This window comes from Tinamus guttatus, unplaced genomic scaffold (assembly GCF_059628265.1).
Source record: "Tinamus guttatus ecotype Peru unplaced genomic scaffold, ASM5962826v1 Tinamus_guttatus_pri_ptg000433l, whole genome shotgun sequence".
Lineage (NCBI taxonomy): Eukaryota > Metazoa > Chordata > Aves > Tinamiformes > Tinamidae > Tinamus > Tinamus guttatus.
In genome coordinates, this window is record NW_028288967.1 from 302,086 (window position 1) to 363,795 (window position 61,710).

General features: G+C 67.1%; 2 protein-coding genes across 2 annotated transcripts; one reads left to right on the forward strand and one right to left on the reverse strand.

Annotated features, from left to right (window-relative positions):
* Positions 1-2,701: 2,701 nt before the first annotated feature.
* Positions 2,702-21,266, reverse strand: NCKAP1L (NCK associated protein 1 like). Its single transcript, XM_088531781.1, has 31 exons — positions 21,161-21,266; positions 20,387-20,497; positions 19,554-19,646; positions 19,420-19,476; positions 18,834-18,976; positions 18,078-18,168; positions 17,868-18,005; positions 17,750-17,798; positions 16,175-16,328; positions 15,069-15,125; positions 14,901-14,997; positions 14,118-14,227; positions 13,041-13,173; positions 12,876-12,957; positions 12,252-12,310; positions 11,461-11,606; positions 10,893-11,025; positions 10,577-10,696; positions 9,732-9,871; positions 9,255-9,386; positions 8,958-9,176; positions 7,708-7,838; positions 7,042-7,139; positions 6,716-6,809; positions 6,550-6,632; positions 6,390-6,470; positions 5,354-5,447; positions 4,733-4,849; positions 4,330-4,439; positions 3,476-3,565; positions 2,702-2,827 (listed from the first exon to the last, which is right to left on the reverse strand). The coding sequence occupies exons 1-31, from the start codon at positions 21,260-21,262 to the stop codon at positions 2,702-2,704; spliced, it is 3,390 nt and encodes a 1,129-aa protein (XP_088387907.1). The 5' UTR covers positions 21,263-21,266.
* Positions 21,267-30,719: 9,453 nt separating this feature from the next.
* Positions 30,720-57,106, forward strand: ITGA5 (integrin subunit alpha 5). The gene is made up of 30 exons (XM_088531769.1): positions 30,720-30,895; positions 32,007-32,137; positions 32,701-32,804; positions 33,565-33,688; positions 34,507-34,568; positions 35,051-35,096; positions 36,306-36,431; positions 37,184-37,228; positions 37,346-37,389; positions 37,810-37,866; positions 39,083-39,135; positions 39,215-39,426; positions 40,791-40,982; positions 42,083-42,128; positions 42,194-42,301; positions 42,900-42,955; positions 43,061-43,215; positions 43,302-43,439; positions 44,323-44,390; positions 45,098-45,248; positions 47,495-47,587; positions 47,681-47,760; positions 48,662-48,742; positions 48,825-48,915; positions 49,684-49,836; positions 50,655-50,738; positions 51,427-51,540; positions 53,439-53,540; positions 55,834-55,956; positions 57,005-57,106. The coding sequence occupies exons 1-30, from the start codon at positions 30,720-30,722 to the stop codon at positions 57,086-57,088; spliced, it is 3,099 nt and encodes a 1,032-aa protein (XP_088387895.1). The 3' UTR covers positions 57,089-57,106.
* Positions 57,107-61,710: the final 4,604 nt, after the last annotated feature.

Consider the following 61,710-nt stretch of genomic DNA (forward strand, 5'->3'; position numbering starts at 1 on the left):
CCCCAACCGGGGGGCGGGAGTGTGGGGGGGAACCCGCGAGGGTGACAGTTCTGGGGGTGACAACCTGGGGACTGACAACCCGTGGGGGTGACAGCCTGGGGGGTGACAGTCCTGGGGGAGTGGAAGCCACGGGGGTGACAATCTCGTCACCAGCTGCCCCGACCCCCTCCAGTGACTTGGTGGCAGGAGGGGACAGGTGCTTGGGACACCCATTAGGGTTATGGCGGGGGGGACAAGTGTCCCCGGGCCCCTAAGGAGCAGGGGAGGAGGCTCCAGATGCCACAGGAGCCTCTAAAGGTTGACAGGGCCTCCCGGGACCCCTAAGTGTCCCCAGCATGTGGCCTCGTGCACACCTTGCACCACCACGTGCACATGCCCCGTGCTGCCCCATGTCCCCGTCCCCAGCCTAACGTCCCAGGGGGGCACCAGTGCCTGGCAGCGCCCACGGGGCACCCACAGGCGCTCACCCAGCCCAGGGGCTGACACCCCATGGGGACGTTTCGGAGCCATCGGGGAGCGGGTGCAGCGCAGGGTGCTCAGCATGGGGCAGGGAATTGCACACGGATGGCGCAGGGGTTCCCATGAGGGCGGTGCACGGATCCGGACAAGGATGATGCAGGGATTCACACCGGGATGGTGCAAGGATTTGCACGAGAACCTTGCACCGATTTGCACAAGGATGGTGAGATTTGCACGAGGAAGCTGCACCCGCTCGCACAAGGGCCCACGGCGCTTTGCACGGGGCCACCTCACTCCCTTGCACGGGGATGGTCCGCACGTGCCAGCGCCACCGGGTTGTGGGGACACCGGCCGGGAACACTGTCCCCTCGTCACCATTTAACCCCCAATTGACCTTGCAGCCTTGGGGCTCTGGTGCCCCCCCATTCCCGCTCTCCGGCCCAGGACGCCTGGGCCCCGCGGCGGGGGGCACGTCGCGCGCGCCCGCCCCGCGGTGACTCACCGCTAGCGCGAGGAAGAGGCGGCGGCGGCTCTAATGGCATCGGATAAATCGTGCTGGCAGCAGCCGGCCCCCCCTCCCCGCGCATCCCCGTTTTCCTGCTTTTCCCCCGTTATTCCTGCAGCGCGGAGCTGCTGGGGTGGGGGGCACGCCGGGGCACCCATCAGTGCAAGGGGACAGGGTGGGTGCAACCAGGTTGGTTCAAGGGGATGGGATCAGTGCAAGGGGGGTGCATGGGTGCAAGGGGACAGCGTAGGGGCAAGGGGACAAGCTCGGTGCAAGAGGACCACGTTGGTGCAAGAGACTGCACCAGTGCAAGGGATCGGTGCAAGAGGACTGCACGGGTGCAAAGGACCACGTTGGTGCAAGAGGACCACGTCGGTGCAAGAGGACCAAGTCACTAAGAGGGTAACATCTTTATTGATGGGCACCAGGTTGATGCCAAGGGAACAGGTCAGTGCAAGGGGACAGGGTGGGTACAAGGGGACAAGGTGGGTGCAAGGGGACAGTGTGGGTGCAAGGGGACACTGTGGGTGCAAAGGGCCTGGATCAGTGCAAGGAGGCTGGATCAGTGCAAGGGGGCTCTGTGGGTGCAGAGGGACCTGGTCAATGCAAGGGGACCTGGTCCATGCAAGGTCACCAGGGTGCAGGGGACCGGCTCACCACAAAGGTGCCAGGCGGCTGCAAGGACATTGGGTGGCTGCGACGGAGCCAGGTCGGTGCGAGGAAACCAGGTGGGTGCAAATGGGACCAGGTGGGTGCAAAGGGGTCTGGGTGGGTGCAAAGGGGATTGCATGGGTGCAAAGGAAACCGTTTGGGTGCAAGGGGACCAAATGGGTGGAAGGGGATCAGATGGGTGCAAAGGGACCAGATATGATGCAAAGGGGATGATATAGGCTCAAAGGGGCCTGGATGGGTGCAAAGGGTCATGGAGGGGTGCAAAGGAGTCCAACTGGGTGCAGAGGGTCCTGGCTGGGAGCAAAGGGGACTGGAGAGATTTAACGGGACTGGGTGGTTGCAAGGAGACCGTCTGGGTGCAAAGGGTCCTGGATGAGTGCAAAGGGGTTCAGCTGGGTGCAAAACGGGTCCAGCTGGGTGCAAAGGGTCCTGGCTGGGTGCAAAGGGGACTGGAGAGATTCAAGGGGACTGGATGGTTGCAAGGAGACCGTCTGGCTGCAAAGGGTCACGGATGGGTGCAAAGGATCCTGGCTGGGTGCAAAGGGGACTGGAGAGATTCAAGGGGACTAGATGGTTGCAAGGAGACCATCTTGGTGCAAAGGGTCACGGATGGGTGCAAAGGATCCTGGCTGGGTGCAAAGGGGATTGGAGAGATTCAAGGGGACTGGATGGCTGCAAGGAGACCATCTGGGTGCAAAGGGTCCTGGATGGGTGCAAAGGGGTTCAACCGGGTGCAAAGGGTCACGGATGGGTGCAAAGGGGCCTGGCTGGGTGCAAAGGGGTCCAACTGGGTGTAAAGGGGACTGGAGAGATTCAAGGGGACTGGATGGTTGCAAGGAGACCGTCTGGGTGCAAAGGGTCCTGGATGGGTGCAAAGGGGTTCAACTGGGTGCAAAGGGTCCTGGCTGGGTGCAGAGGGGTCCGTGTGGGTGCAGATGGGTCCGTGTGGTGCAGAGGGGTCCGTGTGGGTGCAGAGGGGTCCGTGGGGTGCAGAGGGGTCCATGTGGGCGCAGAGGGGTCCGTGTGGGCGCAGAGGGGTCCGTGTGGGCGCAGGGCCCCGCGGGCTCAGTGCGCGGGCGCGCGGGCCAGCAGGCTCTCGCGGCACACCTCGCGGTACGCGTTGCGCAGCAGCACGTACGGGAAGCAGCTCTCCAGCATGTCCACGGTGAGGAAGGACGACTCGGCCACCAGCTGCGGCAGGGACGGGGACAGCGCCGTGGGCGAGCGGCCGAGACGCGTCCCCAGCCCTCCCCCCGGAGCCGCATTTGCATTTAGATTGCTTGGGAGCGCCGCGTGCATGCCGATGCGGGTGACGGGCGCGGGGACACGGACGGGTGGCACGCGGGGATGGGGGGTGACACCCCAGGGATGGCGGATGACACCCCATGGATGACGAGTGACACTCCATGGATGGCAAGTGACACCCCAGGGACAGCGGGTGGCACCCTGGGGGTGATGAGTGCCACCCTGGGGACAGCAGGTGACACCCTGGGGATGGCAGGTGACACACAGGGATGGTGGGTGACACCCCAGGGACAGCAGGTGCCTCCCTGGGGATAGCGGGTGAGACCCCCAGGACAGCAGATGCCACCCTGGGGACAGCAGGTGACACCCCAGGAACGGCAGGTGACCCCCCAGGACAGCAGGTGCCACCCTGGGGACAGCAGGTGACACCCCAGGGACAGCAGGTGACACCCTGGGGACAGCAGGTGACCTCCCAGGGACAGTGGGTGCCACTCTGGGGGTGGCAGGTGCCACTGCGGGGACAGCAGGTGACACCCCAGGGACACAGCCAAGTGCCACGTTGGGGATGGCAGGTGCCACCGCGGGGACACTCACCAGCTGCAGGAGCAGGGAGACGGAGTCGCGGTTCCGGGCGCGGATCCTGTCCGGGTCCTGGCCCAGCTGCAGGAGGCTGGCGGAGGCCACCTGGGGACATGGGGCGCTCAGCACCCTGGGGTGCCCACGGGGTGGGTGCTGGGGCACAGGGTGGCAGGGGACACGGGGCTGGCGGGGTTGGGGTGGTCCAGGGCATTGGACACACTGCAGTGGCCCTAGAGGGTGGCACCTTCCTAGGGGTGACAGGGGTGGCCGTGCCAGGGTGGTGGGTGCACGTGGTCATCCTAGGGTGGTGCCCACTCAAGGATGGTGCCCGACCCTGGGTGATGGACACCCCAGGGTGATGGACACCCCAGGGTCGTGATGACCCCAGGATGGTGCCCACCACGGCCCAATGGCCACCCCAGGATGACGGACACCCCAGAATGGTGGGCACCCCAAGACCATGCACACCCCAGGATGGTGCCAACTCAAAGATGGTGCCCACCACAACCCAAAGGCCAGGGCATGGCCACCACAGGATGGTGGCCACCGTAACCACAGGATGGTGGCCACCGTAGGATGGTGCCAACTTAGAGATTGTGCCTAGCCCGGGACGATGGCCATCCTGGCACAATGGCCACCCCAGAATGATCCCCAGAACAGCCCAAAGGCCACCCAAGGACTATGGCCACCCCAGGATGGTGGCCATCCCAACATGATGGCCACCCCAGGATGGAGCAAACTCCAGAATGGTGGCAATTCCATGACAACGGCCACCCCAGGACGGTGCCAACCCCAGGATGATGCCCAACAGCCACCTCGGGGTGACGGCCACCCCAGGCTGTCCCAACCATGGCCCCAGCTGCCCTCACCACCAGGAACTCCTTGAGGTGGGTCTCGATGTTCTTGTTGTGGATGGTGAAGAGCGCGGCCGACACCTGGATGATGGCCTTGGCCAGGCAGTGAATGTTGTTGTTGTAGCCTGGGGACACGAAGCAGGGGACATTGGGATATCACCTGCTTGAGCACCCTCCGCTGTCCCCGGCTCTGTCCCTGCTCCAAAGCAGGTGACATAAGAGCTCCTGCTGTCCCCACTGGCTCTCAGACGTGACTATGAGGTACAGCCAGCCTTGGAGGACACGGACACGTGGGGACAGCGCGACACACACGCTCTGTCCTGTCCCCCTGGAGTGGACATGTCCCCATGGGACCAGCAGGGCTCACAGCCACCCGTGGTGCCACCAGGATGGGGACCGCAGCCAGGGCCACCCTTACCGTCCATCTCGGTGTTGTAGACGGAGGCCGGGTCGGAGGCCAGCAGGGGCAGGGACACGGCCACGAAGACCAGGAGCAGACAGGCCACCTTGTAGTCCTCCTCCGGGGACGAGCCCTCTGCCAGGGACACAGGGGACACCAGGTGGGTGCCAGGGAGGTGACCCAGGAGCAGGGGCCAAAGAGGGGACTCAGGGAGGTGACACAGGGTGGGAGTCCCAGGAAGGGGACTCAGGGGTCCCAGGGAGGTGACACTGGGTCAGGGTCCAAAGAGGGGACTAAGGGGTCCCAGGGTGGGGTCTCGGGGTCCTACAGAGGTGACATGGGGTGGGGGTCCCAGGGAGGGGACTCAGGAGCCCTTGGGATGTGACACAGGGTAGAAGCCCCAGGGAAGTGACACAGAGGGTCCTCCAGAGGTGACACCAGGCAGGGATCCAGGGAGGGCTCAAGGCCGTCCGAGGGAGGTGACAATGAGCAGGGACCCAGTGAGGTGACATGAGAGGTGACAGTGTCTGGAGGGGTCCCAGAGGGACATCGCAGGGTGATCACAGGGACAGGGGTCCTAGGAGGGACCCACAGAGGGTGTCAGGGACAGTCGCCCGCGGGGACACCCGGCCCCGGTACCCGTCTTGCTGTTGGCCAGGACGGTCACCAGCGCCGGGTCGATCTCGCAGGGGATCCCCGCGGCCGACGCCAGCTCGAAGATGCTCAGGGTGACCTGTGGGGACAAGCGGTGCCAGGCTCCAGGTTGGGCACCCCGGCGTGCCAGGGCCACATCTGGAGGGACCCCAAGTGCTGCCATGCGTGGGGACACCGAGGTGCTGGTAGCCACAGGGACACCAGAGTGTCACCTCCACGAGGGCTGCCACGTTACGGTGGCCACATGGTAGCCACGAGTGGAGTGGGTGCATGGGAGTCCTGCCGTGTGCCAGGCACTGCTGGCTGTACCCCATGTCACCGTGTCACCAAGTGCCATGCAGCGCCCTGCAGGTCCACTCAGTGCCATGCAATGCTGTGCACTGCCACCTAGTGCCACCCAGTGCCACTCAGTGCTATGCAAGGACACGCGGTGCCACACAGTACCATGCAGTGCCACCCTGTGCCAAAAGTGCCATGCAATGCCAAGCAGTGACATGCAGTGCCGCAGGGATTTGCAATGCAACACAGTGCCACACTGTGCCACACAGTGCCATGCAACACCATGCAGCGCAATGCCATGTAGTGTCATGCAATGCCACCATGATATGCAATGTCACACAGTGGCCATGCAATGCCATTAAATGTCATGCAATGCTATGTCATGCTGCAGTGATTTGTGCCACACAGTGCTATAAAGTGCCATGCAATGCCTCATAGTGTCATGCTATGCCATGCGATGCCACGCAGCGATATGCCATGACACTCTGTGCCCAGAGTGCCATGAAATGCCATACAGCACCACTATGTGCCATGCAATGCCACACAGTGCCATGCAACACTATGCAATGCCACCGTGCTATGCAATGCCATGCCGTGCCATGCAATGTGCCATGCAATGCCACATGGTGCCACGCAATGCCACACAGTGTCATGCAACACTATGCAATGCCACCGTGCTATGCAATGCCATGCAGTGCCATGCAATGTGACATGATGCCACACAATGCCACGCAGCGCCCACCTGGATGTCAGTGTCGGGTGTCACCACGTCCGTCAGACACTCGATGGGGCCCATGAGGAAGGGGCAGTGGTAGGAGAAGACCTGGGGTGGGCAGGATGGGGGGTGCAGGGTGAGGACCGCGGCCACGGGCACCCACGGGGCACCCCAGCCTGGCACCCACCTCGCGCAGGCCCTGCTGTGCCAGCGCGCGGAAGCTCAGGATCTCGCCCACGATGGTCATGCGCTTGAGCACATTGTCGGCGGCTGCAGTGGGGCGCAGGGCTCAGCGGGGGCACCCATGGGTGCCGGGGCGCGTGCCCACGCGGGTGCCCCCTGCCCGCACTCACAGCTCAGCCGCGGCACCAGGGCCGCCAGCTGCTCCGGCTTGGTGGCCCCGGCGCGCAGCTGCACCAGCGTGTCCATGTTCTCCTTGACCAGCTTCTGCAGGGGACGCAGGCGGGTGACACTGGGGACAGCGCCCAGCCAGGCGGCACCCATGGGTGCTGCTCCCTCGCACCATAGCACCCAAATAGCGCCCGGGCTGAGGGGACAGTTGGGTTCCTGGCTATGGCTCCAGCACCCAACCCCAGCACCAAGCCCTGGTGACCACCGCCACCACCCACCCCTGGCACCCAGCACCCAGCCCACGACCCAGCACCCACGCCAGCCCTACCTTGAGCTCGCCGACCTGGGAGCCCACGTGCCACATGAGGTTGTCACTCAGGAACTTCATGCCATAGGGTCCGATGAGCTCGGCCAGCGCCCGCATCTCTGCCCGATGGAGGTGTCACCGGGGGGAGGACACCGCAGGGCATCCCCGCTGTGTCCCCGCAGCCTCCGCGCGCCGTCCCTGCTGTGTCCCTGCTCCATCCCCACTGTGTGACATCCTCGTCACATCCCCATGACGTCCACACAGCATCTGCTGCATCCCCGCTGTGTCCCCGTGACACCTACGTGGCATCCCCGCCGCATCGCCATGGCATCCCTGTGGCATCCTCACTGTGTCCCCATGGCACCCCCACTGGGTCCTTGCTGTGTCCCCATGACATCCCCACTGTGTCCCTGCTGTGTCCCCATGGCATCCCCGCTGCACCCACACTGTGTCCTCGGGATGTCTCCATGGTATCCCCACCATGTCCCCATGGCATCCCCAGAGTGTCCCCATGGCATCCCCGCTGCACCCACGCTGTGTCCTCAGGGATGTCTCCATGGCATCCCCAGAGTGTCCCCATGACATCTCCAGAGTGTCCCCATGGTGTCCCCACGGCGTCCCCAGAGTGTCCCCATGGCATCCCCAGAGTGTCCCCATGGTGTCCCCAGGGTGTCCGCACGCCCTCACCGGAGATGTCGGAGAACTCGGCGGCGCTGAAGCCCGGCTCGCCCTCGCGTGGCACCGTGGCGAAGGCCTGCAGGGCCGGCGCCAGGACGATGGCACCGGTGCTGGCCTGACGCAGCAGGGCCTCCAGGTACCTGCGGGCACCCACGGGCTGCCACGCGCCACCAGCACCCACGGGGCAGCACCCCGGGGTGCGTGGCACCCCCAGGCAGCAGCACCCGAGATAGCAGCACCCACGGCACCACCGGACCCGTGATGTTGGCACCCAGGGCACGGTAGGACTCGTGGCACTGGGACCCGCAGCACTGCAGGAGCCACCGCGTGAGTGCCAGCACCCCCAGCTGCAGCACCCATGGAGCTGGGACCCATGGGTCCCGTTGGGCCAGGACCAACGGTACCGAGGAGACTGCAGCACCAGGAGCCATGGCATGAGCGCCAGCACCAGCACCCACGGCACTGAGGAGCCCATGGCACCAGGACACACATCACCAGGACCAACAGCACCAGGTCCAACAGTGCCAGCACCCACGGCACTGAGGAGCCCATGGCACCAGGACACACGTCACCAGGACCAACAGCACCAGGTCCAACAGTGCCAGCACCCATGGCACCAGCATCCATGACACTAAGGAGCCTGTGGCACTGGGACACACGTCACCAGGACCAACAGCACCAGGTCCAACAGCACCGGCACCCATGGCACCAGCACCCATGGCACTGAGGAGCCCATGGCACCAGGACACACATCACCAGGACCAACAGCACCAGGTCCAACAGCGCCAGCACCCATGGCACCAGCACCCATGGCACCAGGACACACATCACCAGGACCAACAGGACCAGGTCCAACAGTGCCAGCACCCATGGCACCAGCACCCATGGCACTGAGGAGCCCATGGCACCGGGACACACATCACCAGGACCAACAGCACCAGCACCCATGGCACTGAGGAGCCCATGGCACCAGGGCACACATCACCAGGACCAACAGCACCAGGTCCAACAGCGCCAGCACCCATGGCACCAGCACCCACGGCACTGAGGAGCCCATGGCACCAGGACGCACATCACGAGGACCAACAACACCAGGTCCAACAGCACCGGCACCCACAGCACCACCCCAGGATGTGGGGACACCACCCCACGGAGCCACCCCCATGGCCTCTCGGCCCCATCCATGGTCCCGCACCCTTCCACGCCACGCCTGGAGGTCTGGGTGGCCGGGGAGGGGACGGTCACCGCGGGGCACCCACCAGTTGGTGTAGATGGTGGTGAGGGTCTGCTCGCCGGTGGCATCGCGGGGCTGCGTCTGCTGCAGGAGGACGTTGCGGATGAGGCGCCCCGTGTCCAGGCCCACCAGGTGCCCCAGAGACTGGATGAAGGTCACGTAGGCGCTCAGCCCCGCCAGCACCTCCGAGGGCCGGGCCACCTCCTGCGTGGCCTGGCTGTAACCTGCCATGGCCACGATGGCCCTGCGGGGACACCATGGGGACGCGTGAAGAGCTGAGCAGCCCCGGTGGCCCCGCCATGGCCCTGGTGGCCGGTCCTACTTGGTGAACCGCGTCTCCAGGTGGCTGCTGAGGTACTCGGCCGGCGTCACCGTGTGCTCGAAGACGCTGAAGTTGGGCACGTGGTTGAGGCTCAGGGCCAGCTCGGACAGAGTCAGGTGCAGCTTGTCCATGCTGGAGGGGACAGGGGCCATGAGGCTCCACCAGGCCATGCCATGGCCCTGTCATAGATGGGGGGACAGCATAGCGTCCCCCTATGCCACCCCAGTAGCCACAGATGTCACATCCATGTCATATCACACCATTGGCCATGCCACATCCATGAGCCATGTCCTTGCTCACGTCATGCTCATGGCCATGCCATGTCCCCATTGCATCTGTGCCCATGTCACACACGGTATCACACGATATCCCCGCCCATGGCTGTGTCACACCCGAGGACACCCCTGTCGTGCTCATGTCACACCACATCTACACCATCGCGTGCCCATGGTCTTGTGTTCCCTGCCCTGCTCTCACTTGGTGGTCAAGGTCCGGTCCTTCCTCTGGCTCTCGGTCCCTGGCTTGTCCCGCTCGGGCTCCCGGTTCTTGGACATCTGCTTGGAGGCCTTCTTGTTGCGAACCTTGCTGACGGTGGAGGCGCAGTGCTTGGGCAGCAGCTGCCAGCCATGGGCAGTACGTTAGGAAGGGCCATGGCACCAAGGCCAACCTGACCTTCGGGGTCTTCAGGAGCAGGGGCCACAGTCCCCAAGGTGGGATCAGGGCTGTACCTGGGTCTTCTCCTCACCATGGCCTTCCCCATGCCAAGGCCATGGAGCCCATGGAGGCCACAGAGGTCATGGAGACTCTGGAAGTCGTGGAGGCCACAAAGACTCCAGAGGCCACAGAAACCATGGACACCATCGAAACCCAAAGGCCATAGAGACCCCAAAGGCCATGGAGACCCCAAAGGTCATAGAGACCCCAAAGGCCATGGACATCCTGGAGACCATGGAGATCGCCAAGACCCCAAAGGCCACAGAGACTCTGTAGGCTATGGAGACTCCAAAGGGCATGGAGACCATAGAGACCATCGAGACCCAAAGGCTATGGAGACCCTGGAGACTGTAAAGGTCACCGAGACCCCAGAGGCCATAGAGACCCTGTAGGCTATGGAGAACCAGAAGCCATGGAGACCATGGAGAACCAAAGACCGTGGAGACCCTGGAGAGTGTGAAGATCACCAAGACCCCAAAGGCCATAGAGACTCTGTAGGCTATGGAGAACCAAAAGCCATAGAGATCATGGAGAACCAAAGGCCATGGAGACCCTGGAGAGCATGGAGGTCACCAAGACCCCAAAGGCCACGGAGACCCGGCCCTCACCTGCTCGCTGAGGTTGTGCTGCTCGGCGCAGGCGTCCATGACGCAGGCGCTGGCCTGCCGGGCCATCTCCTCCAGGAACTTGTTGCACAGCCCCAGCGCCGTCGCCTTCAGCTGCGGATACTGCAGCGGGAGTCACCGTCACCGCGGTCACCATGCGGGACACGGGGCACCGCATGCCCCAGGGCTGCCACCACGAGCCCCAGGGCCATGCGCGTCATTCTCCTTCCATCGTGTGCCACCACATGGGGCCACCACGGCCATTTCTGCCACCTCCCCTGGGGTCCCCGTGTCCCCTCCTCGTCCCGGCAGGACCCACCTCCTCGGGACACATGGGGTGGAGGCAGTGGGAGAAGTGGCTGCAGAGCAGGGGGAAGGCGATGCTGTAGCGCAGCATGGAGGGCTCCTCCAGCGTGGCCGTGAACATCTTCTCCACGGAGCGAGGGTAGAAACTGCGTGTGAGGGGACATGAGAGGTGGGGTGGCTCTGTCCGGTCACCTGTGTGTTGTTCTTGTCCCCGTATCTGTGTGGCTGACTCCCAGTCCGGTGTGTCCCCATGTTCCTGGGTCCCTGTTCCCACACTTGTCTCCATATGCACAGGAAGGTCTCCAGTTCCATGTGACTGTCCCCGTGTCCACATTCCCACCAGCATGTCCCCATCGGTGTCCCCACACCTGCACGTGTCCCCACACCTGCATGTGTCCCCACACCTGCATGTGTCCCCACGCCTGTGTCTATCCACGCCCCTACCCCATCTCCATGTCCTCGTGTTATCCTACCCGCTCCCATAGGTGACACGTCCCACCACGGCCACCTCCATCCCTCCCTATCGCCATCGCTCCAGCCCAAGGAGGTCCTGGGGGGAGGTCCATGGTGCCAGCGCTCACCAGAGCTCCGAGAGGTCCGAGGTCTCGGCCAGCAGCTCCTCGAGGGAGTCGAGGAGCTTGGTGTGGAACACGATGAGGTTCATGACGCGGCCCACGTCGGGGTTGGTGCTCAGCGGCAGGGCGGCCTTGGCCACGCTGGTGTAGGCCTTGGGGACAAGGGGACAGAGCCGGGGTGGGACAGGAGGACTGAGGGACCCATGGGGTGGGAAAGGGGATGGGGGTAGGAAGAGGGACAAGGGGAGGGGGCAATAATGGGGTGGGGATGGAGAAGGGGAAGGGAATGGGGACAGGGGTGGGGGCAAGGATGCGGATGGGGACAAGGATGGGGATGGGGACAGGGATGGGGATGGGGCAGGGATGGGGACAAGGATGGGGATGGGGACAGGGATGGGGATGGGGACAAGGATGGGGATGAGGGCAAGGATAGGGGTGGGGACAGGGATAGGGATGCAGCAAGGATGGGGATGGGGACAAGGATAGGGATAGGGACAGGGATGGGGATAAGGAGGGGGAGAGGTCCGGGGACTAGGGAGGGTTGGGGACAAGGACAGGGACAAGGATGGGGAAGACTATGGAGAAGAGGAAAGGAATGGGGACAGGGACAAGGATGAGGACAGGGACAAGGATTGGTATGGGGACAAGGACAGGAACAAGGATGGGGAAGGCCATGGAGAAGCAGAAGGAAATGAGGACTTGGACAGGGCTGGGGACAGGAAGAGGGAAGGGAGCAAGGATGGGGACAGGGACAAGGATGGGGACAGGACAGGGATGAGGACGAGGGCGGGGGGCACCTGCAGGCGGAACCAGTCCAGGCGCAGAGGCGCAAAGTCCAACGGCTCCTTGTCATCCCCTGCGGGGACACGGAGCCACATGAGGGCCAGTCACAGGGGGACATGGAGGGGACACGGCAGAGGGGACCGGTGTGGACAGGGGAGGCCAAGAAGGGACCAGGGTGGAGGGCACCAAACTGGGGGAGGCTGTTCCAGGGATGCTGACCTGGACGGGCAGCTCTGGAGGGAGCAGTTTTGGGGGGTGCCAGTTTGGGAATGCCAAGATGAGGGGTGCCAATGTGGGGGGTGCCAGTTTGGGGGTATCCGTCTGGGGGTGCCAATGTCAAGATGCCAATGTCAGGGTGTCAGTCTGGGGGTCCCAAATTGGGGGTGTCAGTCGGGGGATATCAATCTGGGGGTGCCAAGATGAGGGGTGCCAATGTGTGGGGTGCCAATTTGGGGGTGTAAATGTGAGGGTCCAGCGTGCCAAAGTCAGGGGGACGTCACCATGGGAGTGCCAGCCTTGGAGTGACAAAATGAAGGGTGCCACCATGGGGATGTCACTCAGGGGCTGTGGCACCCAACGGGTGCCAGTGTCACCCCACGGGTGCCAGTGTCACCCCAGGCCAGGGGACACCCCCCCACCTTCCTTGAGGGAGAGCGCGGAGAGTGAGCGGACGAAGGCCGACAGGATGACGGACTCCTCCTCGGGGCACACAGAGAGGTTCTGCGGGCGGCAGCGGTGGTCGGGGCGGCCGGGGGCACCCATGGGTGTCCCCCCGCACCCTGCGCCCGCGCCCCGGCGGGTACCTGGATGACGTCGCTGAGCACGAGCGCGTCGAAGCGCGCCAGGAAGCTCAGGTGGTAGCGCCGCAGCAGCGCCGCGCCGCGCCGCGCCAGCGCCCGCAGCCGCTCCAGCAGGAACAGCAGCTCGGCCACGTGGCTGCGGGACCGGCGGCGGGGACAGCGGGGACACCGGGGACACCGGGGACAGCAGGGACACCGGGGACACCAGGGACAGTGGGGACACCGGGGCGTGGACACCTCGCGGTGGCCACTGGCATCCCGTCCCCAGGGCCACCGGGGCTTCGTGCACCGCCCTCAGCCCCGCTGAGCATTCCCGTGCCGCCAGGGCCACCAACCAGCCCAGGTGACACCAGTGTCTACCGTGCCCTGCTGGTACCACCCAGGGCCACCAAGTCCCCTAGGTGCCACCCAGGGCCCAACAACCACCCCAAGTGCCGCTAGTGTCCAATGAACCTCCCCAGGCCACCAACCAACCCAGGTGACACTGCTGCCTACCATGCGCTGCTGGGACCACCCAGGGCCACCAAGTCCCCTAAGTGCCACCCAGGGCCCACCAAGGCTCTAAGTGCCACCCAGGGCCCACCAAGGTCCTAAGTGCCACCCAGGGCCCAACAACCACCCCAGGTGCCACTAGTGTCCAATGAACCTCCCAGGGCCACCAACGGGCCCAGGTGACACTGGTGCCCACCATGCCCTGCCAGGACCACCCAGGGCCACCAAGTCCCCTAAGTGCCACCCAGGGCCCACCAAGGTCCTAAGTGCCACCCAGGGCCCAACAACCACCCCCGGTGCCGCTAGTGTCCAATGAACCTCCCAGGGCCACCAACCGACCCAGGTGACACTGCTGCCCACCATGGCCTGCCAGTGCCACCCATGCCCACCATATCCCTAGGTGTCACCCAAGACCCAACAGCTGTCCCAGGTGCCACCAGTGCCCAATGAACCTCCTAGTGCCACCAGTGCCCACCAAACCCCTAAGTGTCACCGGTCCCCAGTGACTGCCACCCCCCACACCAGATGTGCCCACCCAGCGTGGCCCACATGGCCAGGACACCCCAGGGCCACCCGGGTCCCCACCACCTGTCAGCGAAGTCCTCGGGCGCCTTGGTCTTGGTGACATGCTCGGCGTGCCGTGCCAGCCAGCGCAGCTCGTCACGCGCCAGCGAGAGCGCCACGAACACGAGCAGCGCCTGGGAGCGCGGCGGTGGGACGGGGTGCTGAGCCAGATGTGCACCCAGATGTGCACCCAGTCCTGCACCCAGGTGTGCACCCAGATGTGCACCCAGCCCTGCACCCAGTCTGCACCCGAACCCGCACCCAGCCCTGCACCCAGCCGTGCACCCAGATGTGCCAGCAGATGTGCAACGTGTCTGCACCCAAACCTGCACCCGGCTGTGCAGCCAGCCCTGCACCCAGATGTGCACCATCTGGGCACCCAGATGTGCACCTAGCCCTACTCCCACCCTGCACCCAGATGTGCACCCAATCTGCACCCAGCTGTGCACCCAGAGGTGCACCCAGCCCTGGATCCATCCTGCACCCAGCTGTGCAGCCAACCTGCAAACAGATGTGCACCCAGCCTGCAAACAGATGTGCACCCAGATGTGCACCCATCCTTGCACCCAGCTGTGCACCCAGCCGGGCAACCAGATGTGCACCCGTCCCTGCACCCGGCTGTGCACCCAGCCTGCACCCAGCTGTGCAACCAGATGTGCCCCCAACCCTGTACCATCCTGCACCCAGATGTGGAGCCATCCTGCACCCAGCTGCGCACCCATCCTGCACCCAGCTGTGCACCCGTCCTGCTCCATCCCGCACCCAACCCCTGCACCCCCCTGTCCCCTCGTTGTCCCCCCGGGTCACCTTGGGCCCCAGCAGGCCGGGCTGGTCGGCCAGCAGCGCCTCGAGCTCGCGCAGGGCGCCGCGCAGGTACCCGCGCCGGCCGCGGTGCAGGGCGCCGCTGCGGGGCACAGGGACGGGGTGAGACGCCGGGTCCCCGCGGTGCCACCCCGTCCCCCTGCCCGCACCCACCTGTGGGCCACCGCCTGCTCCTTGCACTCCTTGACGTCGGCCACGCGCTTCCCGAACCTGCCGAGAGCCCGCGGGTGGCACCGGGACAACAGCACCCGGGGCTGGCGGCCGTGCACCGTGGCACCCGTGCACCATGGCACCCATGCATTGCACCCATGCATGGCACCCATGGCCCCAGTGCCTCTGTGTGGCACCCATGCACCACAGCACCCATGCATTGCACCCATGCATGGCGCCCAGGACCCCAGTGCCTCTGCGTGGCACCCATGCACCATGGCACTCATGCATGGCACCCATGCGCCATGGCACCCATGCATGGCACCCAGCACCCAGCGCCCAGACCTAGCAGCCAACGCGCAGCACCCAGGAGAGCCCCAGCACCCACCATGCAGACCCAGCACCCAGAACCAGCACCTGGGATGCAGACCCAGCACCCAGAAACAGCACCCAGAAACAGCACCAAGCCTCAGCACCCAGCATGAGCACCCAGTACCCAGCACCCAGTACCCAGCACCCAGCACCCAGACCCGGTGCCCAGTACCCAGCACCTGGACCCAGCACCCAGCGCCCAGACCCAGACCCAGTGCCCAGTACCCAGCACCCAGCACCCAGACCCAGTGCCCAGACCTAGCACCCAGCACCCAGTACCCAGCACCCACACCCAGCGCCCAGCACCCACACCCAGACCCAGCACCCAGACCCAGCACCCAGTGCCCAGCACCCAGCACCCAGACCCAGCACTCAGACCCAGCACCCAGCGCCCAGACCCAGCACCCAGCACTCAGCACCCACACCCAGACCCAGCACCCATCCCCAGCACCCAGACCCAGCGCCCAGCACCCAGACCCAGCACCAGCACCCAGTGCCCAGCGCCCAGACCCAGCACCCAGTGCCCAGACCCAGCACCCAGACCCAGCACCCAGCGCCCACACCCAGACCCAGCACTCAGCACCCAGCGCCCATCCCCAGCACCCAGACCCAGCACCCAGCACCCAGACCTAGCACCCAGCGCCCAGACCCAGCACCTAGACCCAGCACCCAGACCCAGCACCCAGCCCCAGCACCCATACGCAGCACCCATCCCCAGCCCCAGCGCCCGCGCTCACCCCTTGATGCCGCCCAGCAGCTCCTCGGTGGCCCGGTGCACGGGCAGGGCCTCGTCGCGCAGCAGGGTGACGTGCAGGGACCCCTGCAGCGCCAGGCGCCACAGCTCCTGGCAGCGCGCGGCCGCCAGCGCCCCGGGGCACGCCAGGAAGCCCACTGTGCGGGGCAGGGCCACTGTCATTGTCACTGTCACTGCCACCACCACCCGTGTCACCACCACTGCCACCCGTGCCACCGCCACTGCCACCACCACCCGTGCCACCGCCGCTGTCACCGCCACTGCCACCGCCACTGCTGCCACCGCCACTGTCACTGCCACTGCCACCGCCACTGCCACCCATGTCACCACCACTGCCACCACCACTGCCACTGCCACCCCTGTCACCACCACTGGCACCACCACTGGCACCCGTGCCACCGCCACCACCACTGCCACCACCACTGGCACCATCACTGCCACCAGCACCACCACTGGCACCCGTGCCACCGCCACTGCCACCACCACTGCCAGTGCCACACGTGCCACTGCCACTGCCACTGTCATCACCACTGCCACCACTGCTGTCACCACCACTGCCACCGCCACCCGTGCCACCGCCACTGCCACCACCACTGTCACCACCACTATCACCGCCACTGCCACCCGTGCCACCACCACGGCCACTGCCACCACCACTGCCACTGCCACCACCACTGCCACTGCCACCCGTGCCACCGCCACTGCCACTGTCACCGCTACTGCCACCACTGCTGTCACTGCCACCACCACCACCACCACCCGTGCCACCATCACTGCCACCAGCACCTGCGCCACCACCACCACCGTCACTGCACCACCACTGTCATTGTCATTGGCATCACCATGGACACAACCACCACCAGCACCACCACTGTCACCACCACCAGCACCAACATTGTCACTGCCACCACCACCAGCACCACCACTGTCACCAACGCCAGTGCCACCACCACCACTGCCATCGCCACTGCATCATCACTGGCACCACATTGGGTACCACCATGGGCACCACCACCGTCACTGTCACCACCACCACCACTGACACTGCCACCGTCACCATCACCCCCATGAGCACCAGCACCACCACTGCCACCAACAGTGTCACCCACAGCATGAGGGGACACCTGCCCACAAGGCATTGGGGACACATGGCCATGGCATGTGAGAAGACATCTGCCCATGTGGCACTGGGGACACATGTTGGGGACACATTGAGAAAAAAATGGCCATGGGGTGCTGGGGACATCTGCCTGTGTGGCATCGGGGACACATGTCCAGCCCTGAGGACGTGTGGCCATGTGACACTGGGGACATGTGGCCATGTGACACTGGAGATCACATGACTTGCATGGTTGGGGACACACGCCTATGTCACGCTGAGACATCGGGTGCCCTGTAGGGTTAAGGACACATAGCCATGGGGCGCTGGGGACATCTGCCTGTGTGGCACTGAGGACCATGGGGCCAAGGGGGCTGGGACCACACGCCGACGTGGCCTTGGGGACACTCTTGGTGCAGCCCATCCCCACGTCCCCACGTGGTCCCAGGGGACACTCACGGATGATCCAGCGCTCCATGACCTCCAGGGACAGGTACTCGCAGGCCGCCTGGGGACAGAGGCGCCGTCACCGCCCCGCGCGCGCGGGGAGGTGGCACGGGGGGACGGTGGCACTCACGGTGTCGGAGCTGGCTGGGCTCAGCATGGAGCCCGCGGCGCCCAGCAGGCTCAGGAGCTGGTCGCTCCGCCACTGCTCGGCCCCCTGGTTCCTCCGCGCGAAGAGGAAGTGCAGGGACAGGAGGGCGCTGGTGACAGCCTAGGGGACAAGGGGACGCGTGAGGGTGTCCTCCGGGCACGGCGGTGGCAGCGGCGCCAGGCCCCGGCCCACCTTGGTGTGCGGCCCGAACTCCTCCGCCAGCTTCTTGAGCGGGTGGTCGTACTCCAGCACCATCTGGCCCAGGCGGGCGAAGTTGGGGTCACTGTGGGGACAGTGGCATCCGCGTTGGGGACAGTCCTCGGGGACCGGCCCGGAGGGGACGGGTGGTAGGGATGGGCCATGGGGGTGGACAGTGGGGTCATTCCCATTGGGATGGGCCATGGGGATGGATGCTGAGGTCAATCCCATTGGGATGGGCCATGGGGATGGACGTTGGGATCAATTTTGATGGGGTTGAGCCAAAGGGATGGACGTTGGGGTCAATCCCATTGGGATGGGCCATGGGGATGGACAGTGGGGTCAATCCCATTGGGATGGGCTATGGGGAGGGACATTGGGATCAACCTTGATGGGGTTGAGCCAAAGGGATGGGCGTTGGGGTCAATCCCATTGGGATGGGACATGCGGATGGACAGTGGGGTCAATCCCATTGGGATGGGCCATGGGGATGGATGCTGGGATCAACCTTGATGGGGTTGAGCCAAAGGGATGGACTTTGGGCTCAATCCCACTGGGGACAATCCATGGGGATGTATCTGGGGGCCGATCTTTGTGGAGACGGTCCTTGGTGATGGGCCTTGGGGACCATGTCCCCGTGGGGATGGTGCTTAGAGATGGACCCCAGGGCCAGGGGATGGACCGTGGGGCCTGCTCAGGTGGGGACGAGCCATGGGGCCACCCCGGCGGGACCAGGCCCCGGGTGCCCACCTGGTGCCGTGGATCATCTCATGGGCGCAGTGGTACAGGCCAATGAGCACCCGGCGCTCCTCGGTGCGGGCCAGCAGCAGCACGAGGGACACGTAGGTGACAACCAGGTCCAGGTAGCCCTTGGTGAAGTCGTAGTTGACGTTCTGGGGACGGGGCAGCCGTGAGCGCCAGGGCATGTGGGCACCTCCCGAACGCCCCGAGCACCCTCAGGGCACCTCGGGCACCTCCTGAGTGCCCTGAACATCATGGGGGCACCTCCAGCACCCCAGGACACCCTATGGGTGCCCTGATCACCTCCTTGGGCACCTTCTTGGCACCTGGTCACTTCCAGGGCACCCTCTGAGCACACCAAGCCCCTCCAAGTACCCTCTGAACACCCTTGTCACCCACTTGAGGACCATCCTGCCACCATGGTCACCACCTTGGGACCTTCCTGGCACCCTATGGGCACCCTGAGCACCTCCTGGGCGCCTTCTGAGCATCCCTGAGTCTCCTCAGGCACCTTCCAAGCAGCTTGAGACCCTTCTTGGGGACCATCCTGCCACCCTGGTCACCCCCTGGGTGGCACCCACGGGTCCCCACTCACGATGTCGAAGAAGCAGTCGCTGGCGTCGATGGTGTTCAGGAGCTCGTAGACGTGGTCCTGGCCGGGACGGGGGATGCGTCACCCCGTGTCACCCCAGCCGCATGTCCCCTGTCCCCGCGCGGTCCCCGGCTCACCCTGAACTCCAGCACGTCCACGAAGGAGTGGTAGAAGGGGGCCAGCGCCCGCGCGATGTCCCCCCTGTCCTTGTGCACCGGGCCCAGGTGTTGCTGTGGGGACACCCGGGGGGTGACATGGGCTGGGGGACACCCAGGATGGGGCGGGGGGGACCCAGGCTAGGGCACACGAGGGACACCGCAGGGTGTGAATGATGGGGACACCCGGGACAAGGTGACATGGGCTGGGGGACAGCCAGGATGGGGCGGGGGGGACCCACGTTAGGGACACGAGGGACACCGCAGGGTGTGGATGATGGGGACACTCGGGACAAGGTGACATGGGCTGGGGGACAGCCAGGTGACATGGGCTTGGGGACAGTGGGGATACGAGGAAGGGGGTGACCTGGTGTAGGGGATACCGGGGACAGCTGGGGTGGGCCCAGGACAGGGGACATTGGGATGACACAGGACAGGGGACATTGGGGTGACGCAGGGCGGGGGACACTGGGGTGACCCAGGACAGGGGACATTGGGATGATCTGGGGCGGGGGACACTGGGGTGACCCAGGACAGGAGACATTGGGATGACACAGGACAGGGGACATTGGGGTGACGCAGGGTGGGGGACACTGGGGTGACCCAGGACAGGGGACATTGGCGTGATCTAGGGCAGGGGAGATGTTGGGGACATCTGCGGTGCAATGATGTGGCTCGGGGGACACTGGGGCAACCCAGAGTGGAGGAGGACACTGAGGCCACCAGGAGCAGGGGGGACAGCAGAGACCCCCGTGGTGAGGGTGACACCGCGCGGGGGACACAGAGGTGACACGGGGACGCCGGGGCCACCTCACCGTGCAGCTGCGCACGTCCAGCTGCGGGAACTTCTTGTGCACGAAGCGGGCGCAGGGCTCCAGCGCTTTGTCCCCCAGCGGCGGTGGCCGCGTCCGCGGGTCCCCGCAGCTCTGGGGCCACCACCTCAGCACCCGCTGCCACCCGGGGCCACCCCTGCCGCCCCCGGGGACCCCAGCGGGCCCAGGCGTCCGGGCTCGGCCCCTTCCCCATCCCAGGGGCCCAGGCATCCGGGTCCCCCCGCCTGCCCCAGGGGGGGATTGAGGTCCCCAACCCCTTCTGCTACCCCAGGGGACCCAGGCGTCCGTGTCCCCAATCCCTTCCCTTACCCGAAGGGCCCATCCGTGTCCCCAACCTCTTCCGCCACGCCAGGGGACCCAGGTGTCCGTGTCCCCAACCCCTTCTGCCACCCCAGGGGCCCATGCGTCCGTGTCCCCAACCCCTTCTCTCACCCTATGGGCCCAGGCGTCCATGTCCCCAACCCCTTCCCTCACCCCAGGGGACATAGGCAACCGTGTCCCCAGTCCCTTCCCTCACCCTAGGGACCCAGGCGTCCGTGTCCCCAACCCCTTCCGCCACCCTAGGGGCCCAGGCATCCGTGTCCCCAACCCCTTCCGCCACCCCAGGGGACCCAGGCGTCCATGTCCCCAACCCCTTCTGCCACCCAAGGGAACCCAGGCGTCCGTGTCCCCAACCCCTTCTGCCACCCCAGGGGACCCAGGCGTCCGTGTCCCCAACCCCTTCCACCACCCACGGGGCCCAGGCGTCCGGGCCACCTTCTTGATGTGGTAGACGCGCACGAGGACGCCGCGGCCGCGCTCGTTGAGCAGCGTCAGCTTCTCGGCCAGTTTGTGCTGGTAGATGGAGGGCAGCGCCATGACGGGCCCCCTTGTCCCCCGCTGTCCCCGTCCCCCGCTGTCCCCGTCACCCAACGGCCCCGCCGCCAACTTCCCCTTCCCCTTTCCGGGCGCCAGCGCCACCCGCCACGGCTGCGTCACGGCCACGTCACGGCCACGGGCGCCGCGACGCCCGCGGTGGCACCGGAGCCTGGTCACAGCCACGTGACACTGGTCGCAGCCACCAAGCACTGGCCAAGACAGGGACCATGTAGTGGCCATGGCCACCCATGCACCGGCCTTGGCTTTGTCACAGCAGCTGTGGGCTCGTGACACCATCCATGGACATGTGACCTCAGCTACAGGCATGGAGCAGCAGCCAAGGTCACCCAAGGCCACCTAATGCCAACTATGGCCACCTAATGCTGTTCATGGCCACCTAATGTCAACTATAGCTGCAGGCCACCTAATGCCACGGTCACTTAATGCCATCTATAGCCACCTAATGCCCACCAAAGCCACCTAATGCCAACTAGGGCCACGAGCCACCAGCCAAGGCCACTTAATGCCAACCATGGCCACCTAATGCTGTTCACGGCCACCTAATGCCAACTATAGCTACAGGCCACCTAATGCTATGGTCACTTAATGCCATCTATGGCCACCTAATGCCCACCAAGGCCACCTAATGCCAACTAGGGCCACCAGCCACCAGCCAAGACCACTTAATGCCAACCATGGCCACCTAATGCTGTCCATGGCCACCTAATGCCAACTATGGCCATGAGCTACCACCCGTGGCCACCTAATGCCAATCACAGCCACATGCCACCAGCCACGGGCATGCCCCAGTGGCCATGACCATGTAGCGCTGGCCATGGCCATGTGCCACCAGCCAGAGCCCTGTGGCACGCGGTGGGTGCCAGGTCCCAGGTGCCACCACCCCTGGGATCGTGGGTGTCACGGGTTTGGGACGGCACCTTGGGGCCAGACCATGGGACCTGCAGCCACAGGTGACACCTGGAGGGTTCCTCCCCCAGGGTCCCTGTCCCCAGGTGTCCCCTCCCCAAAGGGTCCCTGTCTCCAGGTGTCCGCCCTCCCTGGGGTGCCTGTCCCCAGGTGTCCTCCTCCAAGGGTCCCTGTCCCCCGGAGTCCCTAGGGAGCCAGTGCCCAGTGTCCCCCCCCATCCCGTGCCACCAGAAGCCTGTCCCCATGTCCCCCCTCCCCCCAGAGTGCTGGTCCCAGGTGTCCCCTCCACCAGAAGCCAGTCCCCACGTGTCCCCAAGTGTCCCCAGGGTCCCTATCCCCAGGTATCCCCAGTCCCCAGGTGCGCCCCCCCCCCCAACGTGGTCTCTGTCCCCAGGTGTCCCCAAGGCGCCGGTGCCCCCACCCCCGCCCCCACCGGAAGCCGGTGGCCGGTGTCCCCAGGGTGCCGCGGGGCGGTGACATCACAAGGCCGGTCCGTTGGTGGCCGGTGGCACCATGGAGCCGGGCCGGCTGCTGCAGTGTCCCTACGACGGGAGCCACCGCGTGCGCGCGTCCCGCTTCCCCTACCACCTGGTCAAGTGCCAGCGCGTGCGTCGGGGGCGACAGCGGCGACAGGGGGCGAGCGGGGCCGGCAGGAGGGCTAGTGGGGGACCGAGGGGCGAGGAGGGAGTCAGGAGGGCTAATGAGGGGGGATTTGGGCTAGCGGCGGGGGAAGAGGTGAAGAGGGGGGCTGGAGGGCTAGTGAGGGGCTGGGGGGGGCGAGTAGGGGGCTAGGGGGCGAGTAGGGGGCCAGGGGGTGAGCGGGGCCGGCAGGAGGGCTAGTGCGGGGGCGGAGGGGCGAGGAGGGAGTCAGGAGGGCTAATGAGGGGGATTTGGGCTAGCGGCGGGGGAAGAGGTGAAGAGGGGGGCTGGAGGGCTAGTGAGGGGCTGGGGGGGCGAGTAGGGGGCTAGGGGGCGAGCGGGGCCGGCAGGAGGGCTAGTGCGGGGGCGGAGGGGCGAGGAGGGAGTCAGGAGGGCTAATGAGGGGGGATTTGGGCTAGCGGCGGGGGAAGAGGTGAAGAGGGGGGCTGGAGGGCTAGTGAGGGGGCGAGTAGAGGGCGAGCGGGGGCGGCAGGAGGGCTAGTGCGGGGGCGGAGGGGCGAGGAGGGAGTCAGGAGGGCTAATGAGGGGGGATTTGGGCTAGCGGCGGGGGAAGAGGTGAAGAGGGGGGCTGGAGGGCTAGTGAGGGGCTGGGGGGGGCGAGTAGGGGGCTAGGGGGCGAGTAGGGGGCTAGGGGGCGAGCGGGGCCGGCAGGAGGGCTAGTGCAAGGACGGAGGGGCGAGGAGGGAGTCAGGAGGGCTAATGAGGGGGGATTTGGGCTAGCGGCGGGGGAAGAGGTGAAGAGGGGGGCTGGAGGGCTAGTGAGGGGGCGAGTAGAGGGCGAGCGGGGGCGGCAGGAGGGCTAGTGCGGGGGCGGAGGGGCGAGGAGGGAGTCAGGAGGGCTAATGAGGGGAGATTGGGGCTAGCTGCGGGGGATGGGGCGAGGAGGGGGCTGGAGGGCTAGTGAGGAGCCGCGGGGGCGAGTAGGGGGCTAGGGGGGGAGCGGGGGCGGCAGGAAGGCTAGTGGAGGGGCAGAGGGGCGAGGAGGGAGTCAGGAGGGCTAACGAGGGGGGATTTGGGCTAGCAGCGGGGATGGGGCAAGGAGGGGGGCTGGAGGGCTAGTGAGGGGCCGGGGGGGCGAGTAGGAGGCCAGGGGGCAAGCGGGGGTGGCAGGAGGGCTAGTGCGGGGGCGGAGGGGCGAGGGGGGAGTCAGGAGGGCTAATGAGGGGGGATTGGGGCTAGCGGCGGGGGATGGGGCGAGGAGGGGGCTGGAGGGCTAGTGAGGAGCCGGGGGGGCGAGTAGGGGGGTCACGGGGCAAGCGGGGGTGACAGGGAGCGAGCCGGCGGGCGGGGAGCTAGTGGGGGGGCGAGCGAGGGGGGATTGGGGCGAGTGGGGGGGCGGGGGGCAAGGGAGGGGGGATGTGGGCTAGTGGGGGGCGACAGGAGGCTAGCGGGGGGGCAGGGGGCGAGTAGGGGGCTAGTGGGGGGGGCGAGCGTGGGGATTGGGGCTTGTGTCAGGGGATGGGGCTAGTTGCGGGGGCAGGAGGGCTAATGAGGGGGGATAGGGGCTAGCGGGGGGATGGGGCAGGGGGGCAGGGGGGCGAGCGGGGGAAAATTGGGGCTAGTGAGGGGGGGATTGGGGCAAGGAGGGGGACGGGGGCTAGCGGGGGGGACAGGGGGCAAAGTGGGGGACGGGGGATAGTGGGGGGAGTTGGGACTAATTAGAGGGATTGGGGCTAGTGCAGGTGACAGGGGGTTAGTGGGGTGACAGGGGACAAGCAGGGGGGCAGGAGGGCTAGTGGGGGGGAAGGGGGGCTAGTAGGGGAAGATTGGGCCTAGTTGCAGGGGACTAGGGCTACCAGGGATCGCAGGGGGCTAGTGGGGGTGATTGGGGCTAGTGGGGGGTGATATTGGCTAGTTGGGGGGTATTGGGGCTAGTGGGGGGGTTACTGGGGCCACGGGCACACGAGGGCCTCTCGGAGGTGGCCCCATCGTCCCCACGCGCCCGTGTCCCGCAGAGCCACGAGAAGGTGGCCCGGACGCTGGCCACGTGTCCCTACAACGCGCGGCACAAGGTGCCCCGGGGGCAGCTGCAGAGCCACGTGGCCACCTGCGCCGACAACCGCCAGCCCGACCTCTTCTGCGGTGCGTGTCCCCAGGTGTCCCCAGGTGTCCCCAAGGTGGCTCTTGCATGTCCCCAAAAAACGGTTTCCAACAACCTGTCCCCAAGCATCCCCAATGTGTCCCCAGCGTGTTCCTAAGGTGGCTTTTGCCTGGCTCCAACAGCCAGTCCCAAATGTGTCCCCAACGTGTCCCCAAGGTGGCTCTTGCATGTCCCCAACAATGAGTCTCCAAGTGTCCCCAATAATATGTTCCCAAGGTGGCCCCATATGTCCCCAACAACATGTCCCCAACGTGTCTCCAATGACGTGTCCCCAAGTGTCCCCAACAATACCATGTTCCCAATAACATGTTCCCAAGGTATCCTTGAGGTGTCCCCTGCATGTCCCCAAGGTGTCCCCAACAATTAGACCCCTGAATGTCCCCAAGGGGTCCCCAACATGTCCCCTAAGTGTTCCCAGTGTGTCTCTATCATGTCCCAAGGTGTCCCCAACATGTCCCCACAATGTGTCCCCCCCACAGAGCTGGGTCCTGAGCCCCCCGGTGACACCAGCGCCTGGCAGGGCCCCCCCTGCCATGAGGACTGGGAAGCAGGTGAGTGTCCCCATGTCCTCTGTGCTGTCCCCATGTCCCCCTCCTGGCGCCACCATGTCCCCTTGTCCCCACAGACACCACCGAGGCCTCGTCCCCCTTCGTGCTGGACGTGGACGTCAGCGACCGCCTGCCACCCGGGCCCAGGTGGGGACACAGGGATGTCCCCAAGGGGGTGGCAGGGGGGGCACATGGGGACATCCCCCCCAAGCTGCCGCCGTTGTCCCCAGCTCGACCGGTGGCAGCAGGACGGACCGCGGGGCTGAGGCGCCGCAGTAGGACCACGGCAGCACCGGGGACATCGCTGGAGGTCCCAGGGGACATCGGTGGTGGCCTGTTGGGGACATGGGTGGTGGCCCTGCGGGGCGGAGGTTTTAGTGGTGGGGTTAAAGGTTTGTTGAAATAAGCGGGGGGCAGCGTGGTCTGTGCGCCGGGGACATGGGGACATGGGGACAGGGGGGTCCCCATGGATGGGGGACACGGCCACCCCCCCGCCACCAGCTCCCGTCCTGCCCCGCGCTCCCCCCACCCCGATCTGGGCCAATCGGGAGCGCCGAGGGGCGGGGTCAGACCAGGGGGGCGGGGTCAGACCAGGGGGCGGGGCCAGGTGGTGATTCATCCCCTTCCCCCGCCCAGGGGCACCACTGTCCCCTCCCCCCGCGATGTCCCTCCCTGTCCCCTCCCCCTGTCCCCTCCCCCCTGCCCTGTCCCCCAACCAACATCGCCAAATTTGGGGGGCTGCTCCCCCCCCCTTCTCCAAGGGCGGGGCAGGGGGGCAGTCTTGGCCATCATTCCGCTCCAGAGTGAACAGTCCAAGAAACCCCAGGGGCCCCTGAAGTTTCAGTCCCCATCCCTGTCCCCACCCGTGTCCATCTCCATGTCCCCACCCCTGGCTGTGCCCCTGTCCCTGCCCATGGACACCTCTGTGCCCGTGTCCCTTCCCGTGTCCCTCTCCATGTCCCTGGTCCTGCCCATGTCCCTGTCCCTGCCCTTGTCCCTGTCCCTGTCCCTGTCCTGTCCTGTCCTGCCCCTCTCCGTGTTCCTGGTCCTGCCTGTGTCCCCACACATGTCCCCATTCCTACCTGTGTCCTTGCCCATGTCCCCATGCCTGCTTGTGCCCCTGTCCCTGCCCTTGTCCCTGTCCCCGCCTGGCTCTCTGCTTGTGTCCTCAACCCTTGGCCATGTCTTTGTCCCCGTGTCCCTGCCCATGGACACCTCCATGCCCATGTCCCTGTGCCTGTCCATGTCCCCACCCGTGTCCCCATCCCTGCCCGTGTCCCCATCCATGTCCCTCTCCCTGTCCCCCCTCGTCCCTGTCCCCCCTCGTCCCTGTGTCCCCATCCCTGCCCGTGTCCCCATCCATGTCCCTCTCCATGTCCCCATCCATGTCCCCATCCATGTCCCTCTCCCTGTCCCCCCTCGTCCCTGTGTCCCCTCGTCCCTGTGTCCCCATCCCTGCCCGTGTCCCCGTCCATGTCCCTCTCCCTGTCCCTGTCCCCCCTCGTCCTGTGTCCCCATCCCTGTGTCCCCATCCCTGCCCGTGTCCCCATCCATGTCCCTGTCCCTGTCCCCCCTCGTCCCTGTGTCCCCATCCCTGTGTCCCCATCCCTGCCCGTGTCCCCATCCATGTCCCTCTCCCTGTCCCTGTCCCCCCTCGTCCCTGTGTCCCCATCCCCACGTGTGCCCGTGTCCCCCTCTCCGCGTCCTCCCCCCCCTCCCCTGCTGGCTCCGCTCCCATTCCCGGCGCCGCCGGAGCCTTTTTGGGAAGAGCCGGCGCCGGCGGGGGGGGGGGATACGGGGGGGGGCGCCCGGGCGCCCCGCCAGCCCCCCCCACCGCAGCTCCATGGGGCTCCATAGGGCCTTGGCGCCTCAGGGCCATATAGGGCCATATAGCGCCATATAGGGCTATGTAGGGACATATAGGGATGTATAGGGGTATACACAGATGTATAGGGGTATATAGGGCCATGTAGGGCTATATAGGGGTATATAGGGGTATACAGGGCCATATAGGGGTATATAGGGGCCAGGTGAAAGGCAGGGGGTCCCCATGGGGCATTATGGAAAGGGCTGGCAGGGGGTCTTGGGGCTGGCACTTATGGGGTGCTATGGGGGGGGCACCCACAGAGTGCTATGGGGAGGGGGGACCTATGGCATGGGGGGCACCCATAGGGTGAGGAGAGTGGGGCTGACACCCTTGGGGTGCAAGAGGGGGCACCTATGGGGGGGCACATAAGGGGGGAGGCTCAGGGCCGGCACTTGTGGGGCGCTATGGGGCTGTGGAGGGGGGCACCTATGGGGAGCCCCCATAGGGGCTGGGGTGCTCGGGGGGGGGGGCGAGTGTGCAAGGGGGGGCGGAGCCAGCAGCGGGTGTGCAAGGAGGGGGGGCCGGAAGGGCCCCGGCGCCAGCTCATTGTTCCCGGCCCGGCCGTCACTTCCCCAGGACACGGACGTGTCCCCATGTCCCCCCCCCCCGCCGTCCCGGTGCCACCGCGGCTGCCTCGCACGCAGGGGCCTCGCACACGCGTGTGCACCGGGGACACGGAGCACGCGTGCGAGGGGACACGCGGGTGGCACGTGCAAAACGCTTGCGCGAGGCCATGCGTGTGCTGGTGACACGCGTGTGCAATCCACGGTGCACACATAGTGACACGCGTGCAGGCCTGCTCGTGTGCAAGCAGCCGTGCGTGTGCAAAGGCCATGAGTGTGCAAAGGTCATGTGTGTGCAAAGGCCATGTGTGTGCAAACGAAGGCGCCTGTGCAAAGCAACGCGTGTGCAAGCCAGCACGCATGTGCAAGTGGGCACGCGTGTGCAGCCACACGTGTGCAAACCGTGTGCAAAAGGGCCCCCCCTGCCTCACCGTGCACCCCCGGGGGCCCAGGCGTCCGGGCCCCCCCCCGGCTGCTCCCTCCCCCCAGGCCTCGGACGCCTGGGCCCCACAGCCCCCCAGCTGGGCCCATTGCAGCTGCAGTGCAGGAATGTGCCCCCTCCATGGCCCTCGGCCCAGCCCCGTGTCCCCTGTGTCCCCTTGTCCCCTATCCCCAGTGTCCTGTGGCCCCAATGTCCCACGTCCCCCAGAATCCCAGCTCTGTGATGTCCTGTGTCCCCCCGGTCTTGTCCCTGCCGTGTCCCAGTTCCTGGTGTCAGGGCCTGCTGTGTCCTGTGTCCCTTGTCCTGCGCCCCATTTCCCATGTCCCTTGTCCCATGTCCTGTGCTCTGTCCCATGTCTCATGTCCCTTGTCCTGTGTCCCGTGTCCTCTGTCCGGGCACAGGGCCCTGCTGTGCCCTGTCCCTTCTGCTGTCCCATGTCCTTCTGTTGGGCCTCATCGTGTCCCATGTCCCATGTCCTTTCCAGCCTCCCATTGCTGCTGGAGCAGGATCCCCATCCCTGTCCCCGTCCCTGTCCCTGTCCCCAGCTCAGGCTCTCAGTGCAGGGACCGGTTCCTGCTCCGGCGCCCAGCGCCTGTTCCTGGTCCCGGAGCAGTTCCTGGTTCCTGAGCGGATTCCCGGTTCCCGTTCCCGGAGGAGGTTCCCGGTCCCATTCTCAGAGCGGTTCCTGCTTCCTTGGAAGGGTTCCCAGTCCCGGTGGGGATTCCCGCTCCCAGTCCCGATTCCAGTTCCCATGATGGGGGTTCCCATGGGGGTTCCCCCTCCTGAAGGGGGTCCTGGTCCCGGTCCCGATCCCATCCCGCTCCCATAGCGTTTCCCATGGGGGTTCCCAGGAGGGTTCCTGCTCCCATAGCGGTTCCCAATCCTGGTTCCAGTTTTGCTCCTGATCCTGGTGCTGGTTCTGTCCCTGCAGTGGTTCCCTTGGGGGTTCCCCCTCCTGGAGGGGACTCCCGATCCCAGTCCCATCCTGGTTCCCAAGGAGGTTCCCCATTTCCAAGGGGGTCCTGATCCCAATCCCAGTCCCAGTCCTGTCCCAGCCCAGAGCGGTTCTTGGCTCCCATGGGGGTTCCCAGTCCCAGAGAGGGATCCCACTCCCATCCCAGTCCCGATCCTATCCCATTTCCTGCTCCCGGTTCCATCACATTCCCAGTCCCACTCCCATCCCGCTCTCATTCCTGGTGTCATCCCAGTCCCATTCCCACACTCGGTGCTGTCCCAGTCTTGGTGCCATCCCGGTCTCGGTGCTGTCCTGGTCCTGCTCCCACTCTCAATTCCGTCCCGCTCCCAGCTCGATCCCGGTCCCAGGGCCACCCTGGTCCCGTTCCTGCTCCCAGTTTCATCCCGGTCCCGTCCCTGTCCCGTTCCCTGTCCCCATCCTGTTCCTGTTCCCAGTACCGTCTGATTCCCACCCCGATGCCAGTTCCGGCCCGCTCCCATTCCCGTTCCCACTCCTGTTCCCATCCCATTCCCATCCCAGTCTGGTCCCCACTCCCAGTCCCATTCCCGCTCCCATTCCCATTCCCGCTCCCCTCCTGTTCCTTTCCCGCCCCGTTCCCATTCCCGCTCCCATCCTGTTTGTGTCCCGTTCCCATTCCCGCTCCCATCCCGTCCCGTTCCCATTCCCGCTCCCGGTCCTGTTCCCTTCCCTTCCCGTCCCGTTCCTGTTCCCGTCCCGTTCCCGCTCCTGTCCTGTTCCCGTCCCCGTTCCTGTTTCCGTCCTGTTCCCGTCCCGCTCCCGGTCCTGTTCCCATTCCCGCTCCCGTCCCGTTCCCGGTCCCATTCCCGCTCCCGTTCCCATTCCCACTCCCATCCTGTTTGTGTCCCGTTCCCATTCCCGTCCCATTCCCGTCCCCATTCCCGCTCCCGTCCCGTTCCCGTTCCCGTCCCCATTCCCGCTCCCGTCCTGTTCCCGTCCCGCTCCCGGTCCTGTCCCCATTCCCGCTCCCGTGCCGTTCCCATTCCCGCTCCCGCTCCTGTCCCGTTCCCGTTCCCATTCCCGTTCCGTTCCCGCTCCCGGTCCCGTTCCCGTTCCCATTCCCGCTCCCGGTCCCGTTCCCGTCCCGTTCCCGTTCCCATTCCCGCTCCCGTCCCGTTCCCGTCCCCATTCCCGCTCCCGTCCCCATTCCCGCTCCCGTCCTGTTCCCGTCCCGCTCCCGGTCCCGTCCCGGGCGGGCGGCGCTGGCTCCTCCCGCGGTGACTCACGCGGGGCGGGGCCCCCCCGGCCACTCGCCGAGGGGACGCGGGAGCGGCGGCAGCGCCGAGCGCGGCCCGGACCGACCCGAACCCGGACCCGAACCGGGACCCGAACCCGAACCCGAACCCGAACCCGCCATGGCCGCGGTCCGGCCCGGGCCCCGCCTGCCGGTGCTGCCGCTGCTGCTGCCGCTGCTGCTGCCGCCGCCCGCGGCCGCCTTCAACCTGGCGGCGTCGCGGCCCGTCTCGTTCCGCGGCGCCCCCGGCTCCCTCTTCGGCTTCGCCGTGGACTTTTACCTGCCCCGGCCGCGCAGGTCAGCGCCGGTACCGGCACCGGGAGCGGCACCGGGCGGGGGCGGCCCCGGCGCGCGGAGCCCGGACGGGCCGCGGAGCAACCGGCGCCGCGACGGGGGGGAAGGAGCGCGACGGGGACCCGGGCGGGGACAGCGCGGGGGGACCCGGAGCGGGCGGCCGGTAACGGGACCGGGAGCGGGGCGGGCGGCGGGTAACGGGGCCGGGAAGCGGCTCCCGCCGGGGCGGAGCCGCCGCCGCCCCCGGCGCTCGAGCCGGGACAGGGAGCGGGGTCGGAACCGGCACCGGGGGGTCCCGCGGTCCCGTTTCCCCCCCGCCGCGGCCGGCAGCGTTTCCGGCACCGGGGCCCCACCGAGACCCGCAACTTCCTGCGGGGCGGCGCGGCCGGGGCTGCCCTGGGGCGGGGGGCCCAGGCGTCCGGCGCTGCCCTCCCCCCCCATCCCCGAGCCAGAGCCCGCGGGGGGCCCAGGCGTCCGGCGCTGCCTCCCTCCGCCCCCCGCAACATCCCAGACCCCGCGAGGGGCCCAGGCGTCCGGCCCTTGCCCTGCCCCCTCCGCCGAGCGAAGCTCCTGGAGGGACCCGGGCGTCCGGGCACTGCCCTGCCCGCCCCTCGAGCCAGACCTCGCGAGGGGCCCAGGCGTCCGGGCACTGCCCTGCCTGCCCCCTTCCCCTCCCCGCCCCCGCCTGGCCCCAAACGCCGGGAAGGGCCCAGGCGTCCGGGCACGGCCCCACCCCCCAGCCTGACCCAAACCCCGGGAGGGGCCCAGGCGTCCGGGCACTGCCCTGTCTCCTCCGCCTTCCCCCGTGCCTGTCCTAGACCTAGGGAGGGGCCCAGGCGTCCGGGCACAGATTTGCCCCCCTCCAGCACCCGGCTGCCCCCCGCTCCGAATACACTTGGGTGCTCAGTGTCCCCCCACGTCTCCTCCCTTGTCCTGGGTGTCCCCACCCTGTCCCGGGTGCCCCCCCCGCCGTGGCTGGAAAGAGGGAACGGAGCCGCTGCCGGACGGGCTGACTCAGAGGTGACGGAGGGGCCCAGGCGTCCGGGCGCCCACACGTTCGGCCGGGGGGGGCTGGGGGTTCCCGCTGACGTGTCCATCCCACCCCCCCCAACAGCTTCAGCATCCTGGTGGGTGCCCCCAAGGCCAACACGAGCCAGCCCGATGTCACCCAGGGTGGCGCCGTCTACTACTGTCCCTGGCACCCCGAGCCCGGCGCCTGCACCCGCATCGAGTTCGACCACCTCGGTGAGGGCGCGGGGACACGGGGACATGGGGACAGGGGCAGCCGTGGGGACAGGGACCATGGGTATGGGGACAGGGGCAGCCATGGGGACAGGGGATGGGAACAGCATGAGGATGGTGGCCGCAGGAATGGGGACAGAGGGCGCGGGGACAGTCATGGGGACAGGGCACTGTGGGGATGGGGACAGGCTTGGGGACAGGAAACTGGGTATGGGGACAAGGAGCCATGGGGACAGGGACAGCCATAGGGACCCACTGCTGTGGGGCAGCGGCTGGCACAGGGATGGGGTTTGGGGACAGGGAACTATGGGGACAAGGAGTGACATGGGGACAGGAAGCCATGAGCATGGGGACAGGGCTTAGGGATGGGGACAAGCGCACAGCCCTGGGGACAGCCAGGCATGGGGACCTGTGGGGACAAGGACAGGGTCAACCGGCCATGGGACAAGTGGGGCTGGGGAGGGGGGTCCTGCATGTCCCATGTCCCCCCAACAGGGACGCTGAGGGGCTGGGGACCCCCCAGTGCCATCGTGACTGTCCCCCCCATGACACCTTTGTCCCCCCAGGCACCCGCAGTCACGACTTTGGTGGCAACAGCAGTGACACCGTCGAGTTCAAGTCCCTGCAGTGGTTCGGGGCCACCGTGCGGGCGCACAACAACTCCATCCTGGTGGGGACATGGGGGGACACAGGGGACATGGGGACACGGGGGGACATGGGGGACATGGGGACACAGGGGACATGGGGACATGGGGGGACACAGGGGACATGGGGACATGGGGGGACACGGGGGGACATGGGGACACAGGGGGACATGGGGGACCTGGGGACACAGGGGACCTGGGGACACGGGGGGACATGGGGGACACGGGGGGACATGGGGGACATGGGGGGACATGGGGGACATGGGGGGACAGGGGGACATGGGGGACATGGAGACACAGGGGACATGGGGACACGGGGGGACATGGGGGGACAAGGAGACATGGGGGGGTGTGGATGCATGGGGACATGGGGACATGGGGGTGTGGGGAGGAGATTTGGGGCTCCATGTGGGAGGGACAGGGGGAAATTTGGGGCTCATGGGGGACATGGGGACAGAGGGGACATGGGGGATGTGGATGCATGGGGACATGGGGACATGGGGGTGTGTGGGGGGGAGATTTGGGGCTCCGCGTGGGAGGGACAAGGAGAGATTTGGGGCTCATGGGGGACATGAGGACACTGGGGGACATGGTGGAAAGGGGATGGATGTTGCAGCAAGTGGTGGGGACATGGGAGGGTGAGGGGACATTGGGACATGGACAGAAGGGGACACGTGGGGACATGGAGGGGATATGGGACACAGGGGGGTCTGAGGGCTCGTGGGTGCACAGGGACAAGGAGGAGGGACACGGGGGACCTGGGGGTGACGCGGTGGCCGTCCCCAGGCCTGCGCCCCGCTCTACAGCTGGCGCACGGTGAAGGACGAGCCGGGCCGGGACCCCGTGGGCTCCTGCTTCCTCTCCGTGGGCAACTTCTCCAAGTTCGTGGAATACGCGCCCTGCCGCTCCGGTGCGTGCGGGGACGGCCGGGGACAACCCGGGGACAAGGGACACCCCTGGGGACACCCTGGGGACACCCTGGGGACACCCCTGGGGATGTCCTGGGGACAAGAAGACACCCCTGGGGACACCCTGGGGACACTCCTGGGGACAGGGGGACACCCCTGGGGACGTCCTGGGGACAAGAAGACACCCCTGGGGACACCCTGGGGACACTCTGGGGACAAGAGGACACCCCTCTGGGGACACCCTGGGGACACGGGGACACCCCTCTGGGGACACCCCCAAGACACCCCCTGGGGACACCCTGGGGACATCCTGGGGACACCCTGGGGACACGGGGACACCCCTCTGGGGACACCCCCAAGACACCCCCTGGGGATCCCCCGATGATACCTCTGGGGACACGCGGACATCCCCGGTGACACCCCGGAGGACACCTCTGGGGACACCCCCTTGGAGACATTCCCAGGGACCTGGAGACCCCCATAGGGGACACCCCTGGGGACACTGGGGACATTGGGACACCTCTGAGACCGGCCCCCCCCGGTACACCAGGACACCCCCCCGGGGATACCCCCCTCTGCAGACACCAGGACACCATCGAGACACCCTTGGGGACACTGGGGACATTGGGACACCCCCCACGGGGTGCCACCATGGACCCGTCCCCTGGCACCTCCTGAGCCACCACCTTGGCTGATGTCCCCATCCCTTGTCACATCCCACCCTCCATCCCGGGGTGACACCCCTGTACCCCCCCCCAGCACAGCACCCATGGGTGGCCCCCTAACCCCCCTGTCCCCCCTGTCCTTTCTGTCCCCATAGACCTGAACTCGGAGGCCGGGCAGGGCTATTGCCAGGGGGGCTTCAGCGCTGAGTTCACCCAGGTGACACAGGGGACACAGGGGACATGGGGGGGACATGGGGTTGAGGGTACTCAGGTGGCCTGGGGGCCACAGGGTTGTATAGGGGTGGGAGGATATAGGGGTATATGGAGCACATGGGGGGCACATGGGGGGCACCCGGGGGTCTATGGGGCACGTTGGGAACATATGGGGTGCATGGAGGTGTATAGGGACCCCTGGGGGGGGTATAGGGGCACGGGGTGGGGCACAGGGGGGCTATAGGGGGCACAGGGGGTATATGGGGCATAGAGGGGCCCATGGGGGTATGTGGGGACACTTGGGTTGTATAGGGGCACCTGGGGTTGTATAGGGGCACCCAGGGGTGTATAGGGGCACCGGGGGATCTATAGGGGCACCGGGGGGTGTATGGGGCCTAGGGGGACCCATAGGGTCCAGGGGGGCCCTGGAGGTGCTGGGGGGTCCCTGGGGGGGGGTTCCCCGCTGCTGACCCCCCCTCTCCGCAGACGGGGCGGGTGCTGCTGGGCGGCCCGGGCAGCTACTTCTGGCAAGGTGAGAGCGGCACCGGAACCGGTACCAGCACCCGGTACCTGTGCCCAGCACACAACACCCGCACCCAGCGCCCAACACCCAGGACCTGCACCCAGCACCCAACACCTGCACCCAGCGCCCAACGCCTGCGCCCAACGCCTGCACCCAACACCCGCACCCAGCACCCAACATCTACACTGAACACCCAGCAACCAACACCTGCACCCTGCACCTGCACCCAGCGCCCAACACCTGCACCCAGCACCCAACACCTGCACCCTGCACCTGCACCCAACACCCATACCCAACACCAGCACCCAACACCTGCACCCAGTACCCGCACCCATCCTGCCTGCAGGGTGCTGGGCATGGGGTCCCTAGGGTGCTGCGTGTCCAGGGCTGCAGGACAGCGGCTACGCTGGGTGCCCATGAGTGCAGGGGTGCACAGCACCCATGGGTGCAGGTGTCCAGAGGTGCATGGGGGCAGGTGGTTCAGGACACCCCTGGGAGCAAGGCACAGGGGTGCCGGGTGCGCAGGGGCACCCATGGGTGCAGGTGGTTCCGGACACCCATGGGTGCAGGTGTCCGGCGTTGCAGGTGGTTCCGAACACCCATGGGTGCAGGTTGCAGGTATTTGCAGGTGCATGGCACCCAGGGGGGCAGGTGGTTCAGGACACCCCTGGAAGCAGCGCGCAGGGGTGCCGGGTGTGCAGGGACACCCATGGGTGCCGATGGTTCCAGACACCCATGGGTGCAGGTGTCCGGGGGTGCAGGTGGTTCCGGCCACCCATGGGTGCAGATTGCAGGTATTTGCAGGTGCATGGCACCCAGGGGTGCAGGCGCCCAGGGCACCCCCAGGAGCAGCATGCAGGGGTGCCGGGTGGGCAGGGACACCCATGGGTGCAGATGGTTCCAGACACCCATGGGTGCAGGTGTCCAGGGGTGCAGGTGGTTCCGGCCACCCACGGGTGCAGGTTGCAGGTATTTGCAGGTGCATGGCACCCAGGGGTGCAGGCACCCAGGGCACCCCCGGGAGCAGCGTGCAGGGGTGCCGGGTGTGCAGGGACACCCATGGGTGCAGATGGTTCCGGACACCCACGGGTGGAGGTTGCAGCTATTTGCAGGTGCATGGCACCCATGGGTGCAGGTGTCCAGGGCACCCCCGGGAGCAGCGCGCAGGGGTGGCGGGCGCGCGGGGGCACCCATGGGTGCTGACGCGGCCGCGCGCAGGCCAGGTGATCTCGGCGACGCAGGAGCAGATCGAGGCCGCCGACTACCCCGAGTACCTGATCCAGGAGGTGGCCGGGCAGCTGCAGACGCGACAGGCGGCCGCCAGCTACGACGACAGCTACATGGGTGCGCGGGGGCTCCATGGGTGCATGGGGAGCTGCATGGGTGCACATGGCATTGTATGGGTGCACGGGGGCTGCATGGGTGCGCTGGGAGCTGTGTGGGTGCAGGGAGCTGCACGGGGTGCTCAGGGCATTGCATGGGCGCACGGGCCAGTGCATGGGTGCAGGGAGCTGCACGGGGTGCCCAGGGCATTGCATGGGCGCACAGGGCATTGCAGGGTGCATGGAGCTGCATGGGTGCAGGGAGTTGCATGGGCGCACAGGCCAGTGCATGGGTGTGTGGGGAGCTGCACAGGGTGCCCAGGGCATTGCATGGGCGCGCAGGGCATTACATGGGTGCAGGGAGCTGCATGGGTGCACGGGGCATTGTATGGGTGCAGGGAGCTGCATGGGTGCATGGGGCACTGCATGGGTGCACAGGGAGCTGCAAGGGTGTGCAGGGTGCTGTGTGGGTGCACAGGGTTGCATGGGTGCTGAGGGGGTGTGCAGGAAGCCGCATGGGTGCGTGGGACATTGCACATGTTGCTGCAAGGGTGCATGGGTGCATGCAGGGGTTGCATGTGTGCCGAGTGGGTGTGCAGGGGACTGCATGGGTGCGTTGGGTGCTGCACGGGTGCACATGGGGGCTGCATGGGTGCATTGGGTGCTGCATGGGTGGGGGGCTTGAGGACATGCTGGGGCACAGGGTGGCACCCAGTGCTCGTGGTGACACCGGGTGACACCGGGTGACACCTTGTGCCCCTCTCGCTCCCGCAGGCTACTCGGTGGCCGTGGGTGAGTTCAGCGGGGACGAGACCCAAGGTAGGGATGGGTGTCCCTGGGTGCGGGTGTCCCCAGGTGTCCCCAGGTGTCCGCGGGTGCCCCGGGGACACGTGGCCCTGGCACCCACGTGTCCCCATGTCCCCTGGCTCCTCGCAGACTTCGTGGCCGGTGTCCCCAAAGGCAACCTCACCTACGGATACGTAAGGCGACGGGAATGGGTGCTGTGGGTTGGGTGCTGTGGAGCTTTGGGTGCTGCATTTTGGGGTGCTGCACTTTGGAGTGCTGCAGGTTTTGGGTGCTACGGGTTTTGGGTGCTGCAGGTTTTGGGTGCTGCAGGTTTTGGGGTGCTGCATTTTGGGGTGCTGCACTTTGGGGTGCTACAGTGTTGGGTGCTGTGGGGTTTGGGGTGCTGCAGGTTTTGGGTGCTGCAGTTTTGGATGCCATGGGATTTTGGGTGCTGCAGTGTTGGGTGCTGTGGGGTTTCGGGTGCTGCAGTGCGGGGTGCTGCAGTTTTGGATGCCATGGGGTTTTGGGTGCTGCACTTCGGGGTGCTGCGGGCAGGGGGTTCCGCCAAGGCGCCCGGACGCCTGGGCCCCTGGCGAGCTTGTCCCCTGCGCCAGGTCACCATCCTCAACGGCACCAACATGAGGTCCCTGTACAACTTCTCGGGGGAGCAGGTGAGAGGCCGGGTGCCCCTGGGGTGCCTGGGTGCCCATAGGGGCTGCAGGGTGCCCCATACAGCCTGGGGGTGCCTGGGAGGGTGTAGGGAACCCATGGGGGGTGCAGGGCCCCCATGCAGTTTGGGGGTGCCCATTGGGGGTACTGGGTGCTCATAGGGGGTGCAGGGTCCCCATGCACTTTGGGGGTACCCAGGGGGGTGCAGGGTGCCCGGCGGGGTACAGGGTCCCCATGGGAGGTGCAGGGTTTCTATGGGGGTTGCAGGGTCCCCATGAGGGGTGCAGGGCCCCCATGCACTTCGGGGGTACCCGGGGGGTGGAGGGTGCTGGGGTGGTGGGTACAGGGTCCCCATGGGGGGTGCAGGGTGTCTATGGGGGGTGCAGGACCCCCATGCACTTTGGGGGTGCCCATAGAGGGTGCAGGGTACGCAGGGGGGTGCAGGGCCCCCATGCAATTTCGGGGTACCCAGGGGGGTGCAGGGTGCCTGGGGGGGGTACAAGGTCCCCATGGGGGGTGCAGGGTCCCCGTGCACTTTGGGGGTGCCCATAGATGGTGCAGGGTGCCAAGGAGGGGTGCAGGGTGCTGGGGGGGCGCTGGGTGCCCATAGAGGGTGCAGGGCCCCCATGCACTTTGAGGGTACCCAGGGGGGTGTAAGCTGCTTGGAGCGGGGTACAGGGTCCCCATGGCAGGTGCAGGGTGTCCATGGGGGGTGCAGGGCCCCCATGCACTTTGGGGGTACCCAGGGGGGTGCAGGGTGCCCGGGGGGGTTGTACAGGGTCCCCATGGGAGGTGCAGGGTCCCCATGGGGGGTACAGGGTCCCCATGGGGGGTGCAGGGTCCCCATGGTGGGTGCAGGGCCCCCATGCACTTTGGGGGCACCCATAGAGGGTGCAGGATGCCAAGGAGGGGTGCAGGGTGCTGGGGGGGCGCTGGGTGCCCATAGAGGGTGCAGGGCCCCCATGCAGTTCAAGGGTGCCTATAGGGGGTGCAGGGTACCCAGGGGGGTGCAGGGTCCCCATGGGGGGTGCAGGGCCCCCATGCACTTTGGGGGTACCCAGGGGGGTGCAGGGTCCCCATGGTGGGTGCAGGGCCCCCATGCACTTTGGGGGCACCCATAGAGGGTGCAGGATGCCAAGGAGGGGTGCAGGGTGCCGGGGGGGCGCTGGGTGCCCACAGAGGGTGCAGCCCCCCCCACAACACCCCCCCCCACCCCAGATGGCCTCCTACTTCGGCTACGCAGTGGCCGCCACCGACATCAACAACGACGGGTGAGCGCAACCCCCCCCCCAAAATAACCCCCCCGCACCCGGACGCCGGGGCCCCTGGTGACCCCCCCGGTGCCCCCAGGCTGGACGACGTGCTGGTGGGCGCCCCGCTGCTCATGGCGCGGGCCGAGGGGCGGCTGCAGGAGCTGGGCCGGGTCTACGTGTACCTGCAGGCGCCGCGCGGCGCCCGGCGCCCGCCCGCGCCCGCCCAGGCCCTCAGCGGGGCCCAGGAGTTCGGGCGCTTCGGCAGCGCCATCGCCCCCCTGGGCGACCTCGACCAGGACGGCTACAACGGTGGGTGCTGGGGGGGGAATGGGGTGCACAGGAGGGTGCTCAGGGGGTGCATGGAGGGGTGCAGGGGGTGCATGGGGGTGCACATGGGGGTGCACAGGGGTTGCTTGGGGAGGTATGGGGGTACAGGGGATGCACGAGGGGATGCAGGGGGTGCACAGGGAGGTATCGGGGTGCAGGGGGTGCACGGGGTGCACAGGGGGTTGGAGGGGTGCATGAAGGGGTATGGGGGTGCATGGGGGTACAGGGGGTGCATGGGGGGCTGCACAGGGGGATGCAGGGGGTGCATAGGGGGTGCATGGGGGGTGCAGGGGGTGCATGGAGGGGTATGGGGGTGCATGGAAGGGTATGGGGGTGCATGGAGGGGTGTATGGGGGGTGCACGGGGGATGCAGCTGGTGCATGGGGAGGCGCAGGGGGTGCATGAGGGGGTGGGAAGGGTATGGGGGTGCATGGGGTGCACAGGGGGATATAGGGGGTGCATGGGGGGGTGCACAGGGGGGTGCAGGAGGTGCATGGAGGGGTGCACAGGGGGGTGCATGGGGGGTGCAGGGGGTGCAGGGGGTGCATGGAGGGGTGCATGTGGGGTGCATAGAGGGTGCAGGGGGTGCATGGAGGGGTGTATGGGGGGGTTGCAGGGGTGGATGCAGAGGGTGCATGGGGGGTGCAGGGGGTGCATGGGGGTTCAGGGGGTGCATGGGGAGGTATTGGGGTGCAGGGGGTGCACAGGGGGATGGAGGGGTGCATGGAGGGGTATGGGGGGTCTGGGTGCAGGGGATGCACAGGGGGATGCAGGGGGTGCACAGGGGAGTGCAGGGGGTGCAGGGGTGCATCGGGATGTTGGGGCTGCCCAGGCGGGTGCAGGGGGGATGCACAAGGGTGCCCAGGAGGGCGCCCAGGGGGTCCTGGGGGTGCACAGGGGTCTGGGTTGGGGTGCAAGGGGGATGCACAGGGCTGCATGGGGATATTGAAGGGTGCCTAGGAGAGTGCCTAGGAGGGTGCCCGGGGGTCCTGGGGGTGCACAGGGGTCCAGGTTGGGGTGCAAGGGGGATGCACAGGGGTGCAGGGGGTTATCGAAGGGTGCCCAGGAGGGTGCCCGGGGGGTCCTGGGGGTGCAGAGGAGCCCGAGGGGGGTGCAGGGGGGATGCACAAGGATGCAGGGGGTTATCGAAGGGTGCCCAGGAGGGTGCCCGGGGGGTCCTGGGGGTGCACAGGGGTCCAGGTTGGGGTGCAGGGGGGATGCACAAGGATACATGGGGTTATTGAAGGGTGCCCAGGAGGGTACCCAAGGGGTGCAGGGGTTGCACAGGGGTACCCGGTGGGTGCCGGGCGCCCGCTCCAGGCCACCCCACTGACGGGTGCCCGCAGACGTGGCCGTGGGGGCACCCCTGGGCGCCGAGGGGCTGCAGGGGCTGGTCTACGTGTACAACGGGGGCGCCGGGGGGCTGCGCGCGGAGCCCTCCCAGGTGCTGCAGGGCCACTGGGCGCCCGGCCGCGCGCCCGACTTCTTCGGCTCGGCCCTGCGCGGCGCCAAGGACCTGGACGGGAACGGCTACCCGGGTGAGCGCCGCACCCCAGGGTGCTCCTGGGCATGGGGACAGCCGGGATCACCCATCCATGGCCATTCCCACCCCATGGGTGCTCCTTGGTTGGGATCACCCATCCATGGCCATTCCCACCCCATGGGTGCTCCTTGGTTGGGATCACCCATCCATGGCCATTCCCAACTCATGGGTGCTCCTTGATTGGGATCACCCATCCATGGCCATTCCCACCCCATGGGTGCTCCTTGGTTGGGATCACCCATCCATGGCCATTCCCACCCCATGGGTGCTCCTTCATTGGGATCACCCATCCATGGCCATTCCCACCCCATGGGTGCTCCTTGGTTGGGATCACCCATCCATGGCCATTCCCACTCAATGTGTGCTCTTTGATTGGGGTCACCCATCCATGGCCATTCCCAACCCAAAGGTGTTCCTTGGCTGGTGTCACCCATCCATGGCCATTCCCACCCTATGGGTGCTCCTTGATTGGGATCACCCATCCATGGCCATTCCCACCCCATGGGTGCTCCTTGGTTGGGATCACCCATCCATGGCCATTCCCACCCCATGGGTGCTCCTTCATTGGGATCACCCATCCATGGCCATTCCCAACCCATGGGTGCTTCTTGATTGGGGTCACCTGGGTGCTCCTTGGCCAGTGTCACCCATCCATGGCCATGCCCACCCCATGGATGCTCCTTCATTGGTGTCACCCATCCATGGCCATGCCCACCCTATGGGTGCTCCTTGGTTGGGATCACCCATCCATGGCCATTCCCACCCCATGGGTCCTCCTTGGCTTGGAGTCACCCATCCAAGGCCATTCCCACCCTATGGGTGCTCCTTCATTGGGATCACCCATCCATGGCCATTCCCACCCTATGGGTGCTCCTTCATTGGGATCACCCATCCGTGGCCATTCCCAACCCATGGGTGCTCCTTGGTTGGGATCACCCATCCATGGCCATTCCCAACCCATGGGTGCTCCTTCATTGGTGTCACCCATCCATGGCCATTCCCACCCCATGGGTGCTCCCTCATTGATGTCACCCATCCCTGGCCATGCCCATGGGCACCCCATGGCGATGCCACCCCTGACCCCTGTCCCCGCAGACCTCATCGTGGGCGCCTTCGGCGTGGACACGGCCGTGGTGTACAGGTGAGTGCCACCCCGGGGGACACGGGGACCGCGCGGGGACGGTGCCAGCGCCGCTGTCCCCGCAGGGGCCGCCCCATCGTCTACGCCAGCGCCTCGCTCAGCATCTTCCCCACCATGTTCAACCCCGAGGAGCGCGGCTGCGCCCTCGAGGACACCGGCGTCCTTGTCCCCTGGTGGGTGCCACCGCGGGCAGCCCTTGGGGACACGGGCTGAGCGCCTGGGGACATTGCGGGGACAGGGGGGTGTTGTCACCTGTTGTGGTCGTTGAGGGGCTGGGGACATCCAGGGGACACCAGAAGGGGCCTGGGGGCTGCGGAGGGGCTGGGGACACTGGGGAGGCCTGTGGGGGTGGTGACACCCAGGGGACCGTGTCAGGGGTCTGAAGAGCTGAGGACAACCAGAGGACATAGGGGCAGATCCGGAGGGTCCTGCGGGGTTGGTGACACGGAGGGGACATTGTGGAGGGTGGTCAGAGGGGCTGGGGACACCGGAGAGGGGGCCCTGGGGGATCCGCAGGGGTTGGGGACACCCAGGGAACACCAGGGGGGTGTGTGGGGTGTTGGGGACACCCAGGGGACATTGCGGGTAGCAAGAGGGGTTGGGGACACCAAGGGGAGAGGCAGAAGGGCTGGGGACACCAGGGAGGGAGGGGAGGGAGGGGACAGTCTCGGGTGGCACAAGGGGGACCCGAGAGCGTCCCGGGGTGGCAGTGGGGACCGCCGGGGCCATCGGGACGTCCTTGTCACCCACCCCGTCCCCTGTCACCCTCAGCATCAACCTGAGCTTCTGCCTCAACGCGTCGGGGAAGCACCTGCCCGGGGCCATCGGTGAGTGCGGGGCCACCGGGGCCACCGGGGCCACCGGGGCCACCGGGGCCACTCGCCCAGACGCCTGGGCCCCTCCCGGACGCCTGGGCCCCTCCCGCCCCGCAGGCTTCGCGGTGGAGCTGAGCCTGGACGGGCTGAAGGCCAAGGGCGCCGTGAAGCGGGCGCTGTTCGTGGCCGGGCGCCAGCCCGCGCTGGCGCTGTCCCTTGCTGTCCCCAACGGCGCCGGCGCCCAGTGCCGCGACATGAAGATCTACCTGCGGGTGAGGGGACAGCGCGACGGGGACAGCGTGACGGGGAGGCGCTTGGGGACACTGATGGCACCGCGCGTGTCCCCATCCGTCCCCAGAATGAGACGGAGTTCCGGGACAAGTTGTCACCCATCGTGGTGGCCCTGAGCTTCGGCCTCGACCCGCTGGCGCCCGCTGACCGCCACGGCCTGCGGCCCGTCCTGGACTACCAGGCGCGCACGCGCATGGAGCAGAAGGTAGCGCCACCCGCGGGTCCCCCTTGTCCCCTCCTGGTGTCACCTGGGGTGACTTAGGGCCACCTGGGGCCACCTAGTGTCATTGGGGGCCATTGTGGTGGTGCCTCATGGAACCCGGGCACTCTGGGGCCACCTGGGCTTTGAGGTGGCACCTTGTGCAATGTGGTCACCATGGTGCCACCTGATGCCATTTGGCCACCATGGTGCCACCTTGGGCCACTTGGTCACTGTGGTGTCACCTCATGCAGCATGGTCACTGTGGTGCCACCTGGTACAACCTGGTCACCTTGGTGCCACCTGGTGTCACCTGCTCATTGTGGTGCCACCTCATGCAACGTGGTCACCATGGTGCCCCTCAGTGCCACCTGGTCACCATGGTGCCACCCAGTGCAACTTGGTCCCTCTGGTGCCACCTGGTCATTGTGGTGTCACCCTGTCCAACCTGGTCACCAAGGTGTCACCTGGTGCAGTCTGGCTGCTGCAATGTCCCCCAGTGTCACCCATGCAGATGCAGTGCCCCTCAGTGCAACACGGTGCCACCCTGTGTCACCCGGTAGCACAATGTGACCCGCTGCAGTCACCCAATGTCACCCAACGCAGGCTGGTGCCACTCAGTGCCACCCAGAGCCAGTTAGTGCCACCCAAATGCCCATGCAACCTGTTGCAGTGTGCGATACCACCCAATGTCACCTAGAGCAACCCAGTGCCACCCTGGGCAAACCAAGGTGTCACCTGGAGTTACTCAATGCCACCTGGTGCCACCTAGGGTGACATGACACAACCCAGGGCCACCCATCCTGGTGCCACCCGGTGACACTCAACCCCACAGGGTCCGGGGGGTGGCCCGGCCCCGTGTCACCCACTGTGTCCCCTCTCGTGCCAGGCCCACATCCAGCTGGACTGCGGCGAGGACAACATCTGTGTGCCTGACCTACAGCTGGACGTCTTCGGGTGAGGACGGGGCGGGTGACACTGCGGGTGACACCGCGGGTGACACCGTGGGTGACATGACAGGTGACGCCATGGGTGATGCCGTGGGTGACATGGTGGGTGACCTGATGGGTGACATGATAAGTGATGCAATGGGTGACACCGCGGCTGATATGATGGGTGATGCTGTGGGTGACATGACGGGTGATGTGAAGGGTGATGCCACGGGTGATGTGATGGGTGGCGCTGTGGGTGGGTGACATGACAGGTGACACCGTGGGTGACACGATGGGTGACGTGATGGGTGATGCTGGGGGTGACGCCGTGGGTGACATGATGGGTGATGTGATGGGTGACGTGATGGGTGATGCTGGGGGTGACGCCATGGGTGATGCGATGGGTGATGCTGTGGGTGACACGATGGGTGACGCCGCGGGTGACGCGATGGGTGACTCTGTGGGTGACTCTGTGGGTGGGTGACAGGATGGATGATGCTGCGGGTGACACCACGGGTGATGTGATGGGTGATGCAATGGGTGTTGCGATGGGTGACGCTGTGGGTGACGCCGCGGGTGACGCGATGGGTGATACCGCGGGTGATGCGATGGGTGACGCTGTGGGTGACATGACGGATGACACCACGGGTGACGCCGCGGGTGACGCTGCGGGTGACGTGATGGATGTTGCGATGGGTGACGCTGCGGGTGACGCGGCCGCTGGCCCCGCAGGGACCGCCGCGCCGTCTACCTGGGCGACCGCAACAGCCTCAACGTGACGTTCAACGCCCGCAACCAGGGCGAGGGCGGCGCCTACGAGGCCGAGCTGCTCGTGCGGCTGCCGCCCGGCGCCCAGTACACCGGGGTGCTGCGCCCGCACGCGGTGCGCAACGGGCACGGGGACGGGGGGACGGGGACGGGCTGGGACCTCCCGGGGAACGTGGGGACCCTCCTGGGGAACGTGGGGACAGGGGGACCCTCCTGGAGTTCATCCGCATGGGGGGGGCGGGTCCTGCTGCCGGGAATGTGGGTGCTGGTGACATGGGGGTGCCCGAGGGTGCCCGGGGTACCCAGGGGTGCAGAGAGCGGTTCCAGGGGGTGCCCAAGGATGCCCAGGGGTGCTGGTGACACGGGAGTGCCCGGGGGTGCCCAAGGATGCAGGTGCTGGTGACACGGGGATGCCCGAGGATGCCTGGGGTACCCAGGGGTGCAGGCAGCGGTTCCAGGGGGTGCCTGAGGAGGCAGGTGCTGGTGACACCAGGGTGCCTGGGGGTGACACCAGGGTGCTCAGGGGTGCCCAAGGATGCAGGTGCTGGTGACACGGGGGTGCCTGAGGATGCCCGGGGTACCCAGGGGTGCAGACAGCGGTTCCGGGGGGTGCCCGAGGATGCAGGTGCTGGTGACACCGGGGGGCTCAGGGGTGACACAGGGGTGCCCAGGGGTGCCCAAGGATGCAGGTGCTGGTGACACGGGGGTGCCCAAGGGTGACACGGGGGTGCCCAGGGGTGCCCAAGGATGCGGGCGCAGTTGCCAAGGGGGTGCCCGGGGTACCCAGGGGTGCAGAGAGCGGTTCCAAGGGGTGCCCAAGGATGCAGGTGCTGGTGACACCGGGGTACCCAGGGGTGACACCAGGGTACCCAAGGGTGACACAGGGGTGCCCAAGGATGCAGGTGCTGGTGACACGGGGGTGCCCGAGGGTGACACAGGGGTGCCCGGGGGTGCCCAGGTGTGCCCAAGGATGCAGGTGCTGGTGACACGGGGATGCCCGGGGTACCCAGGGGTGCAGACAGCGGTTTCGGGGGGTGCCCGAGGATGCAGGTGCTGGTGACACCGGGGTACCCAGGGGTGACACAGGGGTGCCCAGGGGTGCCCAAGGATGCGGGCGCAGTTGCCAAGGGGGTGCCCAGGGTACCCAGGGGTGCAGACAGCGGTTCCATGGGGTGCCCAAGGATGCAGGTGCTGGTGACACAGGAGTGCCCGAGGATGCCCGGGGTACCCAGGGGTGCAGACAGCGGTTCCAGGGGCTGCCTGAGGAGGCAGGTGCTGGTGACACCGGGGTACCCAGGGGTGACACAGGGGTGCCCAGGGGTGCCCGAGGATGCAGGTGCTGGTGACACCGGGGGGCTCAGGGGTGCCCAAGGATGCAGGTGCTGGTGACACGGGGGTGCCCGAGGATGCCCGGGGTACCCAGGGGTGCAGACAGCAGTTTCGGGGGATGCCCAAGGATGCAGGTGCTGGTGACATCGGAGTGCCCAGGGGTGACACCGGGGTGCCCAGGGGTGCCCGAGGATGTGGGCGCAGTCTCCAAGGGGGTGCCCGGGGATGCCCAGGGCTACGGACGCGGTTCCAGGGGGTGTCCGAGGATGCAGGTGCTGGTGACACCGGGGTACCCAGGGGTGACACAGGGGTGCCCAGGGGTGCCCAAGGATGCAGGTGCTGGTGACACGGGGGTGCCCAAGGGTGACACGGGGGTACCCAGGGGTGCCCAAGGATGCAGGCGCAGTTGCCAAGGGGGTGCCCAGGGTACCCAGGGGTGCAGACAGCGTTTCCATGGGGTGCCCAAGGATGCAGGTGCTGGTGACACGGGAGTGCCCGGGGGTGCCCAAGGATGCAGGTGCTGGTGACATGGGGATGCCCGAGGATGCCCGGGGCACCTAGGGGTGCAGAGAGCGGTTCCAGGGGGTGCCCAAGGATGCAGGTGCTGGTGACATGGGGATGCCCGAGGATGCCCGGGGCACCCAGGGGTGCAGACAGCGGTTTCGGGGGGGTGCTCGAGGATGCAGGTGCTGGTGACATCGGAGTGCCCAGGGGTGACACGGGGGTGCCCAGGGGTGCCCGAGGATGAAGGTGCTGGTGACACGGGGGTGCCCAGGGGTGAGACCGGGGTACCCAGGGGTGCAGACAGCAGTTCCATAGGGTGCCCAAGGATGCAGGTGCGGGTGACACGGGGGTGCCCAGGGGTGCCCGAGGATGTGGGCGCAGTCACCAAGGGGGTGCCCGGGGATGCCCAGGGCTACGGACGCGGTTCCATGGGGTGCCCGGGGACGTGGCCGCGGCGGGGGGTCCCCGCGGGTCCCCGCGGTGCCAGGGGCACCCCTGGGTGCCGGCGCTGACGGGTCGGCGCCGCAGAACTTCTCGCAGCTGAGCTGCGAGCTGGAGCGCGCCAACGGCACCAGCACCCTCATCTGCGACCTGGGCAACCCCATGAAGGCGGGCGCCAGCGTGAGTGCGGGGACGGGCACCCATGGGTGCTGGGGTGGGGGGCACCCATGGGTGCTGGGGGGCTCACCTCCCCCACCCCAAATGTGTCCCCAGATCTGGGGGGGGCTGCGCTTCACCGTGCCCCACATCAGCGAGAACAGCACCAGCGTCCGCTTCGAGCTGCAGATCCGCAGGTGCCAGGGGCACCCATGGGTGCTGGGGGGGCACCCAAGGGTGCTGGGAGGGTCCCTGGGGTGCGCGTTGGTGCTGGGGGGGTGCATGGGGGAATATTGGGGTGATGGGGGGGAGATTCTGGTGGGGGCACCCATGGGTGCTGGGGTGGGGGGTGTCCCTCAAGGGAGGGTCTCAGTGGGGTCCTGTGGCTGCAGGTGGCTCCAGGGACAGGACTGTGGGTGGTGGCAGTCCCTGCATGATGGCAGTCCCTGGGGTGGGTGACACTCCCCAGGAGTGGCAGCGGACCCTGCATGGTGGCAGTCCCTGTGTGATGGCAGTCCCTGGGGTGGGTGGCAGTGCCCACATAGTGCCAGTCTGTATAGATGGTGGCAGTCCCAGGGGTTGGTGACAGGCCCCAGGGGTGGTGGCAGTCCCTGGGGTTGGTGGCAGTCCGCAGGGGTGGTGGCATTCCCTGCATGGTGGCAGTCCCCAGGTGGTGGCAGTCCCTGTCACTGGTGACAGTCCCTAGGGGTGGTGGCATTCCCTGCATGGTGGCAGTCCGTGGGGTTGGTGACCGTCCCCAGGGGTGGTGGCCATCCCCACATGGTGCCAATCTCTATAGATGGTGACAGTCCCCAGGAGTGGTGGCATCCCCTGCATGGTGGCAGTCTCTATAGATGGTGGCAGTCCCAGGGGCTGGTGACAGTCCCCAGGGGTGGTGGCAGTCCCTGCATGGTGGCAGTCCCCAGGGGTGGTGGCTGTCCCCACATAGTGCCAGTCTCTATAGCTCGTGGCAGTCCCAGGGGTTGCTGATGGTCCCCACACGGTGCCAGTCCCCGCGCGGTGTCGGTCCCGGTGGCATCGCGCGCTGCCCCGCGGTGCCACCCCGCTCCATGTCCCCGTGTCCCCATGTCCCCGCAGCTCCAATGCCAACGGCTCGCGCAGCGCCGCGGTGGCCCTGGCGCTGGAGGTGCGCGCGGCCGCCCGCCTGTCCTCGCACGGGTGAGTGTCCCCAAGGCCAGCGCCGCGCAGGGATGCAGCCGCCACCGCTGTGTCCCCACCGCCACCGTGTCCCCACCCGCAGGGTGTCCCGGCCCGACGTTGTCACCCTCCCCGGCACCGCGGGGACCCCGACGGAGCAGGACGTGGGGCCCGAGGTGGAGCACGTCTATGAGGTGGGAGCTGGGGACGTGTCCCTAAGGCCGGGGATGTGTCCCCAAGGCCAGCAGGGACATGTCCCTGAGTGCAGGGGGACGTGTCCTCAAGGCTGGGGACATGGCCCCAAGGCCAGCAGGGACATGTCCCTGAGCACAGGGAGATGTGTCCCCGAGCCCAAGGGGACATGTCCCCAAGACCAGGGGGATGTGTCCCCAAGCCCAGGAGAGTCTATGTCCCTAAGACCAGGGGGTCCCTGTCCCCAAACCCAGGGGGGGTCTAGGTCCCCAAGCCCAGCAGGGACATGTCCCCAAGGCCATGGAGTCCCTGTCCCCAAGCCCATGGGTGTCCGTGACCTCCCTGTTGGGTGCCCATGGTCCCACCATGGGTGTCAGTGTCCCCATGTCCCACCCTTGGGTGCCCATGTCCCAACCATGAGTTCCCATGTCCCACCCATGAGTTCCCATGTCCCATCCATGGGTGTCCATGTCCTCCCTGTTGGGTGCCCATGGCCCCACCATGGGTGTCAGTGTCCCCATGTCCCACCCCTGGGTGCCCATGTCCCATCCATCCGTGTCCATGTCCCACCCCTGGGTGCCCATGTCCCATCCATGGGTGCCCATGTCCCACCCCGGGTGTCCGTGTCCCATCCATGGGTGCCCATGTCCCATCCACGGGTGTCCATGTCCCACCTCCACAGATGTCCCACGTCCCCACGTCCCCTCCCCGGGTCAGGTGGCCACGTCCCCCCGTGGCCGCGGTGCCACCCGCCGTGTCCCCTCCGGCAGGTGGTGAACGAGGGCCCCAGTCCCATCAGCCAGGGGACCCTGGAGCTGCTCTGTCCCCTGAGCCACCGCGGGCGGCCCCTGCTGCTGGTCACCGGCCACTCGGGACCCCCCAACTGCACGGCCAGCCCCCCCGTGGGCACCCTGCCCCCCTGGGTGGGCACCCTGGGGACAGCGGGGGGCATTGGGTGGCATTGGGACATGGAGGGTGGCACTGGGTGGCACTGGGACATGGGAGTGGTGGGCACACTGGGTGCCATTGGGACGTGGAGGGTGGCACTGGGACATGGAGGTGATGGGGACACTGGGTGGCATTGGGACATGGAGGGTAGCACTGAGTGGCACTGGGACATGGAGGGTGGCACTGAGACATGGAGGTGATGGGGACACTGGGTGGCCCTGGGATGTGGGGGCACTGGGGAGGTGGTGGCACTGGGTGGCATTGGGACGTGGAGGGTGGCATTAGGTGGCACTGGGACATGGGAGGGGTGGGGACACTGGGTGCCATTGGGACATGGAGGGTGGCATTAGGTGGCACTGGGACATGGAGGTGATGGGGACACTGGGTGGCCCTGGGATGTGGGGGCGCTGGGGAGGTGACAGCCCTGGGTGGCATCGGGACATGGAGGGTGGCATTAGGTGGCACTGGGACATGGGAGTGGTGGGGACACTCAGTGGCCCTGGGTGGAGTGTGGCCCTTGAAGGTGGGGGTGGCCCTGGGGACACTGGGTGGCATTGAGAGGCAGGTGGGCCTGGGAGGTGGTGATGAGGGGTGACACTGGGGACAATGGGGGCCTCAAGACACAGGGGTGGCCCTGGGGGGGCCGTGCTGCGTGGCAGGGTCCTGTGGGCGGTGGTGACAGTCCGCATGGGGTGACGGTCCCTATGGGGTGACTGTCCCCATGGCGTGACGGTCCCTGCGGGGTGACGGTCCCCTCCTTGGTGACTGTCCCCTCCCTGGTGACTGTCCCCAGCTGGAGCCGGGCGCCGAGCGGCCCCACGTGCAGCGGCGGGAGGTGACATGGGGGGGCGGCCCCCCCGGCAGCGCCCACGTCCTGGTCAGTGTCCCCAACCGCGGGGGACAGCGGGGACGGGGGGACAGGGCCGGGGGGGCTGCAGATCCCCAGGGCTACGGGGGACCGGGGACAGGGGGGGGGGTGTGAGTGCGCGGTGACACGGGTGTGTGGTGACATGGGTGACGTGTATGGTGACATATGTGCATGGTGACATGGGTGACGTGCATGGTGACATGGGTGACACAGGTGTGCAGTGACATGGGTGACGTGCATGGTGACATGGGTACACGGTGACATGGGTTCACGGAGACATAGATGACATGGGTGCGTGGTGACACAGGCATGCAGTGATGTGGGTGACGTGCACGGTGACATGGGTGCACAGGGACATGTGTGCATGGTGACACGGGTGTGCGGTGACATATGTGCAGGGTGACATGGGTGTGTGAGTGCCCCGGTGTGCAAGGCCAATGTGTGGATGTGCGGATGTTGCGGGTGTCCCCATGTGCGGGTGTTGTGGGTGCCGCTGTGCGAGGGTCCCGCTGCCAGGTGTCCCCATGCGCGGATGTTTTGGGTGCAGGTGTCCCAGTGTGTGGGTGTTGCGGGTGTCCCCATGCGCGGGTGTTTTGGGTGCGGCTGTCCCGGTGTGCGGGTGTTGCAGGTGTCACGGGTGTCCCCATGCGCGGGTGTTGCGGGTGTCGCGGTGTCCCCGCTGACGGGCTGTCCCCAGTCCTGCTCCGGGGGCGCCTGTTTCCGCCTGCGCTGCCCGCTGGGGGGGCTGGCGAAGCAGCAACGGGCCAGCGTGCGGCTGCGCTTCCGCGTGTGGGCGGCCTCCTTCCCGCACGTGAGACAACAGCGGGACAACAGCGGGACCCCCGGGACCCCTGGGACCCCCTGGGACAACCTGAGACCCCCCGGGAGCCCCTGGGACCCCCGCAGGAGCCCCCTGGGACCCGCAGGACCTCTTGGGACCCCCATGACTCCCTGAGATCCCCTGGGACCACCTGGGACCCCCCCAGGACCCCCTGGGACAACCTGAGACCCCCCGGGAGCCCCTGGGACCCCCCCAGGAGCCCCCTGGGACCCTCGGGACCCCCTGGGACCACCTGGGACCCCCCCGAGAGCCCCCTGGAACCCCCATGACTCCCTGGGACCACCTGGGACCCCCTGGGAGACCCTGGGAGACCCTGGGACCCCCCCGGGAGCCCCCTGGGACCCGCAGGACCTCCCAGGAGCTCTTGGGACCCCCATGACACCCTGGGATCCCCTGGGACCACCTGGGACCCCCCCGGGAGCCCCCTGGGACCCCCCCGGGAGACCCTGGGACCCCCCCAGGAGCCCCCTGGGACCCACAGGACCTCCCGGGACCTCTTGGGACCCCCATGACCCCCCAGGACCCCCTGGGACCACCTGGGAGACCCTGGACCTCCTGGGACCCCCATGACCCCCTGGGATCCCCTGGGACCACCTGGGACCCCCCCAGGAGCCCCCTGGGACACCCAGGACCCCTGGGACCCCCTGGGACCACCTGGGACACCCCATGACCCCCTGGGACACCCCTGGGACCCCTGGAACCACCTGGGACCACCAGGGACTCCCCCCCGGGAGCCCCCTGGGACCCACAGGACCTCCTGGGACCCCCACGACCCCCTGGGACCACCAAGACTCACCCCGGGTCCCATCTGGGACACCCCTGGAACCACCTGGGACCACCTGGGACCCCCAAGACCCTAGGACCCCCCTGACACCCCTGGGACCATCAGGCCCCCCCCCATGACCCCTGGAACCACCTGAGACCCCCCAGGGACCCCGTTGAGACCCCCCTGACCCTCCCACCCCTCCAGGTTCACCCCCCCAAGGACCCCTGGGTGCCCGGGGTGCCCCAGACCGGGGTGCCGGGGTCTGGGGGCTCTGGGTGCTGGGTTTGGGGTGCTGCTATCTGGGGCCCAGGGCTCAGGCTTGGGGGTGCTGGGTCTGGGGTGCTGGGTTTTGGGGTGTTCGGGGTGCAGGTTTGGGGGGCACTGGGTTTTGGGGTGTTCGGGGTGCAGGTTTGGGGGTGTTCGGGTGCAGGTTTGGGGGGCACAGGGTTTTGGGGTGTTTGGGGTGCAGGTTGGGGAGTGCTGGGTTTTGGGGTGTTTGGGGTGCAGGTTTTGGGGTGTTCAGGGTGCAGGTTTGGGGGGGGCACACGGTTTTGGGATGTTCAGGGTGCAGGTTGAGGGGGTGCTGGGTTTTGGGGTGTTCAGGGGTGCAGGTTTTGGGAGGGCACAGGGTTTTGGAGTGTTCGGGGTGCAGGTTTTGGGGTGTTTGGGTGCAGGTTTGGGGGTACAGGGTTTTGGGGTGTTCGGGGTGCAGGTTTGGGGGGCACAGGGTTTTGGGGTGTTTGGGGTGCAGGTTGGGGGGTGCTGGGTTTTGGGGTGTTCGGGGTGCAGGTTTGGGGGGCGCTGGGTTTTGGGGTGTTCGGGGTGCAGGTTTTGGGGTGTTCGGGTGCAGGTTTGGGGGGCACAGGGTTTTGGGGTGTTTGGGGTGCAGGTTGGGGAGTGCTGGGTTTTGGGGTGTTCAGGGCACAGGTTTGGGGGGGCACTGGGTTTTGGGGTGCAGGTTTTGGGGGGCGCTGGGATTTGGGGTGCTGGGGGTGGTTCGGGGGTGCTGTTTCGGGGGACTCCGGGGGTGCCGGTTCCGGGGGTGCCGTTTTGGGCCCCGGTTCCGGGTGCTGGTGCCCACCCCGTGCCCTCCCCGCCGCAGCGGGAGCTGCCGGCGCCGCTGCTGCTCTGCGAGGCCGAGTACCAGGCGCTGCGGATGCCCCATCGCGTCCACCCGCCCGCGCTGCCCCGCGAGCGCCTCCAGGTCGGGGGCACACGGGGACATGGGGGGACATGGGGACATCAGGGGACACGGGGAGACACGGGGGGACACAGGGACATGGGGACATGGGGGGATGGGGGGACATGGGGACACCCCCGGGTGGGACAGGGACCCCAGGCAATGATGGGCACCACGTGTTGGTGCTCAGGGGTGACCTGGGAGCTCTATGGGAGGCCCATGGGTGGCAATGGAAGGTCCGTGGGTGGCCCTGGGAGGTCAATGGCGCCCATGGGTGGCCATTGGTGTCCATGGAAGGTCCATGGGAGGTCAGTGAGGCCCATGGAGGGTTCATGGGTGGCCCTGGGAGGTCAATGGGGCCCATGGGTGGCCATTGGTGTCCATGGAAGGTCCATGGGAGGTCAGTGAGGCCCATGGAGGGTTCATGGGTGGTCCTGGGAGGTCAATGGGGCCCATGGGTGGCCATTGGTGTCCATGGAAGGTCCATGGGAGGTCAATGAGGCCCATGGAAGGTCCATGGGTGGCCCTGGGAGGTCAATGGCGCCCATGGGTGGCCATGGGTGCCCATTGGTGTCCATGGAAGGTCCATGGGTGGGTCTGGGAGGTCAATGAGGCCCATGGGTGGCCATGGATGCCCATTGGTGTCCATGGAAGGTCCATGGGAGGTCAGTGGGGCCCATAGGTGGCCGTGGGTGCCCATTGGTGCCCATGGAAGGTCTATGGGAGGTCAATGAGGCCCATGGGTGCCCTGGGAGCTCAATGGGGGCCCTGGGAGGCCATGGGTGGCCCATGGTGCCCATGGTGGCTCTGTGGTGCCCATGGGTGCCCCATGGTGCCCGTGGTGGCTCCATGATGCCCGCAGTGGCTCCATAGTGCCCATGGTGGCTCCGTGGTGCCCATGGGTGCTCCATGGTGCCCGCAGTGGCTCCGTGGTGCCTGTGGGTGCCCGACGGCACCCACAGTAGCTCCATGGTGCCCGCAGTGGCTCCGTGGTGCCCATGGGTGCCCCGTGGTGCCCAGAGTGGCTCCGTGGTGCCCACAGTGGCTCCATGGTGCCCATGGGTGCCCCATGGTGCCCATGGTGGCTCTATGGTGTCCGCGATGGCTCCATGGTGCCTGCAGTGGCTTCGTGGTGCCCATGGGTGCCCCATGATGCCCACAGTGGCTCCATGGTGCCCATGGGTGCCCCAGGGTGCCCGCGGTGGCTCCGTGGTGCCCACGGTGGCTCTGTGGTGCCCATGGTGGCTCCATGGTGCCCATGGGTGCCCATGGTGGCTCTGTGGTGCCCATAGTGGCTCCGTGATGCCTGTGGTGGCTCTGTGGTGCCCACGGTGGCTCCATGGTGCCCATGGGTGCCCATGGTGGCTCCGTGGTGCCCATGGGTGCCCCATGGTGCCCGTGGTGGCTCCGTGGTGCCTGCAGTGGCTCCGTGTTGCCCATGGGTGCCCCGTGGTGCCCACAGTGGCTCCATGGTGCCCATGGTGGCTCCGTGGTGCCCACGGTGGCTCCATGGTGCCCACGGTGGCTCTGTGGTGCCCATGGGTGCCCCATGGTGCCCGTGGTGGCTCCATGGTGCCCACAGTGGCTCCATGGTGCCCATGGTGGCTCCGCGGTGCCCGTGGGTGCCCCGTGGTGCCCACAGTGGCTCCGTGGTGCCCACAGTGGCTCTGTGGTGCCCACGGTGGCTCCATGGTGCCCATGGGTGCCCCATGGTGCCCATGGTGGCTCTATGGTGCCCGCGGTGGCTCCGTGGTGCCTGCAGTGGCTCCATGGTGCCCATGGGTGCCCCGTGGTGCCCACAGTGGCTCCGTGGTGCCCGTGGTGGCTCTGTGGTGCCCACGGTGGCTCCATGGTGCCCATGGGTGCCCATGGTGGCTCTGTGGTGCCCATGGTGGCTCTATGGTGCCCGCGGTGGCTCCGTGGTGCCTGCAGTGGCTTCGTGGTGCCCATGGGTGCCCCGTGGTGCCCACAGTGGCTCCATGGTGCCCACAGTGGCTCTGTGGTGCCCATGGTGGCTCCGTGGTGCCCATGGGTGCCCCATGGTGCCTGTGGTGGCTCCGTGGTGCCTCCAGTGGCTCCGTGGTGCCCATGGGTGCCCCGTGGTGCCCACAGTGGCTCCATGGTGCCCATGGTGGCTCCGTGGTGCCCACGGTGGCTCCATGGTGCCCACGGTGGCTCTGTGGTGCCCATGGGTGCCCCATGGTGCCCGTGGTGGCTCCATGGTGCCCGTGGTGGCTCTGTGGTGCCCGCAGTGGCTCCGCAGGTGCTGACGTCCCCGCGGTGGCTCCGCGGGTGACCATGTCACCCGGTGCCGCAGGTGGCCACGGCGCTGCAGTGGGCGGGCGCGGGGGGCGGCCCCGCGGTGCCCGTCTGGATCGTGGTGCTGGCGGCGCTGCTGGGGCTGCTGCTGCTGGCGCTGCTCAGCTACGGCCTCTACAAGGTGGGGACACGGGGACACGGGGGGGACACTGGGGGACATAGGGACACGGGGGACACAGGGACACTGGGGGACATGGGGACACTGGGGGACATGGGGACATGGGGGGACACGGGGACACGGGGGGACACTGGGGGACATGGAGACACGGGGGACGGGAACACGGAGGGACACTGGGGGACATGGGGATGGGGGGACATGGCAATGGAGGGGACATGGGGACACGGGGGGACACAGGGACACTGGGGAACACAGGGGGACATGGGGACACTTGGGGACATGGGGGACATGGCGATGGGGGGGACACGGGAACACGGAGGGACATGGGGACATGGGGATGGGGGGGACATGGGGACACTGGGGGACATGGGGAGTCATGGGGGGACATGGAGGGATGGAGGGATATGGGTGGTGCAGAGGGCATGGGGACTTGGGGGGCACGGAGGGCACAAGGGGACATGGTTCTGGGGACATGGGAAGCAGGGGATAGAGGTGGCATGGGGGACAGAAGGGAGATGGGGGACATGGGGACACATTGGGCACAAGGATATGGGAGGCAGAGACAAGGGGACACATTGAGTATGGGGACATGGGGCACATGGGAGAGGCCATGGGTGGCTTGGGGGGGACCTGGGGACACAGGTGACACAGAGGGGACATGGGCGCATGGGAGAGGACATGGGTGGCTCAGGGGGACCTGGGGATACGGGTGGCACAGGATGGACACAGGTGACATGGGGGGGACATGGGCGCATGGGAGAGGACACGGGTGGCTCAGGGGGGACCTGGGGACACAGGATGGACACAGGTGACACAGAGGGGACATGGGCGCATGGGAGAGGACATGGGTGGCTCAGGGGGGATCTGGGGACACAGGATGGACACAGGTGACACAGAGGGGACATGGGGACACGGGTGGCACAGGATGGACACAGGTGACACAGAGGGGACATGGGTGCATGGGAGAGGACACGGGTGGCTCGGGGGGGACCTGGGGACACGGGTGGCACAGGGGGACATGCAGGTGACAGGTGCCCCCCCCCGGGTGCAGTTGGGCTTCTTCAAGCGCTCGCTGCCCTACGGCACCGCCATGGAGACGGCCCAGCTCAAACCGCAGGCGGCCTCCGAGGCCTAGGGGACACGGGGACACCGGGGGACACCGGCTGTCACCGCGACTCCGGCTGTCACCGGGGCTCCGGGTGTCACCAGAGCTCCGGGTGTCACGGATGCACCGGGTGTCTCGCATGCACCGGGTGCCACCGCTGCACAGGATGTCGCCGCTGCACCAGGTGCCAGCATGGCCCCGGGTGACACCGATGCACCGGGTGTCACTGGGGCTCCAGGTGCCACCGCTGCAGCAGGTGTCCCCAATCTACCAGGTGTCCCCGCTGCACAGGATGCCACCCCTGCAGCGGGTGTCACTGATGCACCAGGTGCCACCACTGGGCCAGGTGCCACCAGCGCACTGAGTGGCACCAGGGCACCAGGTGCCACCGCTGCACTATGTGGCACTGACGCACCGGGTGTCACCACCGTAGCGGGTGTCATCAGTGCACCAGGTGTCACCAATGCATCAGGAGTCAGTGGGGCACCAGATGCCACCGCTTGACCAGGTGTCACCACTGCACTGTGGGTGCCACAAGCCACCGTCACAGGCAGCAGGTGGCACTGTGCTGGGCTGTGTCACCGCAGTGCCACTGTCACCATGCGGGAAGTCCCTGTCATGAGCACCCAGGGGACACAGCGCGACAGGCGCCGCCGGGCAGGAGGTGGCACCGCCGACACAGGGACATTGGCACCAGTGGACTGGACAGCAGCACAGGGGGTGGCACCGTGCTGGGCACCACCGTGACACGTGGAACACCGTGACGTGCAACACTGTGCACCACCATGCAACACCGTGACACGCGCAACACCATGCAACATTGTGACGTGCAACACCGTGCCATGTGCAACACCATGCCATGTGCAACATCGTGACATGTGCAGCATCGTGACACGTGCAAAATGCAGCGTCGTGCAGCACCATGTGCACCACAACATGCATCATTGTGCAACACTGTGCAACGTGCACCATCGTGCCACCATGCCATGTGCACCACATGCAACGTGCACCACCATGCAACACGCATAGTTGTGCACCACCATGCAACGTGCACCATCTTGGACCACTGTGCCATGTGCACTACCGCACAACACCGTGCCACGTGCACAACCATTGCACATGCACCATCATGCCACGTGGACCTCAGTGCCACATTCACCCTCCTTGCAGCACTGTGCACACACGGCCCTCGTGCACCGCCGTGCAGGACATGCACCACCGTGCCTTGTAGCACCGGGCACCGCCGTGCCGGGTGTAGCTCTGTGCCTTGTGCACAGCCGTGCACCACCGTTCAGGACCGTGCACCTCTGTGCCTTAACGCACCATCGTGCAGGACTGTGCAGCACCGTGCACGACTGTGCAGCACCGTGCACTGTTGTGCAGGACTGTGCAGCACCGCGCACTGTTGTGCAGGATTGTGTACCATCGTGCAGGACTGTGTACCATCGTGCAGGACTGTGCACTGCCATGCAGCACAGGGCACTGCTGTGCAGTTCCGTACAGGATTGTGCACCACCGTGCACAGTTGTGCACCATCATGTAACACCGTGCACTATTGTGCAGGACTGTGCACCATCGTGCAGGACCGTGCACTGCTGTGCAGTTCCGTGCATCATCATGCACCGTTGTGCACCACTGTGCAGCACTGTTGTACACCACCGTGCACCATCGGTGCAATGCCCGGCCGTGCCCGGGCACGGGGGCAGCGGCCCCCCTCACTTTGCACTGAGCCCGCCCGGGGGGGGACAGGGACAGGGACAGGGACAGGGACATGTCCCCCCCCCGCGGCCGGGCGCCTTTGCACTAGGGCTGCGGCTGGTATTTAAGGGCGGGGGCGGCCCCGGCCCCCCCAATAAACGTGTCCTACCCCCGTGTGTGCACACGCGTGTGCAAGGGGCATGGGAGGCTGCTTGTGCAACGGGGGGGGGGTCAAGGGACAAGTGTCAGTGTGCAAGGGACATACGAGGGGGCAAAAGTGCTTGTGTCATGGGGTGAGTGTGCAAGGGAGGGCTGTGTGTGTGTATACATGGTGTGTGTGCAAGCGTGCACGTGCATGGAGCCGGCAGGAGGAGGCGTGTGCAAGAACATGCATGTGCAAAGAGGTGCATGTGCAAGAAGGCGTGTGTGCAACGAGGTGTGTGTGTGTAAGAATGCACGTGTGCAAAGAGGTGCGTGTGCAAGAACACGCGTGAAACGAGGCGCGCGTGCAAGAACATGTGTGCAACGAGGTGCGTGTTCAAGAATGCGCGTGTGCAAGAACACGCGTGCAACGAGGTGCGTGTGCAAGAACACGTGTGCAACGAGGTACGTGTGCAAAGAGGCGCATGTGCAAGAACACGCGTGCAAAGAGGCGCGTGCAAAGAGCCGTCGTGCAGGCGCGCGGGTGTCGCTGCGGGTGTCCCCGGGGGGGGGGGGTGTCGCTGCGGGTGTCACCGCGGGTGGGGGGGGGGGGGGGGGTCGCTGCGGGTGTCGCCCGCGCGGGGGGGCGGGGCAGGGGGGCGGGGAGGCCCCGCCCCCTCCCCGCCCGCGGAGCCGCCGCGCGCGGCCCCTGCCGGCTCCCGTAGCGGGGCCGCCGCCGCGGTAAGCGGGGCGGGGGGGGCCCAGGCGTCCGGGGCGCGCGTGTCCCTCCCCCCCCCCCAACCCCCCCGCGCTGTCACCGGACGCCAGGGCCCCCGGCCGGGCACGTGTCGCTGTCACCGGGCGCCGCTGGCAGCGTCCCCGGGGACACCCCCCCGCCCCCCCTTCCCGGGGTCCGCGCCAGGGGCCCCGGCGTCCGGCCCCGCCCGTCCCGTCCCGTCCCGTCCCGCTGCAGCTGCCGCGCGGGGGCGGCCGGGCCGGGCGGGCCGCGTCCCCCGGGCTTGGGAAGGGAGAAATTCCGGAGCGGCGACGGCAGCGGGACGGAGCCGCCGCCCCACGGGGCCCCCCGGGACCAGAGCCCCCCCCTATAACCGCCCCATAGCCCCTATGGTGCCCCCGCCTGCCCTATAGGACCCAGAACCCCCCTATGGATCCCCTATAGTTCCCCCCACTTCATAACCTACCCCTATGGCCCCCCTATAACCGCCCCACATCCCCTATGGTGCCCCCGCCTGCCCCATAGGACCCAGAACCCCCCTATGGATCCCCTATAGTCCCCCCCCTTCATAACCTACCCCTATGGCCCCCCTATAACCGCCCCACATCCCCTATGGTGCCCCCACCTGCCCTATAGGACCTAGAACCCCTCTCTGGATCCCCTATAGTTTCCCCCCCATAACCTACCCCTATGGCCCCCCTATAATCGCCCCATAGCCCCCATGGTGCCCCTGTCTGCCCTATAGGACCCAGAACCCCTCTATGGATCCCCTATAACCGCCCCACATCCCCTATGGTGCCCCCACCTGCCCTATAGGACCCAGAACTCTATGGATCCCCTATAGCACCCCCCCCCCGTAACCAACTCCTATGGATCCCCTATAACCGCCCCATAGTCCCTCTGGTCCCCCCACCCGCCCCATAGGACCCATAACCCCCCCATAACCCCCCCATGGCCCCCCCGGTGGTCCCGTGGGGCCGGGTCCCCCCCTCACTCCCCCCCCTCGCTCTGTCCCCCCCCCCAGATGGAGCCGCCGGCCCCGCCCCCCCGGCCCGGCCTGGGCTGCGGCGTCTGCGGGAGCCGCTTCAACTCGCCCGTGAGGCCCGCCCCCCGCGCCTGGCCCCGCCCCCCGGGCGCCTGGCCCCGCCCCCGGGCGCCTGGCCCCGCCCCCCGGACCGGGCGTCCCCGGGGGGGCGGGGGGCTTCGGGGCGGGGGAGGGGACAGTGCCGGGTGTCGCTGGGTGTCTGTCAGGGTGTTGGGTGTCAGGGTGTTGTGTTGGGTGTCAGGGTGTTGTGCTGGGTGTCGGGGTGTCCCTGGGTGTCTGTTAGGGTGCTGTGTTGGGTGTTGGGGTGTCCCTGGGTGTCTGTTAGGGTGTTGTGTTCGGTGTCAGGGTGTCCCTGGCGTCTGTCAGGGTGTTGGGCGTCAGGGTGTTGTGCTGGGTGTCCCCAGGTGTCAGTGGGTGTGAGGGTGTTGCCGGGCGCTGCGCGTCAGGATGTTGTGTTGGGTGTGAGGGTGTTGGCGGCTGTTGGGTGTGAGGGTGTTGCCGCGTGTTGGTGACGTCACCGCCGTCCCCAGGCCCAGGCCGTCTCCCACTTCCGGGGCGGGCGCCACGCGCGGCGCCTCCGGGGGCTGCAGGGCACGAGGGGCCGCCCTGGCCCCGCCCCTGGCCCCGCCCCCGCCCTTGGCCCCGCCCCCGGCTCGCACCGCCCCCCAGGTGGGTCCGGGGGGCACCGGGTGTCACCGCCTGTCACCCCGTGTCATTGTGTGTCATTGTGTGTCACCGCATGCCACTGTGTGTCACTGTGTGTCACCACTTGTCACCGTGTGTCACCACATGTCACCACATGCCACTGTGTGTCACCGCATGCCACTCTGTGTCACATGTCACCACGTGCCACCGCTTCACTGTATGTCACCGTGCCAGCATGTGCCACCAGGTGTTACTGTGTGTCACCCCGTGTCACCACGGGTCATTGCACGTCCCCATGGGGTCCCCACATGTCCCCTGACACCCCCAGTTGTGTCCCCACATCCCCATGGATCCCCACGGGTCCCCACGTCACCTTGGGGCCACCCC

What these genes read in the sequence shown, in the direction of transcription:
- NCKAP1L (XM_088531781.1), bottom strand. Translation starts at nt 21,262, where the DNA reads ATGGCGCTGCCCTCCATCTACCAGCACAAACTGGCCGAGAAGCTGACG. An exon ending in GCGACTGCTTCTTCGACATC is followed by an intron (nt 18,977 to 19,419) that starts GTGAGTGGGGAC and finishes CCCCGTCCCCAG; the next exon opens with AACGTCAACTACGACTTCAC. An exon ending in ACCCCATGTGTCCCGAGGAG is followed by an intron (nt 10,697 to 10,892) that starts GTGGGTCCTGCC and finishes CTCCCGCTGCAG; the next exon opens with TATCCGCAGCTGAAGGCGAC.
- ITGA5 (XM_088531769.1), top strand. Translation starts at nt 30,720, where the DNA reads ATGGCCGCGGTCCGGCCCGGGCCCCGCCTGCCGGTGCTGCCGCTGCTG. An exon ending in TCAGCGCTGAGTTCACCCAG is followed by an intron (nt 34,569 to 35,050) that starts GTGACACAGGGG and finishes CCCTCTCCGCAG; the next exon opens with ACGGGGCGGGTGCTGCTGGG. An exon ending in GGGCAGCTACTTCTGGCAAG is followed by an intron (nt 35,097 to 36,305) that starts GTGAGAGCGGCA and finishes GGCCGCGCGCAG; the next exon opens with GCCAGGTGATCTCGGCGACG.